At 35.5% G+C, this 72,089-nt stretch overlaps 4 protein-coding genes across 4 annotated transcripts; 3 read left to right on the top strand and 1 right to left on the bottom strand.

Moving 5' to 3' along the window:
* Nucleotides 1-3,994: 3,994 nt before the first annotated feature.
* LOC110886888 lies at nucleotides 3,995-4,909 on the bottom strand. Its single transcript, XM_022134763.2, has one exon. The coding sequence runs from the start codon at nucleotides 4,881-4,883 to the stop codon at nucleotides 4,188-4,190; it is 696 nt and encodes a 231-aa protein (XP_021990455.1). The 5' UTR covers nucleotides 4,884-4,909; the 3' UTR covers nucleotides 3,995-4,187.
* A 23,458-nt stretch (nucleotides 4,910-28,367) lies between these two features.
* LOC110886889 lies at nucleotides 28,368-33,247 on the top strand. Its single transcript, XM_022134764.2, has 4 exons — nucleotides 28,368-28,476; nucleotides 31,731-32,068; nucleotides 32,155-32,418; nucleotides 32,864-33,247. Exons 2-4 carry the CDS (start codon nucleotides 31,757-31,759, stop codon nucleotides 33,107-33,109), a joined length of 822 nt encoding a protein of 273 aa, XP_021990456.1. The 5' UTR covers nucleotides 28,368-28,476; nucleotides 31,731-31,756; the 3' UTR covers nucleotides 33,110-33,247.
* A 1,666-nt stretch (nucleotides 33,248-34,913) lies between these two features.
* Nucleotides 34,914-40,585, top strand: LOC110886890 (protein phosphatase 1 regulatory inhibitor subunit PPP1R7 homolog). The gene is made up of 6 exons (XM_022134765.2): nucleotides 34,914-35,293; nucleotides 36,729-36,959; nucleotides 37,046-37,192; nucleotides 37,639-37,781; nucleotides 37,866-37,980; nucleotides 40,174-40,585. The coding sequence occupies exons 1-6, from the start codon at nucleotides 35,009-35,011 to the stop codon at nucleotides 40,252-40,254; spliced, it is 1,002 nt and encodes a 333-aa protein (XP_021990457.1). The 5' UTR covers nucleotides 34,914-35,008; the 3' UTR covers nucleotides 40,255-40,585.
* Nucleotides 40,586-44,151: 3,566 nt separating this feature from the next.
* On the top strand, nucleotides 44,152-54,833 carry LOC110886891 (dolichyl-diphosphooligosaccharide--protein glycosyltransferase subunit STT3A). Its single transcript, XM_022134766.2, has 23 exons — nucleotides 44,152-44,431; nucleotides 44,528-44,590; nucleotides 45,917-45,972; nucleotides 46,063-46,134; nucleotides 46,213-46,318; nucleotides 46,434-46,484; nucleotides 47,782-47,877; nucleotides 48,048-48,107; nucleotides 48,193-48,306; nucleotides 48,491-48,577; nucleotides 48,744-48,847; nucleotides 49,106-49,201; nucleotides 50,460-50,580; nucleotides 50,672-50,752; nucleotides 50,855-50,986; nucleotides 51,416-51,649; nucleotides 51,781-51,924; nucleotides 52,723-52,909; nucleotides 52,994-53,091; nucleotides 53,542-53,621; nucleotides 53,764-53,854; nucleotides 54,431-54,520; nucleotides 54,610-54,833. Exons 1-23 carry the CDS (start codon nucleotides 44,297-44,299, stop codon nucleotides 54,664-54,666), a joined length of 2,355 nt encoding a protein of 784 aa, XP_021990458.1. The 5' UTR covers nucleotides 44,152-44,296; the 3' UTR covers nucleotides 54,667-54,833.
* Nucleotides 54,834-72,089: the final 17,256 nt, after the last annotated feature.

Genomic DNA, 72,089 nt, shown 5'->3' with positions numbered 1-72,089 from the left:
TCAGAGACGGTTTGGAACCTAAGTTTAACGTTTAACCCGAAATCGGTATATCTCTCGGTAGAACCCGAGTCTTGAACTATGTGTTTGTTTAGATTGATTTGTAAATCGGTTCAAGTCTCGTTTTCACCCTTTTTGAGCGTAAAAGAGTTGAAAGATAGATGAAAACCCATCTTCCAATCCTTTCCCACCGTGAAATGTTAAGATCCTTGGTAGATTTTAGGTTATTTATGTGGAAATCGGTTAGATCTAAGCTATTCATGGTGGAATGATGTCAAAAACTTAGTGTTCTTGAAGAACACATGATGACATCACCCAAGAACACCTAGATCTTGGTGATTTCATGGATGAAATCCAAGTTTTGAAAGATAGAAAGATGTAGAATCGATTAATGAACAAAAACGTACAAGGATTAGAGCGAAATACTTACCGGTTTGAGAGAAATCTGAGATTTAGTGAGAAGAAGAGGCTGGTCGGTCAGAGCTTTTCCAAAAGTGGAAAGTTTGACAAGGACAGCCCTATTTATAGGCTTCCAAAAGAGGAAAGGGTCAGCTGATCGAACAGCATCCCTGATCGAGTGGGCTGCTCGATCGAACAGTCTGTTCGATCGGCTAGCCTGTTCGATCAGGTTGCCCTGTTCGATCGGCTTGTCCTGTTTTGAGTATTTCGCGACGATTTTTGATATTCCGACTTAGAACGATGATTTGAGGATGATAGGATTTCCTAATCAAATTACTTTTAGTCCCAACTACTATATCTAACATACAAGCATCCCTACACCACGACTTGGATTCGATTTCGATTGAGTTTGATTCACCTTCGATTCTTGATTGATTTTGATTGATTCACCACACACTTTAACATAAAGTAAGCATGCACAAGTAACACGTAAGGCACACACACACGTATAAAAGCATTAAAATTATCCACACTTGAGTTCGATGATTGATCTGATTAGCTTGATTATTGATTGACTAGCTTTATTGCATTGTTACTTCCTATCATTCACAGTCGGTCGTTGATTCACAGTTCGATTATCGGCCGATTAGTTTGATTATACAACACTTACTCCAAATAATATGGAAATCAAAATGAAACTAAAATGAAATTAATCTTTATTGATCTTTAATTCCAATAACAGTCAACTCTTGACTTTGACTTTGACTTTTGGGAAAACACGGGGTGTTACAGTACTTCACAGCAGGTTTGGTTCTGCGATTGTTTCGAAACCCCTTGATTTTAATCGAAGTCTTTTTAGGGTTTGCAGATCGAAGGCCACCAGGTGGTAAACCAGCCTCACACATAAGCGCATGGTCATGTGCTACATTGGCTGCCCTAATTCGGTCCAAATCTTCATCACCAGAGCTTGGAACAGACATGGTGGATCGATTGACAGCTCTGTGGGCTCTTGAATGCTCTGCTTGAACACTAGCCGACACTTCAGGAGGGCTCAGATTTGGGGCTTCTTGATGTTTGAGGTCGGCATCACGAGACGAACAGATAGCTCCAATTTTAGGTGGCGGCTGACATAAATGGTTATCTCTTTGTTCCCCACTAACATCCGTAGCCGGAAAAAATGGACTTTCTTCACTTCTGAGTTCAAACAGGGTGATGGTGGTGGTCGAGTGGCGGTGGTCGGGTGGTGGCAGATCGGTGGCGGGGCGGTGGCGGTGGCAGGTACTTTCTTCACTTCTGAGTTCAAACAGGGTAAAATGGAGCAGTCTTGCTTTGAGGTCCAGCATGATTTGTTAGGGTTCATGTGAAATCGAAAGAGGCGTTGACTGAATTGTTGAATAGTGGGAGAATGAATATATGCAGGTTTTGATTTTGATGATTACAGAATAGAAATTGGTTAGTATTGATTGTATTTATTGTTTTTGATGATTATTTATTTTATTATTTATGATAAAATGACCAAAATACCCTTATGTGGGGCTGACTTAGTCAAATTTAACCATGAAAAGTAACTGGATTAGGAGTAAAGGACGTAACATGTAATGATTTGCAAACATTAAGGATGTTTTCTGAGGTTATTAAAGACAAAGGACATACTTTGATATTTTAGACATACATAAAGGACGAACTTTGAAATTTACTCTTTTATTTATAAGATCGAGCTAAATCAAGTCGAGCAGAGTCAGCTCGGTTTAAAACCAAGCCGAGTCCTAGCTTAGATTTTCAGCTCTTTTTTAAATCTTAGCCGAGCTAGCTCAGTTTATTATTGAGCCGAGAAGAAAGTGCCCTAGCATAGTAAGAAATAAATGTATGTATAATTGTTAAATCCGTTTACGTTTACATATCTAGATATTATCAGAAATATGGTACTTAAATCCAATATGTAATAAATTCCCAACAATTTTTACCAACTATAACTACCATGGAAAACAACCATCTTAAGGGCAGGAGGGGCGGTTGGTTTATAACGCGTGATAGCCTATTATAACGCGTTGAACTTTGCAAAATCCCACCCCACCTCCAAGTATAACGCGTTAATCTTCCACGGTTTGATGATTCCGTGATATTTTCAACGGCGTGATGGCTTTGATTGTGAGGGTAGTTGTTGGTTGGGGGGAAATTGTTGGTGTGGTGGTGAGTGATGACCACCCCCACTAAAAATGGTTGTGAGTGATGGAAAAATGGTTGCGGACATGGCGTAACATGATTGGATATTGTGAGTGATGGAAAAATGATCACTAGTGACCACCCCCTCCCCCTAAATACCTTACAATAAACACAAGTAGCAAACATCTCAAGTAGCCTATTCAATTATTATATATTATGTAAAAAAATAACCCTCTAAAATACAAACTCACATCCTACAGTTAAATATACACATTTTTTCACCAAAGGACTAGAACCTCAACATCATGGGAATTAACTCATTTGCCACACGAATTAGTTTTGTTAGACTATATTTGTCTTGCTCCTTAATCTACACATTTTGGGTGCGGGTTTTCTTCTCGGTTGTGAAGATGGTGTGGTTTTCTCAATAACCCGCCTTCAAATTGGGGAGAACTTCTACATTTTCTAGATAACATTGGGATATCGAAGAAAAAATCTAAACTTTGGCTGCTTTGTGATATTCCATAATTTGGGTAGTATAGAAAAGTCGGAATTCTTTGATGTTTTGTAAGGAGGCTCAATCGGCTATGAACACAGCGGATAATATTTTGCTAAAGTCATTTAATTGGATTATGATCAAGGCAAATTTTATGTAATTTCGGTTATATGGAAAACTCAGAATTCTCTGATGTTTTGTAGGGAGACTCGATCGGCTATGAAGACGGTAAAAAAGTTACTTGGAAATAGAGAGGGTACGGTAGCTTTTTATGTATAAAAACTTACTATAGTTTTTTTTTTTAATATTTAAGGTCAGAGTATAGATAAAGTGGACAGGTTGGAGTGGGTTTTTAGAAGGTTTTTTAATAGAGGAAATTACTTTTTGAGTCCCTGTGTTTTAGTGGTTTTAACCACTTGAGTCCAAAATCAAAAAGTTTAACGCCCTGAGTCCCTAGCCATTTATTTTATAACATTTTGAGTCCAATTTTGTTCATTTTATAACGATTTGAGTCCAAAAAATTGGACTCAAAAGGTTAATATTTGGACTCAAAAGGACTCAAATTGTTAATGAAAATGCTTATAGGGACTCAGGTCGTTAAACTTTTTGCTTTTGGGCTCAACTAGTTAAAACCACTAAAACACAGGGACTCAAAAAGTAATTTACCCTTTTTAATATTTTAAAGATAGAGGTAGGGCATGTTTGGTTAAGCTTTTTGAAACAACTTATTGACTTATTAGCTTTTTGAAAAGTCATAAGCTCCAAAATGATGTTTGACAACCAGGTTGTATGTGAGGGGAAAAGTGACTTTTTCAAAAAGTCATTCTATACAGACTTTTTCAAAAAACCAATAAGTCGATAAGTTGTTTTCGAAAAGCTTAGCCAAACATGTCCGTAAATTTGATGGAGTGAACAAGAATGCTCTAATAACAACTAATATAGAGCTACAAGGAAAAAAAACCCATTTTGTTATGTAATCACATGCACTATTCATACATACACACAAACTATACAATAGATTTACCCGAAAAGAAAATCAAATCTTTCATTATTTAAAATAATCATAAACTTCAAAAAATAAAAAGTGTAACACAACACATAACATAATCCCCAAACAAAACACCAAGACAAATCATCGAACCTGACCCCACTTCCGATACAATAACGGCGACGGTGGTTCCACGGTGGCTCTATTTTTTTCCAACTTCAACTCCTTATAAAAATTCTTAATAAACTCCTCCGCAGCCACATCCACCTGCCGGCCACCCTCATCCTCCGTACCATTCACCGGAAACGGCGAGTCCGTCACGCGGAGCCGCCGTACATTCGGGCTCATTCCGAGCCCAAGCAGCGTCAGTGGAGACTGAAAACTCTGAAAGGTCTTTTCAGTCTCGGCTGACGCTGACTCTGACTCATAATTGTTTAAAATATCAAAAACTTTTCTGACGTCACCAACGGTCAGTTCCTGGCTGTTACGCGACCGATAACTGTGTAAACCACTGTTACTGGCCGCGTAACGGTGACGGTTGTTTTTACGTTTGTGGTGGAACAAAGGGGTGTTGCTACAACTGAATTCGTATTCAACCGGGGTAATGAAGGTGGTGCGGATGTTGTTTGGGCGGCATGTGAGGGCGGAGGAGAGGGTTTGGTGGTCTAGGAGGAGGTTTCCGATGGCTTTTCCGGCGAGCTTTGTTGATCTTTTTAGCATCATGTGGAATTCAAACCATGGTATGGTTTTTGATAAGTTTTTTTTCACCATGTAGAGAATTGCTCTTATTATTCCCCATAGCTTCTTGGCTATCATTGGTGTTCTTTGTTCAATATCCATTTGTGTTTGAGAGAGAGAGGGGGGGGGGGGGGATGGTAGGATATAGATATAGAAGTGGTGGATATATAGATTGGATAAGAGGAAAGAAACGGGTGAAATAATTAATTATTTGATATGCATTGTAAATGTGAACAATATTTTCGACAACATTAAAAAGTAGTCTATTCCTCGCTATGTTATTCCTACAAATCTTCTTAGTTAATATTAATAAAATATAGAGGCAAGTGTATTATATAACTAACTTTATAGAAAGAAACCTATAAATGGTTTTATTTTAGAAAAAATTACAAGTTTTGTCTTTTATCTTTATATCACTTTTCAGGCGGTGTCATTTTCAACGAATGTTGACAGGCGATTTCCTTTACTAGGTATTTTGTTGCAAGTTTAGTCCTTTACACCCAACCCAGTTAAAAAACCCAGTTAATTGTTGACAGGCGGTGTCCTATACAAGGTATTTTGTTGCAAGTTTAGTCCTTTACCTAGGTATTTTGTGCAAGTTTAGTCTTTTACACCCAACAATTAACAGGGTTTTTTAACTGGGTTGGGTGTAAAGGACTAAACTTGCAACAAAATACCTAGTAAAGGACACCGCATGTCAACATTCGTTAAAAAGGACACCGCCTGAAAAGTGGTATAAAAATAAAGGACAAAACTTGTAATTTTTCCTTTATTTTAAGGGGTTGTTTGGCAACTTCTGAATGCATAAGTGCTGAACCAGTAAAAGATGTGAACTATTAAGTGTTAAACAGTAAGAGGTTTGGATCATTAAAAGTCGGTATAATGCTCAACCATTCAGAGTCAAATGTCTGACAAATTTAGATAAGAAATCTACTCACGAAACAAACAGTCTGAACCATTAAATGTTAAATCAGTAACAGGTCTGAACCATTAAGAGTCCATTAAAAACTGAAACAAACAGCCCCTAAGACCGTGGGGTATGGTGGGGCGTGGGTTGAGGGCATGGTACGACAAGTGGAGTATGGGGCACCCAAGACCAAAAGCTAATTTCAAAGGGGTATGATGGGGCTGAATCCCACGCCAATGGGGCCACGCTCAAACCCAAGCCCATCCAGGATAGTAACTTGGACGTTTCTCTCCGACCTACGCCCCATACACATAGTCTAAGTGGTAGAACATGTATAGTGCTTCACTCCTAGGATACAGAGGAAGCCGATCCAACTACAACGTGACATCACCTTTGGGCCTTTGTGTGTGTTTTGTGGGAGGTACAATTATTGTGATTTAATGCCTAAGAATACTAGTAAATATAATTAGATGTTTATATGCCCAATCACATAAACAAAAAGAAAAAAAAAACCTAGATATTTATATTATATTTAATGAACCTCCAGAATGGTAGTTTGGCGTTTAATCAATATCAGAGAGTTTGGTACGTTTATTGATGATTTGATGATACATTACACTTGATATGATGGTAAATGTAGATAAAAAAAAATAGCGTTGGTTTTTTTAAGAAAGTAATTAGGAGAAAATATACGTACATGACAAATCCATAATTTTTGGTTTGCTGTTTGTAATTTGATGCATTCACTTCATATAAATACAAAACATGTTTGATTGAATTTTACGTAGAAACAAGAGACACCTTTTTCTTAATTTGCTATCCATAAAATATTATGAAGGTTTTATTTTACAATGCCCATAATATATATATTATGAAGGTTTTATTTTATAATGCTATTATTACATATAGGTAGAGGATCCTGTAAAAAGTGCTCAAAGTGTGAGAAGTGTAAGAAGTGTACTATAACACTATATATAATACTATATAACACCATATAAACACCGTATAACAATATGTAACACCATATAATACCACATAACACTATGTAACACTATATATCATTATATAACAAATATAACACTCTAGGTTGTCTGATAGCATGTCTATGATAGATGTATAATGTTATATTTGTTATATAATGATATATAGTGTTACATAGTGTTATATGGTATTATATGGTGTTACATATTGTTATATGGTGTTATATAGTATTGTATATAGTGTTATAATACACTTCTTACACTTCTCACACTTTAAGCACTTTTTACACTATTCTTACCCATTACATATATATATATATATTATAAACTATAAAATTATGGTACAAACTTTTGATCCGCTCGCTTGTTGTGGTTTTCTTTAGTTGTTTTTAACGGCTAACTCATATATAGTTATATACTCATATCATATCTCTATATCATATCATTGTCTATAATGGGATTAGAACCAATTATGAAAGAACACATGCATACAATATTAGCTAGCTTGAAAGTATTTGTTGAAACTATGCTATATGGTTAAGAAGTAGTGTTTGCTTTGTGATAATTTCATCTAAGATACTCCACCTAATGCAAAGAAAAGGCATTTATGAAGATAGGAGGAAGGTCCATTCATATGACTTATAATATTTTTAAGAGTTAATTACACAAATGGGTCCTGTGGTTTATACATAATTTCGCCTTTGGGTACTAACTTTATTTTTTAACAGGTTTAGGTTCTATGGTTTCAATTTTGTAACACCTTTGGGTACTAACACCAAAATTAGTTAATTAATGACGAAAATACCCTTGCATTTTTTTAAGTTTATCAATGTAACACATTTGGGTACTAACACCTAATTTTATTTAAGTTTAAATCAATTTTACAAAATCTATTTATTTTTTTTTATTTTCATCTTTTTATTATATCTCTTAATTAACATAAACTCTACTTATTTTTTTATGTTCATATTTTTATTAAATTTCTTATTTAACATAAAATCTATTTGTTACACCAGTATTTTTTTAATAGATTTTTTAAATAAAATCTACTAGCTATATAGTTTTATGTAAATTAAATTTCTTACTCGTTTTAAATAGGGGAATTGGCCTGTAATAATCCTACCTAGACCTTATTGACCAATAATAATCCCACCTCAGAATATTCCCCCCACCAGTCCCACCTTTCACTTATTTTTTCTACAATGGTCCCCCGTTAAAAAAACTTAACGGAGTTAAGCTTTTTTCCAAATTACAAACAAATTTTTTAGGGCTTTTGATCAGAACGATGATACGAGTCCATTGATGTAAAACATACTTTGAAATGGTGCTCCAAGTGACTTGATTTTGGTTAATTGGAAATTTAAACACCCGAATTGAAGCGCCGTTTTCATCGTTTGGAGCATTGTTTCGAGGCAAGTTTTACATCAATAGACTCGTATCGTCGTTCTAATCAAGAGCCCTAAAAATCTGTTTGTAATTTGGAAAAAAGCTCAACTCCGTTAAGTTTTTTTAACGGGGGACCATTGTAGGTAAATTAGGTGAAAGGTGGGACTGGTGTAGGGAATATTCTGAGGTGGGATTATTAATGGCCAATAAGGACTAGGTGAGATTATTACAGGCTAATTTCCCTTTTAAATAATGTAAACCTTACTCGTTTTCAATTTTGGATTGAAATATATTTCTAAAATACTAAAATGTAAATGAACAAAAAAAAAAACAAATTAAAAATGGCTTAATTTTTTTACATAAAAGATATTTATTATTATTATTATCAATCATATATATCCAAAATTGAAAACGAGTAAGGTTTACATTATTTAAAACTAGTAAGAAATTTAATTTACATAAAACTATATAGCTAGTAGATTTTATTTAAAAAATCTATTTAAAAAATACTGGTGTAACAAGTAGATTTTATGTTAAATAAGAAATTTAATAAAAATATGAAAACAAAAAAAATAAATAGAGTTTATGTTAATTAAGAGATATAATAAAAAGATGAAAAAAAAAATAAATAGATTTTGTAAAATGGATTTAAACTTAAATAAAATTAGGTGTTAGTACCCAAATGTGTTACATTGATAAACTTAAAAAAATGCAAGGGTATTTTAGTCATTAATTAACTAATTTTGGTGTTAGTACCCAAAGGTGTTACAAAATTCAAACCATAGAACCTAAACCTGTTAAAAAATAAAGTTAGTATCCAAAGGCGAAATTATGTATAAATCACAGGACCCATTTGTGTAATTAACTCTATTTTTAAAAAAGGATACAACTTATAATATAGAAAACCTAGTCCCGGCCATCCTATAGAAATGCGTTTTTTTTTATAATTATATATAATGCAAAAAAATAAATAAAAAATCTAAAGTAAATTACGGCTCATATGGGTTGCTTAAAATTAAGACTATCATTTGATTATAAATACTACCATCGAGGTAAAATTATTAAATAAGTCCAAATTGTTTCTCTGTTTTTGTCTATCTATTGTAATTTTTTCTAATGGTTTACCGAATGACCTAAAAGTCCAGGGTTTAAATCTTATAGTGCAGGTTGTGGTGTATTTATCTTAGAATTTATAAATGACTTCAATATTACATGAATTAATCATTTAGTTGTGACATAACTAAATGTTATACAAATCTTGACTATGTAATTGTTTTTTTTTTTTTTTTTCATCTGACTAACTGCTAGTCAGTAAGTGTTAATATATACTATGTCGTAAAAAAAAAGAACAAGAGTCTCACATTTCAATTGTAACATTTCAATTGTAACAACACTGCTACTTATATTAATGTTTTTTTTTTCCTTTTTGTTAAATATATATGCAAGTACATTTAAAGATGCTTTTACCTTCAAATTTGTACACAGGTAAATGCATCAAATATTAACCATGATATTCCGCCTCTAGATCAAGTGGTGGAGTGCTTGCATTTCTCTTGAGAGATGCAAGTTCGACTCCCACTTGGTGCAGAGTAAGTCATTGGTGGGCAATGATAGGAGACCCAGGAAAACCTGAGTTGGATCCTTGAGTCAAACGGGTTTTCCCGGTAATTTCATCGTCGTGCCTACGGGCGGGTGGGTTACCGGGTTTTCCCCGGAATTGGTTGTGGACTCGGGTTACTCTCGGAGTACTCCGTTTGTCCAGTGGGTGCCCCGAGAGTGCTCGGGATTGAGTTTGTTGGCCGTTAAAAAAAAACTAACCATGATATTCCAAGGATCAAAAACCAATATCAAACAATTAAGTATAATAATCAAATAAATATGTGTAACGGTGTAAGTTATATAGCCTTGTATTCCACTCTTTTTTTCGCTACATTTACAAAGCGCTATGTTGGGACGGAACCAAGGCTCACCGGGAGAGGGGCTTTCTCCTACAGAATCCTCGAATGATCGCAGGTGAAATTGATCTTATAGACGTTCGTTTTACTTTAGGATTGCTATAGAAATTAAATGATTGTAGCTTAAATTAGGGGTGTCAATCATTTTGGTTTGATCAGTTGAGTTTTCAACTGAACATGACCTATATTTTTTTTCGTGTCAAAATTAAAACCTCTTAACTCTCACACACTCAAAAATCATATAATCTAACATGACCCATTTAACTAGTGTATCTAAGGGTCAAATGGGTTGGCGCCTTGGCGGGCATTAATCAAGTGGTAAACATGTTAATTGAGTCGGTGGGTTTAAAAATAAACGAGTTAAAGAGTTCAAAACATGTTAACAGTCGCCAATCGGCATGTTTAACCAAACGGGTTTAATCAGTCTCGCATAACCATTTTAGTTAAAAATGAGTGTGCATTAGATGTTACATTACTCATAATAAAAGCTAAAAATTTTATGTGTTAAACATAAATAAATTGGACTTAAGTTAGAATGTTAGCATATTTTTATTTTATATTATATACACTTTTAGTTTTATAAGCACGAATGCTTTACTTTTAGTGATGATTTTGCATATTTATTTTTCTCTAAAAAGTAAGAAACTTCACTTTGCCTCCTCTCTAAGCAAAACCATAAGATGCATTTCTTTGTCACAGTACCCACGCATTCTTTTTCATGAAGTTGGATACTTAGATATTAGGTTAACGTTAACATATATAATTTTGTAATTATTTATTAATCTTTTTATTATTCAACATTCATTGTAGTAGAATTCTCACATATGGCTTACTAACTAATAACAGATTACGAGTTTAAATCCTGAAATAAACAAATGTATGTGGTTATTGGCTATTTAGCAATATATTATAAATAGATGTTCATTTATTAGTATTATATAACCAGTTTTAACGTAGAAAGCAACTATATAAACACACGTGTTTATTGATTTAACTGTGATATTTAGACGGTTATTTGACACTTGACAGCATAATCGTTTGCCGTTTCCTTTTCCACTATATGTAATCAACACTACTTGATCATGGAATGATCAAAAGGAGAGATGATCACGATTAATGGAGTAATTAAAGGAGGCATAAGGTAGCAATTTCAACCATCAATTGGGAAATGATGTAGGGGCTGTCTGTTTCAACTCTTAATGGTTCAAACATTTTACTGGTTCAACACTTAGTGGTTTAGACTGTTTGTTTCCCTAGCAGATGTCTGAATGATTCAGACCTCTTATCTAATTAGTCAGACATTTGCATCTCAACGGTTAAGAATTACACTGACTGTTAATGATTCATACCTCTTACTAGTTTAGCAATTAATGGTTCAGACTTCTTACTAGTTCAACACTTACCTATTCAGAAGTTGTCAAGCAGCCTCTCGTAGTTAATTTGATTCCAAATTGTTTTATTTGTGCTTAAGTGAATATTCATATGTGTATATATGACTTGTGACTAATGAATGGATAATAATCTTGAATTGAAAGGTATAGACATGACCTTATCCTTAACCCATGTGTATGTTTTCTTGCTATTGGAGTGAATTACAAAGAGATGACCAAAAATGAGACATGCATACAAAAATACTTGTGGGAAAGGTACTTGAAAACGACCTTGAAAACTATTTCATTAGATAAAACATTTCCGTATACTCACAAATTATTAAATACTTGCAACTTGGTTATAAGGTTTAATAATCTAGCATCAACATAATTTAATAAGACAAACAACAAATGAAGATATTTCATGGTACTAGACAAAATACTATGATCTTAGGATATTTCTGCTCCAATTGGTATGTATATATTAAAGTTTAAATATTACAAAATATTACAAAAAGTGAAATATAAGCCATCATGAAAAGTAAAGCAATTAATCAAAATCATTATGGTTAGGGGACATCAACCCGTTATTAATAATTTAAGACAGTGAAACCTTTCTCTCCTTTTCAAGTATTTAACTAATCATTAAAGTTATATATTGTTTTGTTTAATTTCTCACTTTATTTAAATTATTAGTTTGGGCGCTCTTGTTTGTACTTTAATCTATGGATTGTTCTTTATTTTCTGTAAATAACTATATTTTTACACCAACAAAAGTTATCATTCAAACAAATCACATTGACATGAAGGAATATACATTTGACTTTATTTATTTACCAACATAAACTAATAAAAGTACCATATATGGTTTTGAAAATTAAGTGGATGAAAAATGAAAAACCTAGTTTAGAGTAAGAGCAAAGCTAAATATATTCGGTTTTGCTTCATGGTGTATACTATTTGATGGTCAATATATGGTTTTAAAAATTGTTTACATTTTCTAAAAAAATTGTAATTTAAATCCAAAATTTATGTAAACTAGGTTTATCACCCTAGCCGCGTTGCGCGAACTTCTTTTATTATTTAGTTTGTGTTTACATGTTGTCAAAATTCATGTATCATGGTATGAGAAACTAAAGAAATCTTTTATTATCACAAAAATACTCTCAACAACGATTACAACTATGAAAGAACAGATCTACACTCTTCCTCACAAACAAATCATTTATACAACAATCTGTTTAATCTCTCACACGATCTAATGGACACTCAAACGACCTAAACACACATGATCAAGAACGCCCTAAATCTGAGTTTCCATATGAAACCCTAGAGAGAGAAACAATGAAGAGAGAGGAACAATCTGCCATTCTGAACTCTGCAACAAGCTGTGTTTATATAACTGAAGTAAACTTGACCTGGAACGAAATATGAGCACCCGACCTTTTATCTCTAATATGGCCTTGTTCTCTAATATGTCCAGCTACAAGAATCCAAGCCCAACAGCCATGCTTGAGCCCAAGAACCTCTATTCCTTATAGCCCAGCAGTTAAACCTCATAAACCAATTAAAAAACAAAACAAAACAAAACATAATATATCAAATGTTAAAGGCTTATCTCAAAACTTATAAAGTATTAAAACTGATGTTGTATGTTAATATCTTTAACATCCCCCCTCAGTTTTAATACCAAAACAGATTAGATGGTCCTAAAAACTTACACATTTTAAGATGATCAGCTGGAGCAGTCCCTAAGTAAACAAATCCGCCAATCGACTTTGAGAACTAACACTGAAACATTCCTTTATATCCAGCTTAACGTCTGAAATCCCAAAGCCCATATTAAGATTCGGGCCATCAATCTGCTACAGGCCCACACACGAGAAGCCCTACAGATTTGCAACTGAATCATGCCCACTTGATTGATGTATTATGCAAAAATATACCAAACACAATTCAAGAAATCTCATTATAACAAATGACGAAGCTTCAATATTACAACAGATAACAACTCACAATACGAACACTCTCACTCAATCTAGTTAGATCATCAATTAGACAATCTATTTTAACTCCCAATATTATGATCTAACGGGAGATTACAGCAACGTAACAAACCCTAGATCCAACTGTGATAACAAACGAGATAGAGAGAGACAAAGTGAAAATATCTGAAAACGTCAACACATATATCACAAACATATGTAATACAACGAAGAGTCAAAAAAAAATTTCTAAAAGCTCAAAACCAATTAGTCTCGAGTACCATAAAAATATTTTTCTAAACAACATATGAGAAAAATATTAGATTCATGTCAAAGGATGTAAAAAACTTAACGATTCATTTTTTAAATCAAAGTTTTTATAACTTCACAAACCCATGAATCACAAAATATTGAATCACATGATTCAAAACTAATCTGACGAAACAAGAATTACAAAATTCTACATCAGAAAACAACCACACAGCCAAAAACTTTTTTTTTTTTTTTTTTTTTTTTGATATACAAACCACATGATTTTGCAACCAAAAAACAAAACCTCTCACAGGAGAGAAAACATACAAGGCTATCAAACGATCAAGAACAATCTTGACAACATTTTAGGAAACAGAACATACGGATCAAATACACCATCATGATACGGGCCAAACAAACCATCATGATACAGGTCAAACAAACCATCATGATATGATTTGATAAAAAAAACCCATCAAGATACGGTCAAATTCACGACCCACACAGTTCAACAATCAACAAAACAAGTCCGATAAAACAGAGACACACATGACTCTACAACGGACAACAATTTCACAGCCAATAATATTTTTAACTGAATACAAAAGTCATATGACTTTGCAAAAGAATCATTCCTCATAAAGTATATTCTTGAACAAATAAAGTTGGTTACATTTGTAAACTTCATAACTCAATAACCAGTGTAAACATTTTTAAACCTTTCGTTTACTTCCAGCTAAAAATTTGAAATTCTAAGACCAAGTTTGAAATACTTTAAGATGGACAAGTATATGTTGAGTAAACTTATAATCAACATCTTACGTCTACTTTATAAGGCTCATCATGCTAAATCACACAATGAGAACAAAAACAACCCATGAGATCTTCAATCAAATTTCCCCTGTTATCAATACCGGTCCCCCTATCCCGGCCAAAACATGCCTAATAAAAAATTAACCGTGAAAAATGAAAGCAAAGATATAGTATGAAACAATCTGACCTGATTAGCACCCAAGTTAGAGTTTCTCGTGAGAACCAGTTCTGTGCTATTGCTTTCTGATACATTCACAATGTTTTCTAGCACTAAGAGGCACTTCTAAGCCGATTCTGAAGTTGCAACATCCTTTACAACTTTCTAGTGTGTCACCTGCCAGAATCTATACAACATGAATTCCTTCTTTCGCGCACACTGCATCCCTAACAACATAGAAGCGGATCTGGCCGGAGTAATATATGGCAACGGAACCTGCCGCAGCTAACACAGTGACACCGCCTGAACCTCACCGGAAAGGTGAACCGGCGCGGGATAGTGGATTAAGTTGAGGATTGAAGCAATAAACGATGAGATAGAGAAAAATCACTTTGATTTCAACAGCAGATTATATTCTTGAAATAACAGTAGCAAGAAACAAAAATTACACAGAAACGCCTTGATGTCTTCTAATCACTAACTGAGAAATCAAATTTAAATACTGACACTTGCAATCCTCACCAAACCATATTGTAAACCTTTATCCTTTTTATTTATTCTCACAGCCGCAACACCTTTCCTGCTCCAATTAGAGCACGATTGTGACCCAGAAACAAACCAAAAAATGAAATGCTACAACAACCTCATGCATATGAAGATTCTTTCACAAATTGATATGTATGAAAAATATCACTAGCTTATATGTTTCTACATTCAAACGTATGAGTAGAAGAACCAAGCGTATCAACAGCATATGCGTATGAAAATATTTAGTTTGGATTCCAGCCAAAAAATTAGGTCTTCGGCGAAGATTCCGGTAAACACCAGTGATAGGAAAAACTTGAATCTCATCTTTTTCTTGTAGATCGTGGTTGAATAGAATCAATAAATGTTGTTTGTTATCGTTTCTTGATATTCATATTGTAATTTTCAACAAGAAATTTGTTCCATTTGTTCAAATCGGGGGTTCTTATGTTGAAAGTGTGTTTTATTTTGTTTGCAATTTTTGCATAACACACTTCATTGAAGTCGGGCTGCTTCGAAGATTAAAAAAAACAATCAGCAATGGGTTCCTTAGAACCCTAACCGGATTAAAAAAAAACAAACTAAACAAGGCAATCTTAGAAACAAAGCAAATCAACCTTGAACAAATTACAATTGAACAACGTCACATCTAATTTGACAACATTGTATCCGGAGACCAAACGCACCTATAGGTAGAAAATTAGGGTTTAAAAACCTTGATACAAATTTAAAAACAATTTTTTACCCAATAAACCTTACAAAAAAATAAGATCATGCAGATTAAACATACAATATTCTTATCAAGTTGAAACCAGGATATAATGAAAAAATGTGAAGACACTTCTCTGTAACAAGAATACTATAGCCAACATCTCAATCAACACCTTCTCAATTTGGTATCATGAAAAATGTAAGAACACTAGAACTGCAATATACAGTCTACTCAAGAACAAAACAAAAAAAAAACCTCTAAAAACATATCAAAACCAAAAAATAGGAACCAGGTAAAAATGATCATTTTGGACAAGAAATAACATGGGAGACGAAACCAAGAACAAAATATATAGACCTCTCAAATGTTGAATTCTTAGACAGATTTTAGAACAACTCCAGAATTACAACAATCAAATCCTACTACGACGATTTGCAAACACTATATCTAACGATCTAACAGATTTACGCTCGAAACAACAAACAATCAATCGAACAATTCAACAAACAAGTCTGCATATAACATGAAGCACACATTTCTATACCAGACCACACTTCTAGCCTACACAAACTCTGTCAAAATACAAAATCACATGATTTCATAACCAGAAAATTATCTCTTACACAAGAGAAAAACACAAGACTATCTTCACAGATATTCAATCATATAAAGACCAAGCCTATATAAAATCAGATCAACAACATGAAGAACTGACAGAAACCAACACTACGATCTAATGGGACTAGACTCAACAACACGAAGAATCTACAACCGACCCTAGACCAGTGTGGAAGGAAAAAACAAGCATCACCTAGACCAGTGAACTAACATCACTACGATCGGCAATGAAGTCTCAAATAAGATCACCAACACAATGATCCTACACAAACCTCACTACGGTCGAACTCAAAATATGAAGAATCCAAGACCAGTGAGATAAAGGCAAACAAGAAAAAAAACAGATATCAGTCCTCAAATATTCTCTAATATATAGTTTACGATTTAAGCAATTGAAAAATAAATAGGAATCATTAAATGATTTGATCTCATAGAAGATGGCCCTAAACCATAACAACTATACACATAATTCAGTTAATCACACAAGATCATGCAAGAATGAGCAACCAAGATTAGAGCTAGATATTCACACTAACATTATTTATCAAGACTTTAGTTCTATACATAATCAACAACATATTCAAGATGTACACCAGTTATAGAACCAGAATCAACCACATTACACAAGTGATTATATCAGAGTAAAAAAATACATAATCAATCAGACTTAAAAAAAACAATATCAAGAACAAAAAACTCACGTAAGTATATGCAAAATAAAAAAATGTCCAACTAGCCCAATCAAAGGTATGCCTAACAAGATTACATTAGTGTGATAAAAACTTCAAAAGAGAATGAATTGGGAAACAAATTCCTTATAGAGTACTACTCTAGAATCCTTAGGATATAGAAACATACTTACAGTGAATCAGATGAGGAGACAAGTTTGAGAACAAGAAACCTTCAATTCTCTTAGGAATATGATATTAAGAATAAAGATTCTCACAGTGCTTTAATTTCAAGCTAATCCAGTACACTTCATTTAGGATTACAAGCACTCTTAAGATAGACATGAACCTAGACCGCATGAACACTTTGAAGTCACAGTGGAGACTAACACTTTTGGACTTCTGAAATTTTATAGAAATCCTGAAGAACCACATCTAAAACACAGGACGGCTGAAACAACCACATCCTGAATCTACTTCAACCACTACCGTATTTTGTAGCAAAAGCAGAGTGTGAACAAAAAAGATGTTGAACCTCAAAAGAAGAGATGAAGAATAGATCTACCATCTAAAGACATATCCCAGCAGAAACATCCAAATCTTCACTTAGAGATATTAGGACTTCTTGTGCTCATAGATTAGTAAAGATCAGCAATAATTGACAAAAAACGCCAAAAGCCCCAAATCTTGAAAAACCCTAGATGACTAATCATCAATAAGCAACCTGATCTTGATCTCCTTTTCCCACCAGATGAACCCTAGATTACAAAAAAACTAGAATACCCGAACCTAAGCAAGCGGAAGATGAAGAATCGAGAGCCGATGGCTCTGATACCATGTCAAAATTCATGTATCATGGTATGAGAAACTAAAGAAATCTTTTATTATCACAAAAATACTCTCAACAACGATTACAACTATGAAAGAACAGATCTACACTCTTCCTCACAAACAAATCATTTATACAACAATCTGTTTAATCTCTCACACGATCTAATGGACACTCAAACGACCTAAACACACATGATCAAGAACGCCCTAAATCTGAGTTTCCATATGAAACCCTAGAGAGAGAAACAATGAAGAGAGAGGAACAATCTGCCATTCTGAACTCTGCAACAAGCTGTGTTTATATAACTGAAGTAAACTTGACCTGGAACGAAATATGAGCACCCGACCTTTTATCTCTAATATGGCCTTGTTCTCTAATATGTCCAGCTACAAGAATCCAAGCCCAACAGCCATGCTTGAGCCCAAGAACCTCTATTCCTTATAGCCCAGCAGTTAAACCTCATAAACCAATTAAAAAACAAAACAAAACAAAACATAATATATCAAATGTTAAAGGCTTATCTCAAAACTTATAAAGTATTAAAACTGATGTTGTATGTTAATATCTTTAACACATGTGTTTTAAAATCACTACGAGCGCGTTGCACACGGAACCACTAACAATAATAAAAAGAAAATGTAAAAAACTATAAAAATAATCGAAAGAAAATCAACAAAAAAAAGTTGTATGTTAATGATGTTGTTCGTATGAAACCCGTGGTCAGAGATGATGAAATAATATTGGGTACCGGTACTGAATTTCCCAAATAGAAGGATCCAAAGTACCAATTCGATACCGACTTTTGGCGTTTCTAGTACCGGTTCGCTACCGATTTTTACCTTCATATACCGGTACCCTAATCGGTATTTTCGGTATCGGTTGCCACGAAGCTCTGATCAGGGATGAACAAATGGTACCGTGTAGCACTACTGAATTTCCCGAACTAAAAGATTTTCAAACTCAATTCGGTACCGACTTTTGGCGTTTTCTATATCAGGCTGGTGCCGATTTTTACATTCACTGTACCGGTATTTTCGATACCAGTATTGATTAACACCAAGCTTATCCAACTTAGAAAGTAAAGAAAATAATAATAATTATTAATAAATAAATATATGATTATAATATATTATAATTACTGTTTATTTCATTTGTAATTTTAATATATAGTAATATCAATGTTTTAAAAACTAGTTTTTAAATCGTACCGGGTTAGGCTCATAAATGATTTAACCGGATTGTACCGGACAGTTCAATTGGGTTGACTAATTAACTCTATAAATCCATTGTACCGGGCGGTTCAACCGATTTAATTAATTAACTCTATAAATCCATAAAATACAATTTCAGCTCCAAAAATAATCGAAAACTACATCATTCTATGATAAAAATTATTCCAAAAGTTAATCCATAATAAAAAAAATAACCCAATGATTGATGTGGATAGTGGATGAAGTTTGATCAATATGAATTGTGGACACTAGGTTTTACTAAGAAGGTAAATCATCACCTTTTTTGGCTCATAAAAGATTAAATGTCCAAATTTTAACCTTGGCCTGGTACTCGTATACCGGTTTAAACCAGACAACCAGTATAACCCAATTCACCGGTGATAAAACTTCTTTGCCGTTATCTCAGTTTACCAGTATGACTCATGCCGGGCAAGCTTCTGGCATCTAATTTAACCGTTCAACCGACCGGTTTAAACCGGTTTTTATAACATTGGTAAAGTAGATATATGGTTTCTCAAACAAAGAAAATAGCAATCCAAGTATATAATTGGGGCGGGCGGGTCCGGCTGTCTTGGGTTTTTGGGCAATCGTGTTTGGCCCAAAGTTAAAGTAAGCCCAAATCATAAGAACAAACTAACAAACAGTATGTCAATATCACAAAAATGTTTTGTTGACAAGTCACTAATGGACTGTGCCTCTACGATTATTTACTTCTGAGGTTGACCACTATTCACTCATTCTTAGTGACTGTTTGTTTACCTCTTAATGGTTCAGACCTCTTGCTGGTTCAGCATTTAATGGTTCAAACTGTTTGTTTCGCGATCAAATGTCTGAATGGTTAAGCATTATACAGAGTCTGAATGGTTAAGACATCTGATCTGAATCGGTCAGACATTTGCCTCCGAACGGTTAAGCATTATACTGGCTCTTAATGGTTCAAATCTCTTACTGGTTCAGCACTTAATGATTCAGACCTCTTACTGGTTCAACACTCAACCATTCAAAAGTTGCCAAACAACCCATCACTCTCTGACAGTTAGGGCTTGAGGTTGTGAAAAAAAAAAACAGTGTGTGTAATCTATAAATGAAAAATAATTAGACAATTACTTGAGCCAATTTAATAAAATGTATAAAAACATCTAGTCGTATGCTTTGCAAGTTCAAGAGGCGTATAATATATACATATTAAAAGTTTACAACATATTAATCTTTTTATTTCTTAAATTATAAACATTTTCGAAATATTATAAATTGTTAAGCACGTTCAAAAAAGTCACATTGACATGAAGGAATCTTTTTATAGATTTGTCCCTTGTATTCTTAGAATGTTCTTTCAGAACGAGAACCCGACAATATGGGTTCATAGAGCAGGTTCGAGAACAATGTTGGTTGTGCCAAGCAGTACATACATCGGTTCTCAGGGTCAAATCAGCAATCCAGTGGATTCAGGCATGGTCAACAGCAGCAACAGCCGCCCCGGCCTTCACATTGTTAAGATGGGACCACTCTTAATTGCCCTAATTAGGTGCTCGTGAGGAAATGCCATGGGGTAAAGAAGGCCTTTACCCCCTCCACTACTCATAGAAGGCGACTTATAAGGGCCTAATGAGTTCTATGGTCGGTCCGTGACCCCTGGATGCCGAAGGCATCCTTGGGCTAATCTCGTAGTTCCTACGGGGTGGAGATGATGGGGTCGGTCCAAAACTACAAAAGTCTTTTTGCTAAAACAAGAAGTATTTACTTGTAAAAGTATATATTCTTAAAAAACTCAAGTTAGTTTTAGAAGGCACAATTTATATAAATTAACATTTACATTACATAAAAAAAAATTCAACTCGTAAAAAAGTCACATACTGGGCTAAGGGTTAGGCTTTAGAACCGGACATTCGGGCCTCGTAGGTCCTCAAATTGAGCCTACTAGGGATTTCTATCAAATGTTAGGACTCAGGCCTAACCAGGCTATAGGAACAAGACCTTTTCGGGCTCAGGCCCATGCCCGTTTATGCCTCTCTAAGTATTCTTACAGTTTCAGTTGGGCTGACTAGCCATTTTCTCAACCAGTGTCACCTATTCATGTTAACCTTTTTTTGTTTTTAGTGTTATACGTGTGTGAAAATCCCGACCATTCCCTATAAAATTTTGGAATCGCCAGAGCCGGCCCTGAGAATTCGAGTACCCTGTTCGAGCTCCAAAAAACGTGCCCTTAGGCCTTAACGAAATTGGGTATTGGGCTCAATAAAGGTAATGCCAATGGGCTAATAACTAATCTAAAGCATAAGAATAGTTTTGTAAGCGGGCCTATGTTGGTGTTTGTATAGGTATACCCTATTAAAAAAGAAATTTTTACGTATACATATTGGTTTTTTTTTTCTTTTTCTCAAAGATAGCGTGCCCTCCGAAATATCGGGCCCTGATCGGTGGAGTCCTCCCTGCCCACCCCCAGGGCCGGCCCTGGGAATCGCCCAGTGGCGGATCTAGAAAATCCACCAAGCCGTAACGTTTTATAGATAAGCCGTAACGAAATCGAAAAAACCTCAAATTTTTCCAAAATTTACACTAATTTTTCCAAATTTTTCCGCGCCAAGCCGTAGCGGGCGTTGCCCCCCGGCATAAGGTAGCTCCGCCCCTGGAATCGCCACCCTTGAACTCGTAGATTATGTATGAACTCGCTGGATCTGGGCCCCATAAAAAATTTCTTGCAATATTTTCTCCGACAGATCTCCGCACATCTACTTGCTATTAGGTTCTGTTGACTGTTGGTTGAAAGAGACAACATAAATATATGGGCCTAAATGGTGTATATTTCTAACTATTATATGGGCCTAACTGATGTATATTCTTTGCTATCTGTGCTTTTTAAATTAAAACATTAGTCCAAATTAAAAAAATGTGGCAAACTTATTTATTTACTTTGACTTTACGTACGTCTAACTAAAATAGCGAGTTAAATGTTTGTGTATTTTCTATTATTGGATTTAGTATTAAAATGTCTGAATTTTATAATTTTATAATTTGTTTTAAGTTTTTTATTTATTTTTTACATAATTACCTTTCTATTTATCACATTATTTAATTTGCAGAGATACATTTCTAATCTTCTATACATATAATAAAAGAAACCTCTTTGAGACACATGGCACTCAATTAGAGCATCTCACTCTTTTTTTCCCGCTTAATTTTTTTTATTTGGGTTTAATGGAGATCCACCAAATTACCCATGACCCGATTTTTACAAAACATCGAATATAATCTCCTTCTTATCACAAACCCTAATCCTCAACCCTATCAGTTTCTCACTTCCTCTCGATGGAGCCGCTCCTCTTTCCCTCCTGATTTCATGAAACGCATCAATGGCAACGAATCTTCTCCGTGCGAAGACTAACTAATCATCAATATCATCATCTTTAACAGGTACGTCATCATCATCATCATCATCATATTTCACTCCATTGCTGGATCTTTTTCATGTGTTGTTTATAATTGTTTTCATTTGTTGAGAAATTAGGTTTTTTGTTCCTTCACTATTTTGAGATTTTCTGATTTATATATATGTAGATACGCAGGAGATCAACCATATGTTGGATTTATAAATGAAGCACTCTATGTGTTTTCTGGTTTTATGATTCATCTTTTTTTTGTCTCTAGATTACGAGTGAAGAACCAATACGAGAATTTTCCGGTAAGCGGCGGCAACTCTATTTCGCTTTTGGTTATGAGCTTGAACGACGAAGATGGCGCCTTCAAAATATTTAAATAATTAGTTTTTAGGTCTTAACCTCTTATGGTCTTTCATTTAACTAAAAGCAAATACACCATATAACTATCCATCTGTATATAAAATATTAAATTTAATATTAAAGGATTGCACAAGACACTATAATCATCGGTGGGCATAATTGATTTTTGGTTTTTACTTATTGTTTGTTGGGCTTATTTTAAGAATTGTATATACAGTTTGGTTCTTTTTTTTTTTGTCATTTAACATATATATATATATATATATATATATATATATATTTAAAGTTCGGATATTAAGGTAAATATTTTAAAATAAGAAATGTTGATAGTAATCAAATGAGATTATTTCCGCTTATTGTTTCTTAATTATTTATTATTTTTCTTTATAAATATTCACTTTATGAATATTTCATTTCTTTAGTATTTTTTTCAATGTTTCTGTATCTTTTTGTTGCTTTTTTAATAATTATATTTTATTGACTTAACCCCGTATAATACACGGGACTCTAACCTAGTTTCTTATAATATGCTATATAAAATAGAAGTCAATAAATATTGATGGGTCACTAGGCTATAATTAGCACCTCAAAGTTGTTTCATCAAAAAATGAAAACTCGTAACATAACAACTTTACATATATCAATTTGACATACTTTTATATACTAAAAATAATTTAGTTTTCTTTTCTCATATAACCCGGCCCAATTCGAACCGAACCAGACACAAATTGTTATATAATGACAGAAAAACAACCCCTAAAAATTTCCGCACTCCATGAAGAAATTTATGGATCCACCACTCGGAGCAAGGGCTACAAGAGTGAAGAATCAATATGCAAATGACGTGTGTATTGTACGCAGGGCCGTCTTCGAAAATCACAAAAATATTTTTGGCCCTGTGCGAGATAAAAAATTTGGGCCATGTACCCAAATCTTTATACATTCAAATAAACAAAGTCTAAACGATAATTTCAATACATTACCTAATTGGGCCACAAAGAAAAGAAAAAAAGAAAAGAAAGTTACAGGGAAATAGAAAAAATAGAAATAAACCTAAAAAAATGGGCTGATCAAAGCCCAAACACAAGTAGACAAGGAATTAAATTAGAGAAACGGAAAACTGAGCGTATAAGATGTCCCGAACTTGGGGTTGTTCTATGGAATAAATGTGATGAGCCAACAGAGCACTACTCCTTTTATGTTTAGTTTGTTGCTCAAAAACTATATATAAACAATATATACATATGTATATAAATGTATGGGCCCTTTGGGTGTTTGGGCCCTGTGTGCTGGTCCACTCTGCACCTGGCCAAAGCTGGCCCTGGTTGTACGAATGCTTTTGGATCCTAAGGAGGCAGCACCAACAATAATTACAGTCATAATCAAGGGCGTACCCACCCCAAGCTTAGGGTGGGCGGGCGCACCCCTTGAAAAAAATAATTTTTAGTGTTATTTTTCGTCGGAAATTTGGACCGCACCCTTTGAAAATTTTCACCCGCACCCGTTGAAAGTTTTCTACCGCCCCACTTAGAAAAAAAATATTATGAATTTATAAAAAAAATTAAACACAAGTTATTTTTTAATATATAAGTATATACCACAATTTATATAATTATTCTTCTTTAACCACTTATTAACTTAATTACTTAACTCAATCAAAGCCCAATCTACAATCTATTTTTATTCACCCAAGCCCAAACCCAAACCCAAAGTAAAGAAATTTGAACTAAATAAAATAACTTAAACCCATCCACCCATTCCAATTCCAAATCCCGCCCCAAATAAACTCCCAGCGACTTGACGCCACTGCTCACGACTGGACAACCTTATTTGCTGGAAAAACCAAAATTCCAGCAAGACTGACCCATATTACGCCAGAATTCCGATAGTATGATTTCCTTATTGTTTTTTTTATGTGATGATTATGAGAAAATATAGACGTATAAGGATTTGATCTTTTTATGTTTTTTGATGTTTTTTTTGTTGGTGTTCTAGACTTGTAGTTCAATGATTTTGTTGTTTTATTTAAAGCTTTGTTTGTTCAAATGATTAGTTACAAGTAATCAACATTTAATACTAGGGCTTGAATGTTTGAAAATAAACTTGAAAATTATGGACTATGGTTGAACATGATTGTTTATTTTGTGTAAGTGTTTAGTGTTGTTTTATGAACTTAGTGAGCGATTTATATGTGGTAGGAACCATGAGTAAGAATGTAGTGAACTTATGGAGTGTTTAGTATCTCTAGATGATGTTTTGGATAGATTTCAAAAAATAAAAATATGTATGACACAATTTTAAATACATTTGTAATAAGTTTGACGTGTTTTTGATGATTATATAAATTTTATTTTGATGTTATTTTGTCTTACATGACCCGATCCGACCCGCTATGAACCATTTTTTTTATATAGCTAGGGGTCTAAAATCTTAAAAATATTCCGCACCCCTAGCAAAAAATTCCTAGGTCCGCCACTGGTCATAATAAAACATGAATATTTGTTCCGTTTATGCAGCCACGAGCAGGGATCACTAAGGTACATTTTCTTCCTTTCGATCCAGTAGACAAACTTAGAGCAATTACATAGATCAAAAAGGAAATTGGCACAGAGTTAGCAAGAATACAAAGGAATTTAACAAACCTTTGATTATGTAATAAATGTGTTTATATGCATATGAATGGAAAGTTGTTAGTTATAATCAAGTTAAAATTTCATGGCACCTTGAAGCGTGTGTGTATCTGATTTATATCTTGTAAAGTGTTGGGGAAAATGTGTTTTGTTATACGTGCAGCTGTGGGTCCAGATGAGCTATGGTTATGATTTGGTTAATTTCAATTAATTTTATGGTTAACTAGTGTTTTTCAATAACGCGCGTTGCGCGAAAGGTATTGGTGTTTTCGATCGACATCATCCTGCAACTCTTGTTTTAACTGTTTCACTTCTTGCAAAGACTGAACGTAGACCCTAACTCTTGTTTCACCACTTAATAACCGTAAAAATTACAGGATTTTATGTTTGGGGCATGGGTTGACATGTGGACTTCGAGCCTCCCCGCTGGTGAGTGACGTGTTGGGTCGGTTAAGAAAAAAAAGCCTAAAGCGTTAGGTAGATTTCGAACTGGGCGAGCTTGTCAAACGGCTTCCGCTCATTTGCCCGGAACTCGATGTTGGCCACCGCCACCCGGTTTTCGTGACTTATATCACCACCCGGGACGTTATCGTAGTAGGCTTAAAACGGTCGAGCTTCGGTCGTAGCTCACGTCACTTGTGTTGGCACGCGTTTAAATTGTGCCGGTCGTTCCCCACGCTGTGCCGGTAGCTAGCGAAAGCTTCCGGCCAGTAACGGGTCTCACCAGGTTGGCGGCCCTTCATCGCGTTGTGCCGGTATCAAGTGTGGGTAGCGGGTTCAGGTAGATGGAGTGAAGGGTTGGGGTGGCGATGTGGACAGGCGGTAGGGTTGGGGGTTTTATAATGACTTGGGTGAACCGTTTGGCTTGGCCAAACGGTTATTTTTTAAAAGTTAAACCTAGCCGCTATGGCCTAGCCAACCCAGCCAATGAGAGCCGGCAACGGAGGACCACTAGGCATACCCAACGCCCGGGCTGAAACTCCCGCCAAGCCAAACGGTTATTTTTTAAAATTTAAACCTAGCCGCTATGGCCTAGCCAACCCAGCCAATGAGAGCCGGCCACGGAGGACCGCTAGGCATGCCCAACGCCCGGGTTGAAACTCCCGCCCAAGGGGCCACGCCGAAACTCAAACCCACATGGGGTGGTGACTTGGGCTTTTGTACCCAAACCACGCCTAAACTCTCGCCCCATACTTTATAGTCTAATAAATAAATATAAGTTATTGCTCAATATAAAAAAAATCACATAATAAATAAATAATTAAAAAAATCACTGAATGAATACTATTCATTCAGTTTGTAAATTATCATATAGTAATAGTAATGGTTTGGTTTTTGATATTTGGTTATGGTTTGGTTTTTGCATACCTTTAGTACTTACCGAGTAATTTGAGGTGACAGATGTATATTCCGTAGTTTTATTAAGTAGTAGGGATGAACATTCAGTATCCGGGTACGGTTATCGAACCGGGTATATTCGATACCGGTTCTTGTTTTGCCTATTTTTCAGTATCTGTACCAGTATCAATTTTATACATATTTTGGTACCGAACAGAAACCGTGCTCATCCTATTAAGTAGTTTGGGTACGTATTTAAGTATTGGCCCCATCCACCCTAAACGTGGGCTAGTAAAATAGAGAAACTTTGCCCCTTTTAGACTATTTTTGAATTCTGAGCCCAGCCTTTTCACAGACATTATACGCCAAAATCATATCTTTCCTTTGAAAAAAAACCTAATCGTCAAAGTATATAAAGAAGTAAAGAACGGATGATGAGAGCTGCCACTCCCACATTCCCTTCATCTTATCATCAGATAATTTTCTTTGTTGAAAAACGCAGTTCACATGGGTGCTGTTAGGTTCGGTTTTGTTTTGGTTGGCCGGCAAGCTCGCTCAGTTATCCATTGAGTACCGACCGGGTACCGGTTTCCCGAACCGAATTATTTCCGGTACCGACTTTTGACGTTTTCGATACAGGTACGTGACGGTACAGACCTTTGGAGATTTTTGGTGCCGCTATCATTTGGTACCGAACTTGGGGGGGGGGGGCAGACATGGGCTTGGGTTGGGTTGGGGTTGGGGCATGAGTTGACACGTGGCTTGGGGGGCTGACATGGGCTGACCCACATTCAACACGGTACGGTGGGGCAGGGGACGGTGGGGCAGGGGTTTGGGGCGTGAGTTTGGTGGGCTTCGCTGGGCTATTTGAATATTTTTTAAAACAACAAATTTAATTTTTTAATATTTTTAAATAAAGAAAATTACAAACGTTTGTATTTTCTTGGAATGCATGCGGGTTGTTCGGGTCATAAGCACGGTTATGAGGATGCATTTTTTCGTTTTGTAGAACGAGAATTGAAGATGATTATAGAAGATGATTATAGAAGATGTGGTTGAATGTGGTAAAAAATGGAAGAAAAATGTGAGTTTTATAGTGAAAAAATATTTTTTTTTTAACATAGCCGTTGGCCAACTGTTACTTTGGTTTGGCCATTCACAGCCCGCCATGTCAGCTTATCAAGACCGCCCCACGCCCAGCTTGAAACCCAAGCCACAAGGACCACGCACCAACCCAAGCCCACCCAGGGTGGTGGCTTGGGCGTTTTCCCCCAACCCAAGCCCCATACCCATAGTCTTTATGTTAAGTTGGTTATTTTGCCCATAAAACCCATACCCGAAACCGGTTTCTATCTTTACCCGAACCGGTTGTTGACCAAAACGAGACCCGGTTTCAGTTCTGAAAAACCCATCTATCTTTACCCGAACCTGTTGTTGACTTTGTTGACCAAAGAGCCCAATCCCAAACTCTTATTTACCCTGTTAAGTAGTCTATTGACTCGCTCCCATTTTCAAAACCCCATTGCTTTCCACCTCACCGGACTTGCTCACGTCACTGTTTTCCGTCTGAAGTCCGGCCGCCGTCTAAGCAAAAACAGGTTCGTTTTCGCGTATCTTAAATCGTTTACGTTCTCTTATGACGAACAAATCTATGTAACTTTTAATGCACGTTATTTTTCGGATTTAGTATTCAAACATCAGTATGTTAGTTTCTAGATCACGGATTTACTGAATTTGTATATATGTGTTATTAGAAAGATAAAGGAAACCGTAATTTTACCCAGAGATTGTATATTTCGAACCAAAAACCTTCGAATTGTGATGATCAGGTGCGATTGGCGATGCTGAAGCTATGGTATTTTTATTTACAAATGCCTATAGACATGTGGTTAAATAGTACATGTCACACCCCCAAATAACCACCTAGGGCATGTCCCTATTGGAGGTGCAACGATCCAACAAAGAGCCACCAATCATATCAAACACAAGTCATAATGTATTAAAATACCCAATTGAAAGAAATGTATCGTTTGAAAAGTTAAACCAAAACCAAAATACTGAGCGGAAGCATAAATGTATAAGTGCGTAAATGAATGAAAACCAAATCAACATAATTGTTTATTATGACCATAACCACTCCAGCAGCATCAGACGGCAAGCTCCCAAGTTCCTTCAATAATTACCTACAAGCATGCAACAAGTGTGTCAGACTACGCTGGTGAGTTCAAGGTTTTGTTAACAAGTTATGTTACCATATGTATGTTAATGCGATTTAATGTTGCGTTACGATGTTGCTCATGTTAGATACCCTAGGGAGTGTGCCCATAAGTATCCGGGGAGTGGGTACCCCTTAACGACCGTTTGCTATGTTGCCTTCGTTAGATACCCTAGGGAGAGTGCCCATATGTATCCAAGGAGTGTGCCTCTAACAACCATAGCCATACCCAGATAATTAGTTCACGCCCGTCCTTACGGCCCGGTGTGAGGTTTCCCACCTAATAGCGCTATCAACTAATCACCCCCATTGCCCTCCAGGCAATAACCAAAACCGATTAAGTTATTTACCCAACGTTTCCCTTTCAAATGTTTACCAGTTGTCCCAAACCACCGGGACGCATGCTTAGAAAAGTGCAGTGAACTCACCTGAGGTTTGCTCGGTATGTTTAAGTTATGTATTCACAGTTTGATCAACCACGCCCTAGAAGGGTTATCGATAACAATCAGTTTTGCATGCACATGAACCACAACTTACATGTAAAATCAATTCACATATCCAACGTTCACGTGAAGCACATTTATTGAGCATGTAACGCACACATATAGTTCACGTCGCAACCACTAATCCTATGTACATGTAATAGCACAACTTAATTCATATATGCATCGTATATCCACGACTACAACAAGCCCGACACATAACAGTTTCCTCCTCGACCCAAGTGATACCCCGTTCATATTATCCGGCCCAGTTCCCATCAGGCCCAAACACACATGAAGCCTAATAACATAAATGAATACAAATAACAACAACGTCTACTAAGGTGTACAGCCCAAAACACGTTTCAACTACAAGTGCCCGTGTGTACAAGTGACCCCCATCAGGCCCGAATTTAGCTTATAACAAACATATGGTTATTACAAATTTCCAGTTTGAAATCATGAGGTATGTGTGTGTGGTCCATTACACTCGGTGTGTGATCCAGTCGAGTACCGGCCCAAGTAATATATTAGTATTAGCCCATTATACCCCAAGCCTTAACCCAGCAACTATGTATCGGCCCACAACAGCCCACCAGTACCTCCCAGGCTCCCGACTCGCCATGGTACGGTCCAATCAACATTGAAGTGGGCCTGTTGTTTGTCGAGCCCAAATGCTCCTGTGAAGCCCGATTGTTCTGCTTAATGTTACTACCAAGCTAGCCACACATATTATATATCAATTTGCCCAACTGTGCATTTTAAAACCCATTTACAATCAATTGCCAAGGATTGCTCGGCCCCATATCAAAGCCCAGCACTTTTAGTAAGTTCGGCAGCCCAATTACTCCCGGCCCAACAGCGATTTTGTATAATCCAGTTAGCCTAAAGTTTAGAGATTCTTATATGCCTAACCCCTTCAATTGATTCCCTAAATTCATATCAGGTTGCAGTCCGAATGGTCTAACAAAATACCCTAACACATGCCACCAAACTAGATTCGCGAGACTGTTATAATCCCATCTCTAATTCTTGTTATAATCATATGTTACGATCCAATTATAATATATATCAAAGTTATCATCATGCAATAAGTATCGATCCCTACTAATTCATATGTCACTTTTCCATGTTACATCAAAAGATAACATCAACGAGTCAAAGTTTCAACAAAACAACAAGCAGATTTTCTAAACAAACAAAACAACAAGCAGATTATGTGAATCATATGTCATACTAACCGAAGTGTGAAGAGTTACACCAGCCGGCTTCGAGAAAGAGAGGGGGGTTTCCTTGTTGCCGTACGTAGATTAGAGAGAGATAGGGTAGAGTTTGTTATGTTTTTAAACTAAACGTGATTTGATTTAGAGTATAATTCGTATGCCATTATCTATAATAATTAGGATGTTGGGCTGATTAGTAAATCCAAACAAGCAAAGAAAGAGTTGGGCCGGCCTATTCTCTTTTCTAAACAACCAATAAAGAAGTCGGCCTACTTACTGATATTAACAAGATGTACGGCCCATAACATCAGGCCCATTTAATAACATCAAGCCCAATCGAGATGCAAGTTACCAGTTTGTGACATATTTCTAATGTTAATAAGATGTAGGTTATCCAATTCTAACCGAGTTAGTTAGGTTTAACTGAGTTAAGAAAACGATACTAACCGTGAAGGTTCGGGTTGTCACATCATACTTTATAGACTTGGGAGTAGCGGATTAGGTAGGATTATCGCTTAGAATATCAGTACTGATATGATCGGTGATATTGACTGATATTTGACCAATATAACCGATATGTCACTGTTATTTGACCGAAATATCACTGAATTATTAGTGTTAAATTGGTATATATAAAAATTCTGGATGATATTAAAAGTACCAGTATCCCACAGATATCATATTTTACCGTATTAACTGCATAGCTTATGGTTTGTTTTGTTGCCCTTTGCATGTTACCGCTTGCTTTTGTGTCTATATTATGATGTGTTATATGTTCTTTTTATACGTTTCACCTATTTATTGTTTGATAGCTTTAAAAGGAATATCTTGGCTATGGGTGAGATTATACATTTATACTTGATACCGTTGTTACTTTTCTCATAACATGCTCATCAAACATTTGAAACCTTATTGTTTTTGTCTAATAACAGATATAAAGCAAGGTAGTGTGGTAACAATGGCCCAAGCAACTAACGAACCGGCTGTAGGCGGCTTTGTCAGCAGTAACGTGGGGACTGCGCTCCATGCAAGAACCAACAAACCTGCTGTAGGCGGCTTTGTCAGCAGTAATGTGGGGACTAAGTTCCATTTAGCCGCCCTTTTTGTGCGTCTTAGTTTCAAGACATTTAAAGACCGTCCAGATGGTGTGACCATGAAGGTTGAAGATATGAACAAACAATTGAAGTTTCAAGTACGGGCAACAGGTGTGCCTAAGGAGATGGAGCTGGTGGATGCAGTAGATGGGGGCACTATTGTTCTTCTTCCAACGGTTATATAATTTTTAATTCCTAGTTAGATCTTCTTAGCTTTACTCTTAAATCAATATTGAAATGAGTATTTTTTTTTTCTTCTCAGGAAGGGTCAATTCCTAGTCAATGGGCAGCCTTCCGCTCTAGCGGCCAAGTCAATGGGGCTGGAGAAAAGTTACTTACCCTAACCAAAACCCGGGTCATCAACAAGCATACTGATATTGATGTCATGACAATGAAGGGCTTGGAACAGCACAACTCATTCGTGAAGCCACTTGTGCATGCTGGTGTTGCTTACAAGATGATAGGGAGCTGGTCTGGCAGATCTATCGTTGTTCGTGAGGTCGACACGATGACAGTCATAGCGGAAGTATGATATATTCTTTATTTTTTAAATTGCTTTCGTATTACTGTTCTTGGTTTTAAAATGCACGCATTATATGATGCAGTGATGAGATGGCATCGCATGTTGCGATATCATGATGCGCACATCACATGATGTAGTCTAATGTGGCGCCTTATGCAGTTGACCGGTATTTGAACAAATTCGATCTTTACTTAAACAAATCTGACTATAGCTGATGAGAATATATTATACTTAGTGTTTAAAGGTTCACAAGTTAAAATATTAGCTATAAATAATTTTTTAGTATTTTTAAATAAAGAACACCCTGCATACGTGATGTGATTACGCACCGAGTTTTGGGATCAAAACGCATCGGATCGCTACACGCATTTTAAAACCAAGCTACTGTTTACCTGTTTCATGCTGTTGTTTATTGATTTGATTTCATTACCATGGCATACGTTTGCAGATGTCTCAAGGAGCGGACAAAGACAGCTTTATTGTCAACGTTCATCCAAGCGCTAATACTGTTTTTGTAGTTTCTCTCTTTGCTATTACTAATGCAATGAAAGGCATCGGTACATTCGACGGGGCTTCATTTTCTTTTGGTTTGGCTATAGCTGGACATATTGTTGCTGGAATTGCTTATGATGCAATAGGAGGTTGCGTTGGCGATGCATGTGCTGAAGGGGGATGTGCATGCTGCTGCTGCTGAACTCTATTTGTACATTCAACTCTGTCCTCTACTGCATAATCTGTTGTTTGTTTGTCGTTATTAATCACACGTGTTAACTAAGTGTTGTACTATCTGTGTTGTGCTTTTTAAGTTATGAAGATTGGAAACTTGGTAATATTTTCGTTTGTTTGTGTTAATGATGATTCCAATTAATAGGTTGCATAGAAGTAACTGCACAGGTGTTGGTTATCTTTTTTTATTGTGAAATCTAGTGAATATATTAGGTGATTCTTCAATCTTGTGGCTCAATTTAGAGTCTTTTCATCTATAGACATAGGTGATTAGGTGGTGTTTGCTTTTCTAAAAAAGATCTGCGCTGTCTCTTTTGTTTGTGTCGCGTAGACCATGTGCCGGCATTGCCATCTACATACTGTTTGTTTTTCCGAAGACGTTTCATTTAAAAAACGTGTGCGCAAGCTCCTCTTGATGGCGATTTGGGCCAACCACTTTTAAGATCTTCTAATGTCTGCAGAGGGTTAAACACTACACCACCCACCGTCCACCACCACCATCCGTACACCTAGAGGGGTACAAAAAACCGGTTTTAGAACCGAAACCGGGGAAAAAACCAAAACCGTTTTTTTTAACCGGTTTTACAACCGAACCGAACCGCCGGCTGTAGACCGGTTAGGATTCTTGATCTGAAAAACCGGTTAATAACTGAAACTGGTTTTAAAAAACCGGTTTAAAACCGTTATTTTTTTTTTGGCAAAAACCGGTTAAAAAACGATCCCAACCGGTTACACCGGTTATGGTTTTGGACTTGAAAAACCGGTTAGTAACCGAATCTGGTTATAGAAAAAACCGGTTTTCGTTTTGGATGAAAAAAACCGGTTCGGTTAATAACCGAAACCGATTTGTACACCTCTACGTACACCACCACTAGTTTATTTTAGAAGTCTATAAACAAAGCACCTATTTAATCATGATTGAATTCCCTCATACTTAAAATAAAGATTTCATTAAACTACAAAATCAGTCAACATATAGGCCAATTTCACACCAAAAATAAAACCAAAAGATTTTACCAGCAGATAAAAAATGATGGATATTTCAGTCTCTTCCAAACAAGATCTATAAATAGTTTTAAGTAGTTTTAACCAAACCACTTAAACAAAGCACCTAATATAATCATGATTGATTTCCCTTACACTTAAAACGAAAGGTCGGTGCTCAACCCATGGTTGGGGCATCCCGTGAAAAAGGTCGTGATACAGTGCTCATACCACTGCAAGTGATGTGATCATGGTAATAATAGTGATGGGTGTGATGTGTGTCACGACTGTGATGTTTGGGTCTGGGTTTATATGTGGTGGGGGTGATGAAATGTGCTGGTGTGATGGGTGTTTCAGTGATGGTGTGATGGAATGATGTGTTAGATTATGACTGGGTATGATGAATGTGATGGATACTTGCGTAGTGCTCTTGCAGAAGAAAAAAAATATTTTCTATAAAACAAGGCAAGCGTGTAAAGAGGTGTACAAAAAACCGGTTTTAGGATCGAAACCGGAAAAAAACCGAAATCGTTTTTTAACCGGAATGTTAAAAAACCAGTTCCAACCTGAACCGACGGTTTGTAGACTGGTTAGTATTCTTGATCGTTGAAACCGGTTTGAAAACCGAAATCGGTCTTTTTTGGCACAAACCAGTTTTGAACCGAACGAGTTAGTACCAGTTCGGTTACCATCGTATAAACCGATTTTTGAAAAACCAATTTTCTTTCTCCACAAAATAAAACCGGTTCCGTTAAAAACCGAACCGATATTTAAAAGAAAAACAATTTGTACACTGTGTATCATTTTTCATTTTCTATTTTACAAGTGTTATTCCAGCTCCCCTGTTTTTCATACCTTCTAGGGTTTCTGAATGCAGTTGTAAATGGAACAAACACCAGCCAACAATCCAATGATCGGCGACAACACCGACGACGAATCCTCTCCGATGACTATCCTGGACGCTTCCAGCTATCAGCTCCACGATCTCGACTCAATCGAGTTCCCTCCGAGCCTCATCGAGATCGATTTAACCGCCAATCGTTTAAACAAGCTGGATTCACGTATTTCTAATTTACCTAATCTCAAAAAACTCTCTCTTCGTCAGAATCTGTTCGATGATGCCGGTGTTGAACCGATTTCGCACTGGAACACCATTTCCGACCTCGAGGTATTATTATTATCATTATTATTTTTAATTTCGCATACTTTTTTATTAATTATTATACAGTAGAGTTATAATTAGATATATGTGTAATTTGTTTTACTAGATAGTTATTTGAAAGCATGAAATCTATCAATTTGATGTTATGTTATTGTTTTGTGCATATGATCATAAGTAATTTTAGTATAGTAATCATCATATGGATCCGGTACAAATGAAATTATTATACTAAATGTAAACATAACTAGAGTGATGGATTAGGATCAAATACAAAGGATCCTGATTGCTAGAAGTGTAAGAAGGATTTATAGGGCTTGTTTGGCTAAGCTTTTTTAAAAGAGCTTATTGACTTATTGGCTTTTTGAAAAGTCAGTATGGAGTGACGTTTTAGAAAAGTCACTTTTCCCACTCACATACACCCTCATTCTCATTGCCAAACACCATTTTAGAGCTTATGACTTTTCAATAAGTCAATAAGTTGTTTCAAAAAACTTAGCCAAACATGCCCATAGAGTGACAAGTGTCCAATAACCTAAAACTAAACCCACTACACAAAAAAACCCCACCCCACTACAAAAAAAAACACCTTAAACATCCACCACCACCAAAAACCTAACCCCCCCCCCCCCCAATCACCCACCCCAAAAAAAAAATATATTTCCAAGGGGGTGGGGGTTTAGGTTTTTGGGTGGTGGGGGGGGGGGGCTAGGTTTTTTCGGGGTTTTTTTTGGTGAGGTTTAGTTTTAGGTTATTGGACACTTGTCACTCTATAAATCCTTCTTACACTTTTTACAATTAGAAGCCTTTATAGAATAACTTGACCCCTAGAGTGATTATCATTACTCTACATGTAGGTTTGAACGAGAGTAATTACACTACAAAAAAAATGAGGTAGAGTAATAAATTAATAATAATTACTCGAGTTCAAAACTACGGTAATAATATTTACTCTAGTGTTAGCATAATTACTCTGGTTATTTGTATGCTTGGCACGTTAAATCTGTTTGTATTCGATCATTTGAAACTATAGCTTTGTTAGTTTTGTTTATCAGTAGAGTAATAATAGTTACTCGAGTTTAAAACTGTAGAGTAATAATAATTACTCTAGTGTTAGCATTATTACTCTGGTTATTTGTATGCTTAGCGCGTTAAGTCTGTTTGTATTTGATCCTAACAGATAAGTTGAAACTATCGCTTTGTTAGTTTTGTTTATCGGCTTACTCGATTTCAAAACTGTATAGTAATAATAAGTATGCTAGTGTTAGCATAACTACTCTAGTTATATGTATGCTTCGAACGTTAAGACTGTTTGTAACTTTGTATTTGATCCTAACATATAATATGAAACTATAGCTTTGTTTATCAGTTTATCTGACAGTTTAAATTTTAATATGTTTTCTGTGGTTTGATTAGTTTATTATTACTTGTGCTGTTTGTGCAGGAGTTAGTTCTCAGGGATAACCAGCTGAAGAATATTCCAGATGTTAGCATATTTAAAAAGCTTTTGGTATTTGATGTTTCTTTTAACGAAATTTCATCAATGAGTGGATTATCCAAGGCATCAAACACACTCAAGGAACTCTATGTCTCAAAAAATGAAGTTGCCAAAATTGAGGAGATTGAGCACTTCCATGACCTGCAAATTCTTGAACTTGGTTCCAACAGATTACGGGTGATAATTTTGTTCTGAAATTTCTATATTTTCAAATAGGATATATTTAATGTTTGGGACTACTAGCTAAAATTTTACTCATTTAGGTGATGGAGAACATGCAGAACTTGACAAACTTACAAGAGCTATGGTTAGGTCGTAATCGTATAAAATCCATCAACTTATGTGGACTAAAGTGTATTAAGAAGCTCAGTTTGCAGAGCAATCGGCTAATTTCTATGAAAGGATTGGAGGTAATTTTTAGAGTAAAATGCCTTTTTGTCCCTGAGGTTTGGAGTGTTTTGCGATTTTCGGCCAAAGGTTTGTTTTTCCGCATCTGGATCCAAAAAGTTTGAAATCTTGCCATTTTCATCCGGCTCGTTAACTCCATCCAGTTTTCTCTGTTAAGTCAGGGGTATTTCTGTCTTTTTCGTTAACTTAAAGGGCAAATCAGTACAAATTTCAAACCTTTTGGATCCAGATGCGAAAAAACAAAACTTTGGACGAAAGTCGCAAAACTGACCAAACCTCAGGGACGAAAATGACATTTTACTCTATGTTTTTTTTACTGGCATGACTAATGCAACAATTCCATTTACTTATAAATGGTTTGTTTTGGGTTGCTGTTTTTTTTTTTTTTTAATTTCAAACGGGTCAAACCTCCATCTTGCTTCTTCCAACTTTTTTTAACTATATATAGGAATGTACATCTTTAGAAGAACTATACTTGAGCCATAATGGTATTTCAAAAATGGAAGGGCTGTCAACCTTGGTCAACCTTAGGGTTTTGGATGTATCTTCAAATAAGCTTGCTGCAATCGAGGACATTGAGAAACTAACATGGTATGCATACATGAATTACTTGTCTAGATTATTGTAATATTTGTTTTTGTTTAAATTTTATATTTTTTTTAACTTTTATTGTAGCTTAGAAGATCTATGGTTCAATGACAACCAACTAGCGTCATTAGATGGCGTGTCTGAGGCGGTTGCTGGTTCTAGAGAGAAGCTTACCACCCTCTACCTTGAACACAATCCATGTGTAAGTTATATACTTCAAATTTAGGTATTCTACATAAAACGTGATATTTTGCTTTTTATTTATTAGAGATTTAGAACTAGAATAAGCTTCAAATTTAAGGGCGTCTTTGCGGAACCAGGTGATAAGCTTATTGAAAACAACAACGCTTGTTATTTTTAAGTCCCATCATGAATAATCAGTTTGAAATTAGCAACCTAAAACTGCTTATTGAAAACAACTTATATCAATTTAAATTAAGCAGATAAGCATAATGACTTTTATTCATCCAAACTTACAAAAGTGCTTATATGCTCTTAAATAAACAAACGAAGCTGTTTAAAATAAGCAATCTCAAACATCCCTTAATTCTTAACTCCTCCATGTCTAATAACATATCAAGTATGATTTTAAAATGACAATATTGTTATTATCGTCGGGTTTTTTATTAAGAAGTTAAGAAATTGATTAGGTATACTTTCTAGTGCTGGCTGAACATGACATAATGTTTTTACCGTCATCGTTAATGATTTATACAAAATTGGAGCAAAACTCTACGCAATACTTGCTAGCAATCTAGATAGGCTTCTTGTATTATGGTCTTTTTGTAGTTTCACCTGCATTGTTTGGCCCTCATAAGACCTGGTAGCTACTTTTTTCACAACTCCTGACGAGTTGTATACTATTCTTGAGTCTTGACAACTGTTTCTTTTTGGCTGACAAAACTGAAAACCAATTGGCGAAACATATAATTGATAATTGGGCCAAGTAAACAAGTTTCTGTTGGCAATTTCAACTCGATTACATATAAGTTGGGTGATTTTGGTTGTGTTTTAAATGAAACTGGGAAATGAGTTGAAAGTCGTTATGTATCCAAATGCATTAATATTAAACCTTCTCTTTTCTTATTTGAAAACCGTCAGATTATAATGTAGTTTTTGTTGTCATAACTGAGATAATATCATATATATTAAAGGTATAATTAAAATACCATAAATAATCAACATTTGTATGCATAAAGGTATATACCTTATGCTCTAGGAGTTTTTCAAAAAAAAAAAAAATATTTTTTACTTTTAACCCCAAAGTCCTTATTCTTTGCATTTAACCCCTTTATCTCATCTTTTACAATTTAACCTCCACACCTTTTATTTTTAACTTTCATCCCCCCATAGTTTTCATGTGTCGCAGGTTTTTCGTTTTACGTTTCATTCTAAATTCGAGTCAACACGCCGCAACGTGCGTGTGAGGTTCAACCGTTTTTCGTCTGTTTTTTCCCGTTTGACAGACCAGTCACAACGCGTATATTTTTCTTCGTTTAACAAATTCGTAGTAACGCGTGGGTCCTACATCGGCTTAGTTATTATTTTCAACGTTTACGTTTATGGCTAATTTCTTCGGATTAACACCTTGCAACGGGCGTGCGTGGGCGTGTGTGGTTGAACGATTTTAAGTTTGTTTTTCATCGGTGTTATTTTTTTACTTTTTTTTTTCTTTTTACGAGCTCTTCTAATGTTGGTGGTCGTTGTCAGTGGTGTGGCGTTAGTGCTACTTGTCACGATTTTAAGAACGTATTTAACCTATTAAGTTATTACTAATAATTTGTTTCGAGTTATCACTATACCCCCTTTACTTAAGAAAAAACTAACTTTTTTACGTGCATATTTTTGGGTACGTGTCAATATAAATTCGATTGCTCTACATTTCGACGTAAACTTTTTCTGGAAACGATTCTGGTTAAATGAAAAAAAATAGTTTTCGTGCACATTTTTATGTACGTTTTGGTATAAATTCGAGTTGGTGTATGTTTCGACGTAACCTTTTTTTGGAGAACGAGTCAGGTCAAATATAATATGTTTTCGTAATTATTTTATGAATGTTTTGTAAATTTTGTTTCCATCGGAGTTGAGTCAAAATGTGGTTTCTTTTTTTCCCTTTTTTAAACGCTCTACTTAATCTCTTTTGATTATACGTGTCAACTTTTTCGTTATACCCGTTACGTTTTGTATGTATGACTAGGGTCACATGTAACATGTTATGATTGTAGAATATAAATTTGATTCACTTTATGTTTTGATCCAATCACATTGTTTATATAGGTTACGTTGAGTTAAATCGATTATGTTGAAACACAAACAAGTAGTTGAGCAAAGTTGCGCGAATGTCTTCATTTTGTATGAATACTTTTTGACTATTTTTTTATATTTGTTGTTGCAGGCCAAGTTACCAGACTACATGACTACTTTAAGACAAATCTTCCCAAATATTGAGCAAATCGATTCGGAAATGTTCGCTTAAAGATTAGAAGCTTTCAGGAACGCGATTATCATCATGCTGAAAGTTTCTCATTGAAATCCTTCAGAAACTTGTTGACTTTTGATGAATGATTTCCCCTGATCAGTTTGTATAATTCCTGTGGAATCATACGTAGAAAAGTGCAATGGCGTCATCTTTTTATAAATTAAACAAACTATTCAAGTTTGATCAAACCACTTTTCAAACAATTGTCACTTGATACCAGGTCTTTTTGCAGCAAACCAAATGTGTGCTTGTGAAGCTTTAGTGAGTTATGGTCTTCGTTGTTTCGAAAAACATTAATATTATATCACAAAGAATGTTATGGTTTGTATCTGGCACTGTTATATTTCCTATTCATCCTACCTAGTGTTTCGACCCATTTCATATCGTCGTTTTTGTTCTAAAGAGTGAATTACTGTTTTCGTCCCTGTGGTTTGTCAAAAATCACTATTTCAGTCCATTAATTTAAAAATTGCGATTTCAGTCCCTGTAGTTTCACTTTCGTAACTATTTCAGTCCACCTCGTAACCATTTCAGTCCCTGTACTTAACAGAATAATGGATTGAAATGGTTACGAAAGTGAAACCACAGGGACTGAAATGGTTACGAAAGTGAAACCACAGGGATTTAAATCGCAATTTTTAAACTAATGGACTGAAATAGTGATTTTTGACAAACCACAGGGACGAAAACAGTAATTAACTCAAAATAAATAATGCTTTCCCAAAAAGTATTGCATCACTAAATACGTTTTTTCTTTATACTATGAGTGCTTGAATTTAATAGACAATCCTTTTTATATCATTAGATATTGTGGTAACGATTAATTTGATACTGAAAGTGTATTCATTTTCAGATCCCCAAAGTCTTTAGAGGTAACAAAATGACAGTCTTAAATGGTTTACTTTTTACCAATAAAATCCATAGCCAATTAAAACAACACATCAAACAGTCAAAACAATGAGACCTTGTTGATGATGATCGTGTTTCTACATTCTCGTTTTTTATTTTCTCACTACCCGTGACTTCATGATCATAAGTTGTATCAACTTTTTCGATTTCCACTGGGTGATAGATTTTAGCACTCGGCTTAAGGGGCATATATGTTCTAATATTCGTCAATTTAATCATATTTAACAGAAAAAACTAACAAAAGTTAGTTTTAACCCTAAAAATCCAGACTTACGTTAGTGAGTTAATTGCTTGGTTGGTCCCGGTGCTTTGCAAGTATTGTATAATTGATTCTCTAACGTTTAATAATTGCACAATGACAACCTACTATAACACCCTGATTCGTGTCGTATACATTACTCGAATATGAGTTGATTACGGTATTTCTTTTTGGTATTTTTGCACTATAGCACTGAACCGATACGTAACCTTGTTGTTTTGTGTATGTGCACCGAATTTCTGCTGGAGTGTGATAGAGAATACTAGTGGTTATTTCTATTTTTTTCAAACTGGCACGTCGGAACAAGCCTTTCAGGTGAGATTTATGAGGTGGAGCTGTGAGTTGTTTGTGTTGAGTAGACCTTTAGGGTCTGTTTGGTACGGGGTAATGGATGAACGAATGAATTGAATGGACGATGTAATGGAATGGACAAGGGAATGCGATGGATCATTACCATTCCATGTCTTGTTTGGTTACCGTGATGGAATTGAATGAATTATTATTGTGTATTGTTTGGTAGGCAAGAAAAAAGAAGGAATAAAATCAGTGGTGGTGGTCGATGGTAGTGATTGTGGGTGGTGGTGACGGTGGTGGGTGGTGGCGGCGGCGACTGGCGTTGGCAGATGGCGGGTGGTGGTGACCCGGGGGTGCGTGGAGGCAGAGGTAGCGGTGGGTGGCGGCGGTGGTTGGTTGTGGCGGTGGTGGTGGCGTCGATGGTGGTGGTGGGTGGTGGCGGCGACTGGCGTTGGCGGCGATGTTGGTTGCTGGCGGCGGTGGGTGGCAACAGTGGCGGGTGGCAACGGTGGCGGGTGGCAACGGTGGCGGGTAGGTGGCGGCGGCGGTGGTGGCTGTCGGGGTGGCGGTGGTGGCGTTGACGGGTTGCGGATGGAGGCGACGATGGCGTCGGTGGTGGTGGTGGGTGGTGGCGAAGGTGGTGGGCTGTGGTGTTGGTGATGAATGGTGCTAAATGGGATGGAATGGAAAAAAAAACATGGGGAGTGGATGGAATGATTTTGAGAGAATGGAATGACTTATGTAATGGGTGATTCCATTCCATTGATAAACTAAACACCCCTTTCTTCATTCCCTCGTAATGATCCATTCCATTCCGCCTCTCATTCCTGCATACCAAACACTACCTTATTTCTTGGTTTTGAGAAAAACAGAGAAATAAAGGGGGAGGGGGTACACGTGTTAAGCTAGGTGATGAAGCATCCACTGTCCACCTAGCCCAATAAAGCAAAAGAAGCTCCAAAACTGATAGACTAAAATACACATTGGGGGTGTTTGGGTTAGCTTATTTTGGAGTAACTTATGACTTATTGACTTAGGGCATGTTTCGCTAAGCTTATTTAAGGTAAAAAAGACTTTTAAGAAAAAGACTTTTTGAAAAGGACTTTTGGGAAAAAAGACTTTTAAAAAAAAGTGTTTGGATTAGCTTATGGGGTGGGAAAAGCTAATAAGTTAATAAGTTGTTTTTTAAAAAGTGGTTGGCTTAGTTTATTGATGTGAAATGACTAAAATGGGCATTCTTTCATATAAGATGTTAAAAAATTAGGGGTATATTGGTAATTTGTTGTTTGAAAAGCTATAAGCTAATCAAGAAGTCACAATCTCTTAACTTTAAAAAAACTCTTTTCCTTCATATCAAAAAGTCTTTTTAAAAATCACTTTTCCATTTGCCAAACACTAAAAACTGCTTATTGGCTTTTTGATAAGTCAATAAGCCAATAAGTTGGTTGGAAAAGTTTAGCCAAACATGCCCTTATAAAAGTTGATAAGTTGTTTTGGTAGTGTTTTGATTAACTTGTTTAAGAAGATTTTGTGTGTTGAGAATTTAGAATTTCGAACTTCTCCTTTATGACTTATATAAGTTAATAAATCCTTATTAAGAAGGAATTCCAAACACCCCATTGTATAACTTGTAATGCACCTTTATGATACTAATTTATAATCCACATATTATAAATGAAAAGCATAAATAAATAACGTTATTAAAGTGGTACAATTTAACATATTTTATCTATATCTAATAAATATATAACTTGTTGCGTCACGTGTAACATTTTTGCAAGCTAAACATTTTTTTAACTTATTTTATCTCACTATTCATACTCAATTTCTTATATATAAAAAACAATAATAAAATATAATATATTTACTTTATTTAACCCGGCATTAGATCAATTTTTAACTAGGGATGAGATCGGTATTGTATCCGAAATACCGGTACCGAATTTATGAAAAAGTAGGTATTGGTGTAAACAAGTCGAGTCGAGACCGGACTTGATTAGGCTCGAGCTCGGCTTGAGCCTATTATTTTAAGATTGAGCTCGGCTCAAAAGTAAAACCAAAGAGCCCGAGTTCAGCTCAGCTTGAGGTGATTTGATAATAGTTTTATACGATCTGATCTGAACTTTTTAAGGCTCAGCTCGTTCAAACTTTTTACCAATTCGATCGGAGTTGCTCTCGAGCCACTCCACCTCGTTTACACCCCTAAAAACTGGGTAACGGATATCGTACTGTACCGATAGTTCGATACGAATCATACGATAGCGGTAGTGGTTACAAACCAATGACTATTGCTGATATTTATCTCGAGTAGAAAATAGAAAAGTAACAGCGTCCACGTCAAACCAATTCACGTAGCCCAACCAATAACATCAATCCACGTGTACCAAAAATTTGTTCATCCACCAATCACACACTTCAAACTGTACAACACACACAAAGGGTAAATCAGTAACAAACTCAGAATACCTCCTTCATCACTCTCTCAGGCTCTCTCTCTGCAGCCAAAGTCTTCTCTTTGTGAAGTCTCGATTTGACTCCAAATCTCTCACAGAACCACCACACATACACAGGTCGTTAATGGCGGTTCCCGTAGATAGTCTCGCAAAACCACCGCCTGCATCGTCAACTCTACGGTTCGCGTTTGGAAATGTTCTCGCGTTCTTCATTCTGTTGTTGATCGGAGTGCTTGCGTTCTCGATCCGTCTTTTTTCGGTAAATTCAATGGATCTATACATCGGTGTATGTGTTTATGATAATATAGTTCCGATTTGTGTATACTGATTTGTTTTTGATGCGTTTTTGTTGCAGGTTATTAAGTATGAGAGTGTAATTCATGAATTCGATCCGTATTTCAATTACAGAGTCACTCAGGTTTTGATTTTTACGATTTGTTGATTTGGTTGAGTTTACTGGATTTGAGTATTATAGGATGTGTAGTTTTATATGCAGGATGATTTTTTGTTCGTTTATTGTTTCAGTTTAATAATTTAGGGCAGTAGTTTCATATATTTCGATCGCTGCATATGGTTAGATGAGGATTTGAATTATACTCAAACGCAGAGATAATGACTGTAAAATAAGAATAGATTTATAGATTGATTTGGCTAGGAAATCCATGGAGAAACTCATCATCGGTTTCTTAATGACCTCACTAGTTGAATTTTGTATATTATCAGTTAAATGAGAATTTGAACCATACTTAATTGCAGAGACATCATCATCATCATCATACTCAGTATATCCCACCAATAGCAAAGCTAAGGTAGGGTCTGAGGAAGGTAAGATGTAGACAGTCTTACCTCTACCCCGTAGGAATAGAGAGGCTGCTTTCAGTGAGACCCATGACTCGATAGTAGTTTTGTATCAAGCCTTGGACATACGGCACATAACACTCAGCAATTGAGACAAACGCCGATTAGTGCACCCGTCTTTTGGCTATCAACGCCACCACATGATGCATGATTAACCATCACAGACAATAACTGTAAAACAAGAATAGATAGATTTGGTTAAGAAATCTATGGAGATGGTAATCATAGGTTTCTTAGTGATCGCACTAGTTGAATTTTTTATATTATCAGTTAAATGGGAATTTGAATCATACTCAATTGCAGATACAAGAACTGTAAAACAAGAATATTGATTTAGTTAGGAAACTCATGGAGAAGGTAATCATAGGTTTCTTAATGACTACACTAGTTGAATCTGAATTTTTTAGTGCAAATGAGAGTAAGTGGTGGAGTTTATGTAGTTGAGTTAACTTAATTTGAGTGGTTTTCTCTTTCTTCATGTTTCTTCATTGGTACCTCTTGTAGTCATCTCAACGCATCCGTGTTAAAGGTTTTATCGAATTTAAGAACATATACTGTGGATATGTGTGTATTAGAAGCTTCTTTATTTGGGTTGTATAGAGCCACAAATTGATGTGATTTCGGAAACCAAGATTCTAATGTTTTAATCTATATGATCCTGGAAGTTATGTTGATACGGTGTGACGTAACGACTGACCTGACTATTGTATACTTGTATCCTCTCAAAAAACTAAAAAATGGCTACACTGAAATGGTTTGTTCATGTGCAGTGATAGACTTTGATAATAATCTTCCATGACTTTTGAATTTTCTTTTCAAACTCCTCAGCGTTTGTGCATATGATGTATTTTTTTTTTTAATTTTTTTATGTCTCTTCTGATTGCAGTTCCTTACAAAGAATGGGATATATGACTTCTGGAATTGGTTTGATGATCGTACCTGGTATGTGGATACGTTTATGTTTCCTTTTACGATTGAGTTTATTCACTCAGTAAAGCAAACATAACACGTTATCTTTTACTTATTTTTAAGGTATCCTCTTGGACGAGTCATTGGTGGAACCGTTTACCCTGGGTTGACTTTGACTGCTGGAACAATATGGAAGTGTGTATTTGCAAACATTTTTTTGTTTTTAGTTTTTATCAATATTACAATTCATTTAGTAATGGTTCTTTAATTCAGGGTGCTTCAATCCTTGAATATTCCCTTGTCTGTGGAAACTGTGTGTGTATTTACTGCCCCCGTATTCTCTGCCTTTGCTGCATGGGCTGCATATCTTTTGACTAAGGTTTTTTCTATATTACCACTAGTTTGTTTTTATGCAAAAGTAGTTGGTTCAAGATTCATTGTTGGTGTAAATAATACTGAGATCCCTCAAATCATTTTCACTTTTTTTTATACAGGAAGTTAAGGGAACGGGTGCTGGACTGACTGCTGCGGTTCTTCTTGCCATGGTAATCATATAACGGGTATTTGTGATTGTTTATTTCTTCTTGCTATATGCTCAATTAATGATTTCAAAGTAATACATAAGTTTTGGGGATCCCGATTATTGCATTATGGACTGTTTAACAACTTATTGCTAGTCTTATTGTGCAATTTGGCAAGTTTAAGTCACAAGAGGAAAACTTCTAACATTCTTTTAAATTTGTACCAAAGTTTCCATTATTTGTCCGTTAGACAATAATCGATTCTCGTAATCAAATAAGTGCAATGCCACATCACTATGCAAATGCACTTGACATCATAGTTGTTAAAAGCCATCGCCTCTTGCGCCTAGGCCCAATTTCCTAGCAAGGCGAGGCAATTGCGCCTTAAGTCAAGGCAATTGCGCTTTAATTCTCCAAGTGATGGTTCATGCGCAGGTTCCGGCGAGATTCCTAGATTCTTGAGAGTTTTCGGCCAAATTCTCTAAATTCTTGCAAGATTCTAGCCAGATTTCTACTTTTATCTAATAAAACTACTTTTCTACACTAATAAACTAGCATTTTTATAACTTTTGGTACTAAATAGACGGTATTAAATGTTATATAATAACTTTATTTTATTTTATTTGAAGAATAGTATAATTTTCTATTATATAAAAATATTTTAAGTTTTTTTTTGTTGTACGCTTTTTTTTTCTCGGGCCCGCGCTTTTTTTGCGCCTTGCGCCTAGGCCCCAGGCGAGGCCTATGCGCCTTGAGTACGCTTAACGCCTTTAACAACTATGCTTGACATACAAGTAGTTCACATATGATGCAACAACCAAACACAACACGCAGCGTGCATTTCCAGTTTTGAAACACGAGTACCTCACCTCAGTCCAATGCTAGTGGTGGTTTCCTACTTTGATTTCCTTCCCTAGAATCAAGTATATACCTTTATATTTACGAATTCTAAGTTTGAAGTGTTCTTAATCTCACATGTATGTACACTTTATAATAAATTATAGCTCGATGTTAAAATTTGATTTCAATGCATTACCCATACATGTTATTTCTAGACATACAATCCTACCCAACAAAACCTTAAAACTTTTTTTTTTTTGCTGTTCATTGTAATAACAGTTTAAATACAACTGCTAAAAACAGGAACTAAAAACTCTGCATGCAATTTAACCAAAATCTATGGTTTTGGCCATTTTATTAAAATAATAACTTGTAAAGTTACCATACCTTAGTAAAAACATGGACCAAACAAATAATTTGAATATTTTTATAACAATTTTGTTAATGACACAAATTTTCTATTTTATTCTGAATTTTTCAGGTGCCATCCTACATATCTAGATCAGTGGCTGGGAGCTATGACAATGAAGCTGTTGCTATCTTTGCTTTAATCTTTACCTTCTACCTGTACGTCAAGGTTGGTTATTAATACAAGTTGCCAACTTCACATTTTCCTCTGTGATAAAAAAACGAGTGTTGATGGTTTTAACACCTGGGTATTGCTCATGCTGTTTGAAACTTTGAATACAATATGAACACAGTGATTTGTATGTTAAACTATTTCCTGACAATTGACTTTATTTGCAGACTTTGAACACAGGATCCCTATTCTATGCAACATTAAACTCCATTGCATACTTCTACATGGTAGGCTAAGTTTGATATGCTTTCGATTATCCTATTTTTATTTTTAGTTTTGCATATTATCATATTAGACCCATCTTCCATTCAGGTCTGCTCTTGGGGAGGGTATACTTTTATCATTAATCTCATACCGATGCATGTGCTTCTTTGCATTGTGACTGGTCGCTATTCCTCTCGGTTATACATTGCCTATGCTCCGCTTGTAAGTTTATAATAATTTGATCATGAATCCGTAAAGAAATGAAAAACAAGAGATTATCAATTTTTTAAGTAGAGGGGATCTTTTATTTTTTGCACAATAACATTTATGCATGATTATTCATTTCTTGTTTTCTTTTTGTTGTCAAAGTTGTTTTCGTTCCGTGAACATTTTTGCTGTTATGCAGGTTGTCTTGGGAACCTTATTGGCAGCGTTGGTGCCTGTTGTTGGTTTTAATGCGGTCATGACATCTGAACATTTTGCTTCATTCTTGGTGAGTATTAATGTAGTGCTGTGTGTGTTTTGTCTGCATTCACATTGTCTCGATCTGAATGAAATGCGCCTTGTGTTTGTATAGCTTATCATCTATGGTCATATTATCCTTTCTAATTTGATGTAGTTACATACAGTGTATTTTAAGTCCAATGATTTCATTGTAGGTTTTCATAGTTATCCATGTGGTGGCTCTTGCATATTATATCAAAGGGATACTCTCACCAAAGATGTTTAAAGTAGCTGCTACACTTGTAGTATCTGTTGGCCTGTAAGCTTTAATCATTTCTTGCTGCACATAATTATAGCAATTTCCGTCAAAGTAAAAAAGACTCATCGATTCCTGTTTGCTCTCAACACCTCCAATTTCAACCTTTTTTTAGCACAGCAAACCAAAAATTTCATTTCTTGAGTTCTTCTGGTTTAAAATATTGTTCTCATTTCACTTATCTAAAAAATAACATTTGCTCCAAGCTTTGGAAACTAAAATTTCCTCTACAGTATACTTATCTTTTTCTTCATATCTCAGGGTTGTAGGCTGTGCCGTTGTAGCCGTACTAGTAGCAGTAGTTGCATCTAGTCCTACAAAGGGATGGAGTGGACGAAGTTTGAGTCTTCTTGATCCGTAAGTTTCTCGTCTCTCGATATTATACACTACACTATTGTTGTTATACTTATTATTATTATTATGCTTATTGTTGTTATTATTATTATTATTATTATTATTATTATTATTATTATTATTATTAGAGCTAAATGCCATTTTAGTCCCTGTGGTTTGGGTCATTTTGCCAGTTTAGTCCAAAGGTTTCATTTTTAACCTGTGGGTCAAAAAAGGTTTCACAGTTGCCATTTTAGTCCACTGGGTTAACTTCATTCATTTTTTCTGTTAACGAGAAGGCCAATTTGGTGTCATTTCCTCCCTTGATATAAATTAATGAAATCAGTTTTCTAGTCACATGTGCTACTTTATGTTCCTCTATTAGTATTTCATTCTCAACCAGTAGTTAGGCGCAAGGCTCACTTAAAGCGCAAAAAGCTAGCCTGTCGCCACCTTGTTACATGTCGCAAAAAAGCACATGCCTGAGACCTCTGTTGTCAAGGCTCACTAGGCGAGCGCCTAGACCCACTTTTCAGGCCCAGTGCAGCCTTCTCGATTCACTTCAAAAGCCCCACTTTTTGGCCCTCAGGCGCATTTTTCAGGCCAAGTTCCGACAATTCCGGCCAAAAATTGTCTGTACATGTCTCAAAACAATGATACCAACCCTTAACAAGCCTGGGATCAACCTAAAGCAACCTAAACTAGCCCTAAAGAAGCCTAAAACATGTCTAAAGCCCCTAAAGTTGTACATATTTTTTTACCATACGCCTCGCCTAAAAAAGCCCTCGCCTTATAAGCGCCTTGCACTGAAGCCCAAGGCTCACCCTTTGTGCCTTGAGTATGCCTTGCACCTTCGATAACTATGCCTGAGATAATAGAAATGCAGTAATATAAATATATATACTTTAGGTATTGAAAATCAATAATTTAATAATGTTCTACAAATTAAAAAAAACTAATATAGTTTACTTTCAAATCAAAGTCCAAAAAAGAAAAGAAATTTGGCAAGGGATATGGCTATAAGTGGCTAAGAGAACAAGGGTTGGCCTAGTTCAATTTTGTACCACCTGTTTCAGTCTGGTTTGAGCGCTTAGTTGGAACCAAGGCTAGCCTCGCTTGCGCCTGGACCAGATACTTGCACCTGCATTTGACTACAAGATTCTTAAGACCAAGCTGTCAACAAGTTTCATGAATTGAATACTTTGTGATCTGTTTGTTTTATTTTGCTTCATATCTTCCTGATTGATTTTTGTTCAATTGATCCTCTTTTTTATTGGGTCAGAACTTATGCAAGCAAGTACATACCAATCATTGCAAGTGTTAGCGAACATCAACCACCTACATGGCCTTCTTACTTTATGGATCTTAATGTTTTAGCATTCTTGGTCCCTGCAGGAATTATCGTAAGTTGACTATGCTCATCTGAATTTATGTTCCTTAGTTAACTTTCAAATCATTCTTATCTACTTAACTAAACTTATTGGAATCTCTCAGGCATGCTTTAGCCCACTATCTGATGCAAGCTCCTTTGTCATCCTGTACTTAGTAATGTCAGTTTACTTTTCTGGTGTCATGGTGAGTATTTGCAAGACAAAAGTATTCACATATCTACTTTATAAACTAGATATTTATATCCATCACCGATACCCATTATTCTTTATACAAATGGCATGACAGGTACGGTTAATGCTTGTGCTTGCTCCCGCTGCATGCATAATGTCTGGAATTGCACTTTCTGAAGCTTTTGATGTTTTCACAAGATCCATTAAATTTTACATAACTAACCTATCCGAGTCCCTCCAGATTGATGTAAGTACTTAATGTGATTAAGTGTATCGCCAATGCATGCACACACTTTTCAACATCTTTTATTTTACATCATAAGTTATCTTATAATTAATATACATAAATGTTATATTCTTTATATGTATAGAAATAGACAAGCTATATACAGAACTAATATCTTTATACTTGTACACCTTGAATTATACAACTAACAAACTAATGTAATTATGAAACAATTTAGTAATAATTGTATTTGCATTATATAAAAGTTAATTTTTGTTTTCAACACTATGCTCATTTTGAAAATCTCATTGAGACTGTTTTAATAAATATTTGTGTAAATTAGTTTTTATTTTCTATGTTGAATAAATAAAAAGTATCTTAGTTAATAGATATATGGTAAGAGTATTAAATAAAAAGTAATAATCCATTTCTTTTATACTCTCCAACAAGGCAGGGGATGCTGTACCTGGTAATGGTGTTTCACCGCAAAATGATGTGTTGAAAAATGACAAAAAAGAAGACACGTTGAAAGAACGACCTTCTAGAAAAAACAAGAAGAAAGAAAAAGAGACTATAGAAAAGCCATCTGTCAAGTCTAAAGCTGAAAAAAAGCCACTGGTTTTGCCTGTCGAAGCATCCTTCTTTGCTCTTTTCTTGACGGTGTTGTTGGGCGGTTTCTATGTGGTAAGCATACTTTCTTAATTGCTTGTTCTTTCTCATACATTCACAATACTGTGCATTTTTCCAAATTGTCTATTTTTTGTTTCAGAATTGCTGTTTTTGAATTTAATATGTGCATATATATGTTCTTACAGGTCCATAGTGTTTGGGCTGCTGCAGAGGCTTATTCAGCTCCTTCAATTGTGCTTACTTCTCATTCCCATGACGGACTTCATGTTTTTGATGATTTTAGAGAGGCCTATGCATGGTTAAGTCATAACACTGAAGTAGATGACAAAGTACGTCAGTATAATTTGTATTCTGTTATCTTTTTATGCAACTTTTTCAATGTGGTTAACTACAAGGATGCAAACGAGCCGAGCCCGAGCTTGACCAGGACCGAGCTCGGCTCAAGCTTTGTTTTCAAAGCTCGAGCTCGGCTCGTTTATTATCCTATTAATTAATATATTAAATAAAAATAATATAAATAATAGACTCGTTTAGGCTCGTGAGCTTGATAAGTGAAGCTTGGGCTCAGGCTCTTTACTAAACAAGCTTATTTTTAGGTCTGGGCTCGGCTCATAAACAAGTTTAAATAAGCTCGGCTCAGCTTGTTTACTAGACAACGTTAAATGATGGGTAAATGCTATTATTAAATATTAATAAAAACTAATATTACACTAAGGCTCGATAACACTCGACGAGCTTCACATGCCAGGCTCGAGCTTGGGCTCGATAAGTTAACGAGCTTTATTCTAGGCTCAAGCTCGGCTCGGGCTCGATAAAGCTCAACTCATTACGAGCTTTTTCTCCAGCTTATCTCGAGCTGTTCGTTTGCACCCCTAGTCAACAAGATTGGTATAAGTTTTAGTTAAAATATTTTTAATTTTTTCAAAAACCAATTCAAAATTATATTTTTTATATTATAATCTTACATATCTTATCTGATGATTTCATAATATTTTTTTTTCTGTTAAAGTAGTTATTTTTGAGAATATATATTTGATATTCTTTTTTAAATTAGATACTAACCAGATGCAATTGATCATTTCATTCCATTACACCAATATTGAAATTAATTAAATAAATGCCTTCAGGTTGCATCATGGTGGGACTACGGTTACCAAACAACTGCAATGGCGAACCGTACAGTCATTGTTGATAATAACACGTGGAACAACACACATATTGCTACTGTTGGTACCGCTATGTCATCACCCGAAAAGGCTGCTTGGGAAATTTTCAACTCCTTGGATGTGAAATACGTTCTTGTCGTGTTTGGAGGTTGGTTTTCTTCTTTAGTAAAATCAAAACTTGTTCAATGGAAAAACCAGAATTCTTAATATTTTTAATATTGTCATTTTTCAGGTCTTGTGGGCTACCCAAGTGATGACATAAATAAATTTTTATGGATGGTGCGTATTGGAGGTGGTGTGTTCCCGCATATCAAGGAGCCTGATTATTTGGTAAGTCTACTTACATAAAACACCATGCACATCAATATCATATTAGTATACTATTTTTTCGAATGCGTAACTTATATTATAGTAAACCTTCTATAGCGATGTAGAAGGCGTAATTGATATTTCACATTTTAAATAATTGTATTCTTTTTTAAAATGTTCTTTATAGTTGTACTTGTGTCATTTTCTTGCTATAGTCAAATGAAACTCATATGGCACTTGAAAGTCAATTTCAGACATTAGCGTTGGTTGACTCATGTCACGCTCAAAAGTCAAATCTAAGTAGAATTAGTCCCTCTTTATTAGCTGAATAAATATTTCTTGTTGCATAATTACATTTGAAAGTCATGCTCATCAATCTCATTAAGCAAGCTTGGTTTGACAAGACTGCTAAAATTTCACTTTAATTTATTAAATATCATGGTAATATATATATTTTTTTCTTTCTTATAGAGAGACGGTCAATACCGAATTGACTCTCAGGCCACTCCAACCATGCTTAACAGTCTCATGTATAAACTATCCTATTTCAGGTATGTTATTTAATTTCATATGTATCCCTCAATAATATCAAAATGTCATATATGCCCTAAGTTTCATAGTATCATATTTACTCTTCCAAGTTCCAACCATGCTCCTTTCTGTTTTCTTACTTGAGTTTCTTTTGTAATGTAGGTTTGTAGAAACTGATGGTGGTAAAGGATACGATCGAGTAAGAAGGACCGAAATTGGAAAGAAACATTTTAAATTAACTCATTTTGAGGAGGTAAGTCGAAAGAAGCATCAAAATTTGATTTTTTTCATCATATATTGGTGCTTAAAGTTTATTTTCCTTTTAATTCCCATTCACCTTCTTGTAGGACCCATCTAGATTTATAATCATACATTTATATCATTGAAATAGGACACGATAAAGGGCTTTTTGTGTAAAATAGCAAAGATACTATGCCATAACTCCTAATTCTAATAACTAAAAAACAAAAATTACCAGAAATAGTAATAAACCTTTGATTTTTTTGCACAAACAGAAACATTTTACCTGACTATTGGTATATGAGGTTATTTTTGTGCTTTATAGTTTTTAATTTCTAGTAGTAAAAAAAGTTCACTGAAAAAATCCATAGAAATAGACAAATGACCAACTAAACTGGTAATCAGGTAAATATTGTTATATTATTATTTTTCATAAAAACGAAAGTTTTTTGCTATTACTTGTAATTTTGGTAGTTGGTTACTAGATTGGTGCATGGTATCATGTTATTTGATGGTAAAGAGTCCACATTAAGCGGTTAACTAAAAGACGTCCTACGCTTTTTTAGTTACTAATTTCTCCCCTATGTAGGTATTCACAACTCACCATTGGATGGTCCGGATATATAAATTAAAACCTCAAAAGAACAGGATCAGAGGGAAGACAAAGAAGTCCAAATCGGTACGATATGTCTGTCTCAAGTTTTATCTATTTTTTCACCCTGTGTTTTTACTGACCATCAATTTATCTGGTTTAAAAATTTATTGCAGAAAACAAGCTCCACCACACCCAGAAGTGGAACAACGAAGAAAAATCCATGGCATTAGAACTTAATATTAGATGTAATACAGTTATTATTTGTAGAAACGACTGCGAGCAACAAAAGATTTTGTAGCGAATTATAACCGTGGCAGGATTTTTTTTAAACCACAGTAAAAGAAATGTGTAGCTCAGACATTTTCTATTTCTTTAACATGATATCATCCTTCTCTTTTTTTTTTCTCCAAAAAAAATAAATATAAATTTCTAATAATAAATATAGTTGCAGCCTTGCAGGCCAAAAACCAGAATCCAGAAAATTGGGCCAGTGAAGATGCCAAAATGTCATTATGGATTTGACTGGCAAATGTGAGACCGGTTGGTAATGAATGTATAGTTACAGTTTAGTGTGAAAATGATTTCAAATATTATTTAGGTCTATACCCATGCCCTAAGCCCAACCCTATCTCCAGCCCTGTGGGCCTGTAGCTTTGCCTGTAATATTTTTGGCCCAATCTCTTGACACTAAACCTTGGCATGGTCTCTTAATCCCAGCCCAGTCTCCTGATCTTGATTTTTTTGTCAAAGCAGTTTCATGATCCTGATCTTTTTCTCACACCCGAACCGTTCCATCATAAACTGGTTTTGACTATCGTTGACCCGGACCAGAACCAGTTCTAACCCCAACCGGTTCCATCATAATAATCTCTTGAAGAACTATACGTTTCTTCTTTTCAAAATGACAGAACTTATGCATATTCAAGAGATCTGGAACTGAAAAGGCGTAAATAGGAGTCACATTACACCAATTTGAAATTGCTTGCCAAACATAAGAGGCCATAGAGCATGAGCAAGCAAATGAGATGTTGATTCGATATCATAGTTGCAAATACCACATAGATCCGAATCCAAATTGATGTTCTTATGAATAGGGGTGCAAACGAGCCAAGCCTAGCCTGAGCTCGAGCTCGTTTAACATATGAAAGCTCGAGCTCGAGCTCGGCTCGATTCGAGCTTTATTTCTGAAGCTCGAGCTCAGCTCGAAGGTAATTTTTCAAGCTCGAGCTCGGCTCGGGCTCGATTCATTTAGTATTTATTAATTAATTTATATTAATTATAATTATTATTATACATATAATTTAGTTATTTATATATATATATATAAATGGTAATTATTATTATATAAATATATATTTAATATATTCTTATAAAAAATATATAAACAGAAAGCTCGATTAGGCTCGCGAGCCGGCTCGAGCTCGATAAGCGAAGCTCGGGCTCGGGCTCGTTTACTAAACGAGCTTGTTTTTAGGCTCGGGCTCGAGCTCGAGCTCGTTTAAGCTCGGCTCGTTTGAGCTTTTGTTCGAGCCGAGCTCGAGTAGCTCACGAGTAGCTCAGCTCGTTTGCACCCCTACTTATGAACGAGGTTCTCCCTCGTCGGGATGCGATCCAAGCTAGCTCTCCAAGAAAAGATGTTAATCTTTTTTCACGTCTGCTTTGTGGAGAACTTTTTTCATTGAGGCAATCGTAAAGATACCGTCCCTTTCTTCGGTCCAAATCCATCTATCCATGTCACATGTTAACTGAACCATCTGCACCAAATCCACCAGCGAATGAAACTCAGTGGAAAAAACCGGTTCTTGTACATTAGTTCTCTATATCCATTTCCAAGTTCTAGTGACAGAGTCAAAACAATCAGCAACCGATTTATTTTTAAAGGACCCTAGAAAAAAGATTAGGGAAGTAATCCTTAAGAGGCTACAAACCCACCCAAGTATCCAACCAAAAGCGAACTGATTCGCCATTACCAACCTTTCCTTTAATTAGATAACCGAGTTTAATATTAAGAGAAGGAAGTTGATTCCCCAACCTAACAATAGAACCCCACACACCCGAAAACCTGTTCGAACAGGGCAAAACATTAAATACCCGAGAGGAACCGTGAATAGCCACGATAACTTTGTTCCAAAGAGATTGTTTTTCCACTTTAAAACTCCACCACCATTTTGACAAACGTGCCAAATTAGCATTTTTTAGCGAAGTGAGACCCAATCCACCCTCTTCCAAAGGGGATGTGATATGCACTAGTAATCGTGGAACAAAATGGAACACAAATTTTCTATTATCTAATTAAAACCATATTGTTTTTCATTTTAATAAAATATATTTGCTCGTACATTCAAACGTGGGTCTTATGCAAGATCTTTGGAGCTTTCGTGACGATTCTACATGTCGTATTTTTGTCTATTGTGTTTATTAATTTCAAACCCAATATTGGTAGCCTTTCTCCATCACAAAATTAGTATATTAGAAAAATACTCAATAAAACAAACATATATGTCATCATTCATTTATGAGTATTATTATTATTATAATATCAAAACAATAATAATGTATAACTTTAGTGAATATCTTTTTAAAAGTTAGTTGTAGGGTCGGATTTTGTATAGATGTGTTACAACGATTATTTAATTTATCTACTGTTTCATACATCATACTGTTTGACATTTTTTTTTCTGCACGGATCGTATTTTGGGAATCGAAATTCGATAGCAAATAATAGAGTGATGTTTTTGTCTTTTTGGCCATGAACATCTTATCTTTATTTGTTTTTAGAGTTAACTGTGAGGGTAAATTACTTTTTGAGTCCCTGTGTTTTAGTGGTTTTAACTACTTGAGTCCAAAATCAAAAAGTTTAACGACCTGAGTCCATAGTCCTTTATTTTATAACGTTTTGAGTCCAATTTTGTTCATTTTATAACGATTTGAGTCCAAAAAATTGGACTCAGAAGGTTAAAATTTGGACTCAAAATGACTCAAATGGTTAAAGAAAATGCTTATAGGGACCCAGGTCGTTAAACTTTTTGATTTTGGACTCAAATGGTTAAAACCACTAAAACACAGGTACTCAAAAAGTAATTTACCCTAACTGTTATTTTAGTCCCAGTAATTTGTTTACTTTTGTTATTTCAGGCTAATTTTTAAAAATGCATCAGTTTCCTCCCTGACATACTGGAAATGTGCCACTTCAGTCCAAAAATTAAAACATAGTTAAGTCAGACAGGTTAAATAAAGGGTATTATTGTCAATTCGTATATCTCTTATTTTCACCTTATTTTATGAGTTGACAATAATACCCTTCATTAAACCTGTCTAATTTAACTGGGTTTTAATATTTGGACTCAAGTGACACGTTTCCAGTATGTTAGGGAGGAAATTGGTGCATTTTTTAAAATTGGTCTGAAATGACAAAAATGAACAAAACACAGGAAGGGAAATGACAGTTAACTCTTGTTTTTATATCTCATTAGTTTGACAGACAATAATCATATTGTAGATAATAATGTATTTTTTAATAATTATGAAATATTATATTTCCTACTACAATACTTATATCTTTATGAGCTTGTGGTGGAGTGGTAAGGGAGAGACTTGGGTTTTCAAGAGACCCAAGTTCAATTTCTGCTTCTCCCCAGTAGTTTTCAGCGGCACCTGGTGATGGTGGAAGACTAGGCGAGTAAGCGGCGATCACTAGTTCGATCCTTGAACTGAATGAGTTTTACCTCACCGCTTTGGGTTTCTACCCTAGGTGAGGGTTTTCCCAGTTCGGAGACGAGTTTATCCCGATGTGATGAATTTCGACAGTAGCCTATTTTGAGGATTCGTTAGCCGTAAAAAAAAGGAACAAAGTAAATTTGATTTGATTTAGGTTTAAAGTAACTTTATCGAGTTTGAGTACAAATATGTGAAACATATACATGCTAATATATATGACTCAAGCTTGATTAATCTTACGGTATTAAACATTGTCTTTTGGATAAAAATATATAATAACAACCAAGTTTCAATATGTGTTTAGAAAAATCCCTTGTAATTTTGGTAACTATAAACTAAAGTTTTATTATTTCTATACTGTTGTGATTTTTCTTAATTGTTAAACGAAACAATTATATTTTTTTATTCAATTTTTTCCTTCACAATTGCCTACTACTTTAGAAAGTTTAGCTAATTCAGAAAGGTGAAGCTTGAAATTGTTTAGGCTCGGTTTTGTCTATATACTTGTTTTTTAGATATTTCTCACAAAAAAGTTCGTTTAAACACCAACCTTTTTGTATTGGATCATTATATACGTTGTTCGAAGCATATGAGTGCACAAAGTTGGCATCTTAGCTTGTTTTCAAATCTAAAATCCATAGAGGCCATCAGAAGCTTAGATTAGGGTTTTTTTGAAGAAGTATGGTTATTTTGCGCTTAACATTTTTCGCGTCACGTTGCGCGCGCATTGTATAGATCACTACAACAAAAACAGGCATTTGCTACACAATTTTGCAACCAAATAAATTGGTCGCAAATATTGCTACGAATCAGCTACAGATTAGCTACGTACATGATTTGCTACGATTTAGCTACAGATTTTTCGTCGCAAACCTATTCGGTAGCAAATTTTGTAGCAAAGTTCGTAGCAAAACTGAGTAAATGAATATAGTAAAAATAACTTAGTAAAATTGGTTGCAAAATGCGTAGCTAAATCGTGAAAATAATCTTTTTAAGTTTAACTAGGAAAAGTTAAATAAAATTCGTAGCAAGTTTGGTAGCTGAGTTAAAATATAAATATATAGAAATAATAACTGAATAAAAGTTGTAGCGATATCCGTAGCAAAAACTAGAAAAAATAACTAATAACTAACGTAGCAAATTCTGTAGCAAAATTTGTTGAAAATACGAGAAAATAAATATTTTAAAAAATAATAAAATAATATTGCTAGTAAAATCCGTAGCAAAACAAAAAATGCACTTCCTTGAAAATTTTGTACGGAAAAAATTGGTCACAAATTTTGCTACAACTTAGCTATGCTATAGCACATTTTGCTACAATTTAGCTATCGATATCTCATCGCTAACGTAACCCATAAAAATTGATGAAATTAATATAGTAAAACAAGTGTAAAAATGGTAGCAAAATTCGTAGCAAAATCATGAAAATAAATATGTAAAAATTAACAAAAAAGGTTAAATATTTTTTACCAGAGTCTAGAAATAATATGTTTAAAAAAGTAGTGTAACAATATCTGTAGCATAATCAATTGCATGGTTCATCAATTTGAGTAAATATAATCTAATAATAATACGGATAACAAGATCCATAGGTAGCAAACCTTACAGAATAAATATTTAAAAAACAATTTATTTAAAATCCGTAACAAAATACAAAGTAAAATTTATTGAATGAAGTATTGGAAAATAATTAGTAGAATATTCAGCAAAATCCATAACTAGATTTTTTAAAAACAATTTAGCATAGTCCAAAACAAATTCAATTTTTGTCTTTCGAAAACACTATTGTTGAATCAAACTCAAACATGGTTATTGCATGTATATAGATCGTCTATTTCAACGAAGCAATGTCACTATTAATTAACTAAAATCACTAAGTGGTGAAGCAAAACATTAACCGGTCAATCGAATAGTCATCCGTCCGGATGACCATCCGATTGAATGGTTCTCATCCGATCGACTCACCATTTAACACTATTCTCACCCGACGCACTGTTTACACGCTGTTCAACGCTTACACTATCGTTCTATGCTCAGGCTAATCTCCACGCACTCCCTTCGATCCAACTACTGTGTTTACTAGCTAAACACGCACTGTGAGTATACTCGAACCCTTTTTCGCTTAATGCACTTTTGGGTGTTACATACGTTTCCTATATCAAATCACAACAACACACAACGCAAACCCTTTTATAAACGCTAACCGCTCTCGCATGTTATACGTGATTCGATGAATGCTTGTATGTTATGTTTACACAGTGATTGTTTTGCCTGACACCTTAGCAACGATAGTACTATAGTTTGGACTCAGCACATGTCATGGACAGGGGTTGTTAAGGGTTTTACTTCACATGGTCACAATGGTGATAATGTGTTGCACAGTCTACACTCGCAGTCATGTCAGTTGCATGCATCATTGTCGATAGCTTACTTGATTCACATTTCTACGTGTTAGATGCTGGTTATGCGTAAACGCTTTCGCTACTATATGTTATCAAACTTGTGTACTCACCTTTACATTCTGTGTATTGAATTTATTTTAACGTATGTGACAGGTGTTTAGGATGCTATGTTTGCTGTGACGGGTCAAGCTAGGGAGTCTAGAAACTTCATTAATAAATCTGAGTTGTCGAAACAATTTGCTTGTTTATGAGACTGCTATTTGTAACGACTGTTTTTCTTTATATGTTATTGGTATGGGACTTTAACGTTAAATATAATGATATTAATAGTTGTTATGGATACTCGTGAACAATCTGTTTCGCTCAGTGCCACGCCCCCGATGTTTCCGCCATCGGTTGGGTGTGACATTCTTTGCTTATCAAGTATGATAAGTATTTCATGAGTTACCCTTTGCATTTCTTAGTGTACTGAGACGTTCGCGTTGTGAGGTAGATTGTCTATAGGGTACTTCAACATAGAATTGGAGAAACCACGAGGGAATTCATGTGTAAGATTCCAACCTAGGTAGTGCTTTTATCATCATCTAATATCGTCTATAGTTAGAGTTCGTGTTTTAGTTTGATCTAGGTAATTAATTAAGTATTTGCATTGGGATTGGTAGACACCCCCCCCCCCTAAATAGTAAAAACAAATAAAATAGTAGTGTGGATAAGTAATCGAGCCTAGTTCATGTTTTCAATAGGAGTATTGGGGATTCGATATCCGGACTTACTTTAGCTTTACTAGTTTCGATAGGCTCACTTGCCTGCCAGTAGTTTAGTTTTTAGAGGGTCTAGAGTATTACTTAGTGTTTAATTTAGGGTTAATTTTAGTTAATTTAATTAGACTACTTTTAGCAGATCACTCACCTTAAAAGAAGAGGAGAGGGAGAAAGGGATCGGGGTTTAATAGAGAAAGAAAGCAACGAGAGAGAGGTCGATGAGAGGGGGACGACAGTTGATGGTGGTTCCATAGCGGCAACTTCGTCAACTTCGTCTGATGAGATATAAAGAAGCGAGGATAAATATAGAGTGATACCGGTGACAGTGGTTTCCTCGACGTCTATGACAACTCTTTACAACCTATTATAACTTATAACAATCATATTCAAACTTCGTTCAATTTAACCAATCATAGTATAATATTACTCCTCATGTATGTTACACTTACGGGGTGTAAAAGAGTCCGACCTAGCTTTAGCTTGGCTCGTTTTGGGTTCTAATTCTAAAACTGAGCTTGATTCATGAGTGATTATTCAAGCTTGTCTCATTTCGGATTCTATTACATAAATCGAGCTTGATTCATGAGAAAGTTTCATAAACAACTTGTAGCTGAATTTGTTGCAAAAATCTTTCAAATTTTGTAGTAAAAACTTTTTCAAATACGTAGCTAAATTTATAGCAAAAATTTAACAAAATTTGTATCTAAATTGGATCGCATTATGGGTAGCAATAGTCATAGCAAAGCTCTCCCAATTTTTTAATAGCAAAACTGTAGAAAAAAAAGTTCGGTAGGTAATAATTAGTAGCAAACTTTGTAGCTAACATTCGTAGCAAAAATCCGTAGCTAAAAATTTGTAGCAAAATTTCATAGCAAACTTTTTCATAGCAAATTTGTAGCTAAAATAGCGACGTCTCGTTTTGTAGCTAAACCCGTCGCAAATATAATTTTCATAGCTAAAATTCGTAGCAAATAAATTAGCGACGAGACTTGTAGCTACGGATCAAATCCGTAGCAAATGTGTAGCAAAAAGGGTGTTTGCTATGGATTTGTTACGAATTTGGCCGTAGAAAATGCCTATTTTTGTAGTAGTGGATTGTGTTCATGGTTTACATTTTATATATAGATGTAATGTAGTTCTTGCTTGACACATCGCGCGAGGTCATGCATGTGCAATGTTGCCACACACATAGTTTAGCAAAGCCCAGTTTCTAGTGCGAACTTTGCCCAAGCAATGTGACTTGCGCATGATAAAGCTTTGAACATAAAGTCTACTTTGTGTCTCATAGTTCGGAATGAAAGGTGATGCATTTCACATGTGAACCTGTAACAATTATCTAGAGTCAATCAAGCATCCATTTTAGGGCCAGGAAAGGAAGGTTCTAGCACATAGAGATCACCTATCCAAGTGAGTTTAGGGGATGTGCATATTTGGGCAAGTAATGTAAAGGGTAGCATGTAAGTTAAAGTAGTTAATGAAAGGGATGTGTTATGTAATGAATGCTTTTGGGCAACTAGCCCGAATGTTAGAGCCGTCCCTGAAAACTCTTGAAAAAATTTAAGCCTTGGGCGACGAAAAGAATTTGGCCCAAAATTATGGTTAAGGACTTAAGGTAAATGAATTACAAAAATAAAAACTTAGTGATGGAGCAAATGGTGGAACTTTAAACCTTTACAATATTTTGAGATGGTTTTTGCCACTACATCACCAATACTTTTTTGCATAATAAACGGATAAGGATACTAAATATATAATTTAATAAATATATACACGCTTATAAAGACTTTTCGGGCCCTTTGAAATTTTGGGCCTCGGACGTCAGCAATGGTTTGCCGTGCCCAGAGCCGGCCCTGCCGAATGTTATAAGAAAACGTTTTCGATTAATTAGTGTAATGTTTTAAAAGGATAGTTTAACCGAACACAACTTGGTACATATATGACTGAAAATTAAATAAATGAAAGATAAAGCTAAAGTAAAGATTCACGTGGTCCATGGTCGATAACCTGACATGTGGGGAGCATCTGATAGACAATCACCTCCGAGGCTGCAAGATAGGCCGTTACCTATGAGGCTGCAAGTATAGGGAAGTGGCCTACGGGGCTACAAATAGCTCTACAAATTATGATAGCAACGATAATGATCGCTCATGGGTGAATGTCACTTTAATGCAAAAGATAAATATTAAAGTTTAATGTAAAGGTATGTTAAATGAATGTTTTACTAGAGTTATTTACTGTTTTATTTAAATCATAATTATAACTTAGCGTAGCTGACTTTTAGTATGCACATCAACTTTAAGATTGAATAGCTGAGAGCTTCTGGTGATAGCAGTGGAACTTACACTTACGAAATCCGCCCGGCGAGAAACTAGCATCACATACTATCTTGTTATGTTTCCAATTTGAGATATTTAGACTATGGTTCTATTTGACTCAAACTAGTAGACTTTCCACGCGCGTTGTGGCGGGAAGTTGGTATCATTGTTCAATTCAATAAAGTATCGGTACCATAATTGGCACTTTGTATAGCGATCGAAAGATAAACCCAAATAAATAAAGTTATGATATGCTCAAAAGGATATTAACACATGTTTTACATCAGTAAAAACTATAAGAATAAATATCGATAGAGGCTTTTAAAGTAAATTGACATGGCACTGATGTTGTTTGGATGGTATCAGTTTTGTTTATCACCGACACTCGCTATAGCTTATGATATAAAAGGTACTCTATACCGCTACTGAATGTGTTTGAACAGTATCAGTTTGGTTTGTCATGGAAAAGAACAAAAAAAAATATAATTGACTCGCTCAATTTTGAACAAAACTTTTATTAAAACGCATATAAAATAAGTATGTTACAACGATATATTCAGAGTTTAATATAACATTGTACTATATTATTAGAATAACGAAATGTATAAAGCAGTATATTATATTATATTATATTATTAGAATAACAAAAAAGGGTAAATGACGTCAATTTATAAACATTGTATTTTATCTTAAGAGTTATTAAAGAAAAACAAAATATGTTTAAAATTAATTATAACTAGCAATACGACTCGTGCTCGTTGCGGCGTGGGTACATCGCAAACATTGAATCAAATGAATTAGTCCAAACGTTGTGTGATGCATTAACCATATTAAAACACGCGTTTCGACATATCTGATTGAACTCAACGTAATGTATATAAGCATTGCGATTGGATCAAAACATAAAGTAAATCAAATTTATAACGTACGATCATAACATATTATATGTGACCTGAGTCATACATAGAAAATGTAACGGGTATAACGGAAAAGATGACATGTATAATCAAAATAGACTAATTAGAGTTTTTAAAATGGAAAAAAGAAACCACAATTTGACTCCACTCAGATCGAAACAAAATTTACAAAACTGATATTCCAGGAAACGACAAGTTTGACGGAGCTCTAGTCCCGAGATGATGGGTTCGGTGATAAGAAATGAGTAGAAGATAGAAACGACACCGAACAGTCACTTATAATATGGTTTCTATTGATAGTATGAAAGTTACATACCCGTGAAACCAGTTGGACAGCATCTCCCCATAGGGAACCAAAAGCTTGTCCAAATGAGAACCCCAACTCCCTATTTATAGGCAATGGCTATTCGTCTGAATGAACCTATGTCCATCCGTCCGGATAGACTCCATCCGTCCGAATGGACCTTAACATCACATAAACTATTCGGATGGGGTTTGGACAGATTTGTTGTCCATCGATCCAGATAGACTCCATCCGTCCGGATGGACTATGACAATATCAAAACCTTGTCTAACTTTTCAGTATTCTATACAATATTCAACACACGCTCTATCTAGCTATTCGCACAGTGGCGGACATACACAATATGCACCAACAAAAACATTCATAAAATAATCAGGGGAACATATTATATCTGACCTGACTCGTTTCCCAAAAAGTTTACGTCAAAACATACACCAACTCGAATTTATACGAAACGTACATAAAAATAGTCACGTAAAAAATGTTTTTTTTAAGATAAGGTATTATATTTAACCTGTCTCGTTTACATAAAAACTTTATGTCGAAATGTTGAACAAATCAAATTTATACAGACACGTATGTAAAAATATGCACATAAAAATTTGGTTTTTCTTAAGTAAAGGAGGTATAGCGGTAAACTCGAAACAAATTATTAGTAAAAAAACCTAATAGGCTAAATATGTTCGAAAAAACGTACCAAGTAGCATTAATGCCACACCACTGCCAGCGACCACCAACACTAGAAGAGCTCGTACAAATAAATAAATAAATAAAAAGGTAAAAAGTAAAATCAAATGAAAATTAGACGTAAAATCGTTGAATTACGCACGCCCGTTGCAACGCGTTAATGGGAAGAAATTAGACATAAATGTAAAACGTAGAAAAAAATAACTAAGTCGATTGAGGATCCGCGCCTTGCGACGAACTTGTCAAACCGAGAAAAATAGACGCATTGTGACTGGCCTATTAAACGGGAAAAAACAAACGGAAAACGTTGAACCTCACATGCACGTTGCGGCGTGTTGACTCACAAAATTTAGAACGAAACGTAAAACGAATAACTTGCGAAAGATGAAAAGTATGGTGGTACAAAGTCGAAAATAAAAGTGTTGGGGTTAAATTATAAAAGATGAAAAGCTTTGGGTTAAAAGTAAAAAAATTAAGGGGGTTAAAATCTAAAGAAAAAAACCTTTAGGGTTAAAAGTGTAAAATGTAATTTTTTTTTAGTAACCCCGATGCACATGTTACAAAAAAAAAAAAATAAAAAAAAAATAAAGCAAGAACTTGATGCTAATTTATAGGATGGAAATATTTGAATTATATGAGCTTCCGATGCATATACTTTGGGTTAGGACATAATAGAAAGTTTATTTGGCTAAGAAGGCTAGGAAGTGATCTTGACCATTCATTTAGTTAATCAAGGGCTAAGATTAAATCAGGGAAATTGAAGGGAAGAAAAGAGGCGCGTGAGTTTGTTTAGGGGTATTCTAGTCAATCCAAGGCAATAGTTTCTCTCTCCTCCAATTCCCCCATATTTTTTAAACGTTAATAACTCTTTCATATGACATTATTTTTTTATAAAAATTTCACCAAAAAAGAGCGTTTTTTATCTTTAAAACGAGTATACTATTGCTATATTTTCGAATTTTTTTTTCTAAAACCCAGTTACGTAAAACGCAAAGGAAAAAATCCAGGTGCGTAAAACGCAATAGAAAAAAACCTAAAAATGACATTTTTCTAAAATGCAATGCACAAAAAACACAAAAAAATGTCTTATTTGTAAAACGCAATGGCTAGAAAACACAAAGAAATGTGTTATTTCTAAAACGCAATAGCCTAAAAACACAAAAGAAAGTGTACTTTCTAAAACGCAATGGACTGAAAACACATAAAAATGTATTTTACCTAAAACGCAATGCACCAAAAACACAAAGAAATGTCTTATTTCTAAAACGCAATGGGCAGAAAACACTTAAAATATCTGTTTTCTAAAACGCAATGGACTGAAAACACATAAAAATGTGTTTTACCTAAAACGCAATGCACCAAAAACACAAAGAAATGTCTTATTTATAAAACGCAATGGCCAGAAAAGTAGAAAACACTTAAAAATGTCTCCTTTCTAAAACGCAATGGCCTAAAAAACAAAAGAAAGTGTTCTCTCTAAAACGCAATGGACTGAAAACACCTAAAAATGTGTTTTACCTAAAACGCAATGACTAAAAACACTTCAAGAATGTGTTTTTCTAAAACGCAATGGCCAGAAAACACATAAAAATTGCTTAGTTCAAAAACGCAATTGCCTAAAAACACCACAGAAGTGTTCTCTCTAAAACGCATTGAACCAGGACAATAGTTTTGTCTGTGCTGTGAATTGTCTAAACCAATGCAGTTTACGAATACAGTTTTCCAGAGGCAATTTACAGAAAAATAATTTTTCTGATGCATTTTTATTACATCAACCCCAGCCAGGGGCTGCCGCCCCTGGGACCTGCTACCAGGGGCGCTGCCCCGAACCCCCATTAAGATCGTAAAACGCAATGAATAAATCAAAAACCCAGATCGTTAAAATGAAATTAAAGAACTTCTTACATGGATCGAAGCCGATTACTTCAACGATTGACGAAATTTGAATGATAGAAACAGTTATCAGCGATCGAATCGAACGGATTGAGTGATTATCTTCAAAATCACGGGGAAAACGAGATTTTGAATGAAATTAAATTGGGTTTTCTTGAAAAAAAGCTGAAGAACACGTAGATCGAGTGTTTAAATCATATTGATGACGAAAATCGCACTATAATGTAGTGATTATTGAGATAGTAAGTGAAGAAAAGGTTGAAGATGGTGGGTTTTGAAAATGGTGGGTTTTGAAGTTACTGGGGAGAAGACGGAAGAAGAAAGGGTTGGATTGACTAAAATACCCTTTCTCTTTATTTTAAATTTTGCCACATGTCATAATCATATTGCTTCCTACACTTTCTAGCCAAAATAAGCTTCCTATTTGATCCCAACCCATACTTTAAATTATTAGTTTAGCACTTAATGTCTAAAGAGTATTTCCAAGTGAAATAATTTATATTTTATATTTTTATGACTTTTATCCTATATAGTTTTAACAAATATTTCAAATTATTCGAGTTTTTGATCTTTTTTGCTTCTAAAATCGTCAAGTAGGTTGGAGGTTGGGCCTAAGGGCTAAGGGGGCGGTCACGTTATACAAAAGTATAACGCGTGATACTAGTTTTCAACGCGTGGATGTCGACCGCCACCATAACGAAAACGCGTTATATCATCACGGTTTGATGATTCCGTGATATTTTCAATGGCGTGATGGTGTTTAATTGTGAGGGTAATTGTTGGTTGGGGGGAAATTGTTGGGTGTGGTGGTGAGTGATGACCACCCCACTAAAAAAGGTTGTGAGTGATGGAAAAAGGGTTCATGACATGGCGGAACTTGATTGGTGCTTGTGAGTGATAAATTATATCACTAGTGAACCACCCCCTCCCCTAATAGTAAAGTCTTTAAAGTTAAGAGTGTGAGATTAAGAGTTCGAATCTTGATAAATCGCCTTTAAAACAATTAAAAAATAAGTTGGAGGTTGGGTCTAATAGCAAAGTCTTTAAAGTCAAAGAGTGCGAGGTTAAGAGTTCGAATCTTGATAAATCGCCTTTAAAACAAATTAAAAATAAAAATAAATAAAATAAAATTAGTCAAGTCTCATTAATTTTCAAAAAAAATAATTAACTTTCAAAAAAAAAGTCTCATTAATTAGCCTACCGAATCAAGTCAAATCATCCTTTATAACACTTGTATTAATTCATCTTTTTTTTTTTATTAATTCATCTTTATATTTACTTAATTTAACACCACCCAACAGCTTAATTAATCCTAACCGGAGACAAACCTCCGGCCACCACCGTAAGTTGTTAAGAAACAAGACGAATTCCAACTGCACGTGCAGGTTGTCCTTTGAAAATAGATACATGAATGTGTGGTCTATATTTGGCGGTAAAAGCTTCGCCGGAAAACGCCAAGTGGTGGCGGACCCAACACTGTTCCCTACCGACAACTACCGCCTGCCACCACCCCTTTCCTTATCTTTGATTTTTTGGGTCAAACTTGTTCCATTTCATTTCATTGTCACCACCTCTCCTAACTCAAAAAGTTATTCATTGGAAATTAGTGCAAACAAGATCATGAAATCTCCACCACTCAAAATAATAAGTGAAAGTTAAGTCGGTTTGACCAACTTTTAATAGTTTGTAGTTTACAACGGTAACTTTTTTACAATCGCAAAACGCTAAACTAATCTAGTGATGATGATCCTGCAAAACAATCAACACACCGTAAGTTCGTTACAAGGAGGAGAATAGGGGGGTTCTCCTTGTAATTACTCTCCGGCGTGAGAATAAGTAACTGTTTTGAGGATAATCGTGTGTGTATTAAGTGAGAGAGCAAGAGAGCGATCCTTAAACGTGGAGGTGGAGTTCCCTATTTATGGCCGAGGTGATTTGTGAATGAGATGGGCTGATGGGCCTTGGGCCTGAGGACGACAACAATGAATACCCTTTCTGTTGCCACGATCATTAGTGATTCCAGGTAAGAGGGTAGCTGGCGCATGCTGAATGGACCCACGTGTCCTGACGGTTGTCCTTGTTGCCTGGTCTGTCATCAGCAGCTAAGTGGAGATCATGGAGAAGTGATTGACGCACACTGATTGGTGCCATGTATACTTCCTTGTGTACCTTTTGTCCTCTGTACAATTGTCTAGTCGTGCAACGATCGGATACAATCTGTTGAACGCTTATTGGCCTACTGCTCTGCCACTTGTACTTTTTGTACTTCTCCGACGTTTACCTGCGCTTCTTACCTCTGCGCGACTCGGGTATAACCCGTGTAGTCGGCGCAAGTTCATGGAAGCCAGGTCTTTTATCTGATGAGCTAAGTGTCAGATTTGATTTAGTTTTGGTCCTGACCCTGCACGCGACTTGGAACACGTCTGTGAAGTCGGTGAAGTTATCAATTTGGTTTATCTTGGTTATGATCTCGCGCGCGACCTGAGATTGACTTGTATAGTCGGTGCAGGATTTAGGACCATACCCCTTCAAATCCCTCCAGTATAGTGTTGCTTCCATGCGTGAGGCAAGTGGTTGGGGATCTTGAGTTATCTTCTTTAGGGTAAATTACAGGTTTCGTCCTTTATGTTTGTACTGGATTGCAATGGATGACCTTTACCTTCAATAATTACAGTCATAGTCCTTTTTTTTGTAAAACATGTTACACCTTACGTCCTTTGACCCTAACTTAGTTAAAAATTTCAGTTAACTGAGGACATGTGCACCTCATGTGAGTGCAAAACAGTCATTTCAAGACTAAAAAACTTAATAAAAATCTATAAACCCTTTTCTCTCCATTTCTCTCTCTCTCTCTCCCCTGTACTATCTCTCAACATCAATGGCGGTCTCTACTAAAACCAGAGACTCGCACCATCGCACCATCAATTCAATGGTTGTCTATGCTAAAAAGCCCATACAATATCTTCACGTCACTTAGACCTCTTGAACTCTCTTCACCATAACCCCATCTCCAAAAACCCCAATTTCCAATCCCATCGCGACACACCAAACTTTCACTAACAAAAAAGCACGAAATCCCTGTTGGTAGTCTATGTTTTACCCGTGCATCACATCTGTTTGATTTTTTTGGTTCTGACATCAGACACGAGAACAAGATCCGGTGACTTCAGTCCGGTGACATCAGACACGAGAACAAGATCCGATAATTTTTTTTTTTTTGCTTAAACAAAGTCCGGCGAGAACAAAGCTTATACGGTTCGGCTTTCCGACAAGAACAAGATCAGGTGAGTTCAGTCGATATTTGAACTTCTAGTTTTATGCTTTCAGCGACTCATTTTTGACGTTATGGTTCCGATTTGTGTTAAATAAGGGCATAATTTGGTGGTCGTCGTTCAGATTTGGTTTGGGTTTAGGGTTTTCATATGGTAGTAGGAAGCCGCAACCATCTGATCTAGAAGGTAGTGGGTTTAGGGTTTTCAGATTGTCATTTGTGTGACGGTGGTTAGTGGTGGTTGCAGGTGGTCAGTTGTGTGAGGGTGGTTAGAGGTGGTTGCAGGTGGTGGGTTGGTGATGGTGGGTGCAGGCAACGGAGAAGGTGATATGAACTGAAGTTTGTTGGATAGGGGTTTAACACATACGGATCAAGTGTTTTATTATTCTTTTTAAATAGGTAAAATGACAATTATACCCTGATGTGTGACGCACATGACTAGATTTAACCTTAAAAAGTAACCGGGTTAGGGTCAAAGGACGTAAGGTGTAACAGGTTTTACAAAAAAAAGATTGTAACTGTAATTATTAAAGGTAAAGGTGATTCATTGCAATCCAATACAAACATAAAGGATGAAAACTGTAATTTACCCTCTTCTTTATTTGCCGGATTCTTGAAATTTGAAAAAGAAGCATCTTCTGACAGGTTGGTGGCGAAAGTGACTGCTTACATACTGATGATCATTTTGTCACTGTGTTAGGCACGCTGTTTCATCTCGTGTCATGAGAGTAAGTTCCACGCGCGCGTCGTAACCGCCATTCTGGTTTTCCCGCCTGACCTTTCAACCTGTGGTTGGACACGCGCTACAAGTTGTTAGCACGATTACCCATTGCATTAAATGTGATGGGTATAAATAGATGGATATGCAATTTAAAAATCATTTTGCTTCAAATTCGCATCTGTTTTCTCCTTCGAATCTTTAAAACTTCATCGTGTTCCTGAAGATCTTCAAATTTCCTTCATATTTTCTTCAAGTCTTCTTCAAATCTTCAAGTTTTAATCTGTTTTCCAGATTCTCTTCGAAACCTTCTTATTACGATATGAGTGAACGCGTATAAGATGTGGTAGAAGTTGAGGTATCTGGTGGTGTTATGCCACCATTGAAGTGGGAGGAGGGGCTCTTTGAGCAAATAGTCCGGGGCCATTAGTTTTCCGGCGAATGGGACATGTGGTATCCGGCCCAGGGCCACACCGCCGCTGGCCTATATAACCTTGTTTGCAGATTTTTTCGTGGATGGTAACTTCTGGTTACTGGCGACGAAATTCTTTCGATTTTTGTCTTTCTATCATATTCGTGTTTCGCAGTTGAGCCTCTTAGGCATGGTCCGGATACATCATTTCGAGTTCGCTTGCCGCTCGCAAGAGGGGGAGCCTACTGTCGAACGT

Source organism: Helianthus annuus, chromosome 10 (genome assembly GCF_002127325.2).
Source record: "Helianthus annuus cultivar XRQ/B chromosome 10, HanXRQr2.0-SUNRISE, whole genome shotgun sequence".
Taxonomy (NCBI): domain Eukaryota; kingdom Viridiplantae; phylum Streptophyta; class Magnoliopsida; order Asterales; family Asteraceae; genus Helianthus; species Helianthus annuus.
The sequence above is the reverse complement of the archived record's forward strand: the minus strand, read 5'-3'. Positions and strand labels throughout refer to the sequence as shown.

Excerpts from the sequence above, each read along its gene's own strand:
- LOC110886888 (XM_022134763.2), bottom strand. The coding sequence starts at position 4,883 with ATGGATATTGAACAAAGAACACCAATGATAGCCAAGAAGCTATGGGGA.
- LOC110886889 (XM_022134764.2), top strand. The coding sequence starts at position 31,757 with ATGGCCCAAGCAACTAACGAACCGGCTGTAGGCGGCTTTGTCAGCAGT. Across the intron at positions 32,069-32,154 it reads CTATTGTTCTTCTTCCAACG|GAAGGGTCAATTCCTAGTCA; the intron begins GTTATATAATTT and ends TTTTCTTCTCAG. Across the intron at positions 32,419-32,863 it reads CGATGACAGTCATAGCGGAA|ATGTCTCAAGGAGCGGACAA; the intron begins GTATGATATATT and ends ATACGTTTGCAG.
- LOC110886890 (XM_022134765.2), top strand. The coding sequence starts at position 35,009 with ATGGAACAAACACCAGCCAACAATCCAATGATCGGCGACAACACCGAC. Across the intron at positions 35,294-36,728 it reads ACACCATTTCCGACCTCGAG|GAGTTAGTTCTCAGGGATAA; the intron begins GTATTATTATTA and ends CTGTTTGTGCAG. Across the intron at positions 36,960-37,045 it reads TTGGTTCCAACAGATTACGG|GTGATGGAGAACATGCAGAA; the intron begins GTGATAATTTTG and ends TTACTCATTTAG.
- LOC110886891 (XM_022134766.2), top strand. The coding sequence starts at position 44,297 with ATGGCGGTTCCCGTAGATAGTCTCGCAAAACCACCGCCTGCATCGTCA. Across the intron at positions 44,432-44,527 it reads TCTCGATCCGTCTTTTTTCG|GTTATTAAGTATGAGAGTGT; the intron begins GTAAATTCAATG and ends TTTTTGTTGCAG. Across the intron at positions 52,910-52,993 it reads CGTTCTTGTCGTGTTTGGAG|GTCTTGTGGGCTACCCAAGT; the intron begins GTTGGTTTTCTT and ends GTCATTTTTCAG.